This window comes from Andrographis paniculata, unplaced genomic scaffold (assembly GCF_009805555.1).
Source record: "Andrographis paniculata isolate CXL003 unplaced genomic scaffold, ASM980555v1 Contig65END, whole genome shotgun sequence".
Classification (NCBI taxonomy): Eukaryota; Viridiplantae; Streptophyta; class Magnoliopsida; order Lamiales; family Acanthaceae; genus Andrographis; species Andrographis paniculata.
Window position 1 is genome coordinate 3774065 of NW_026137601.1, and position 72089 is coordinate 3846153.

The 72089-nt window shown below is 30.6% G+C and overlaps 4 protein-coding genes across 8 annotated transcripts; 2 read left to right on the forward strand and 2 right to left on the reverse strand.

Annotated features, from left to right (window-relative positions):
* Window positions 1-7637: 7637 nt before the first annotated feature.
* On the reverse strand, window positions 7638-10095 carry LOC127262465 (zinc finger BED domain-containing protein RICESLEEPER 2-like). 2 transcript variants are annotated; one of them, XM_051291156.1, is made up of 5 exons: window positions 8438-10095; window positions 8285-8348; window positions 8110-8144; window positions 7945-8018; window positions 7638-7819 (listed from the first exon to the last, which is right to left on the reverse strand). In XM_051291156.1, the coding sequence occupies exons 1-2, from the start codon at window positions 10055-10057 to the stop codon at window positions 8316-8318; spliced, it is 1653 nt and encodes a 550-aa protein (XP_051147113.1). In that variant the 5' UTR covers window positions 10058-10095; the 3' UTR covers window positions 7638-7819; window positions 7945-8018; window positions 8110-8144; window positions 8285-8315. The 2 variants fall into 2 exon arrangements, with proteins under 2 accessions (XP_051147113.1, XP_051147112.1); XM_051291155.1 differs by lacking the exon at window positions 8110-8144.
* Window positions 10096-16402: 6307 nt separating this feature from the next.
* LOC127261951 (polyamine oxidase 1-like) lies at window positions 16403-29927 on the forward strand. 3 transcript variants are annotated; one of them, XM_051290391.1, is made up of 10 exons: window positions 16403-16497; window positions 16631-16880; window positions 17353-17481; window positions 17566-17627; window positions 17697-17851; window positions 26499-26642; window positions 28842-28991; window positions 29074-29334; window positions 29399-29480; window positions 29584-29925. In XM_051290391.1, the coding sequence occupies exons 1-10, from the start codon at window positions 16446-16448 to the stop codon at window positions 29643-29645; spliced, it is 1347 nt and encodes a 448-aa protein (XP_051146348.1). In that variant the 5' UTR covers window positions 16403-16445; the 3' UTR covers window positions 29646-29925. The 3 variants fall into 3 exon arrangements, with proteins under 3 accessions (XP_051146348.1, XP_051146347.1, XP_051146349.1); XM_051290390.1 differs by having other exon boundaries at window positions 17353-17627; window positions 29584-29927; XM_051290392.1 differs by lacking the exon at window positions 26499-26642.
* Window positions 29928-30097: 170 nt separating this feature from the next.
* LOC127261952 (phenylacetaldehyde reductase-like) lies at window positions 30098-31947 on the reverse strand. The gene is made up of 6 exons (XM_051290393.1): window positions 31772-31947; window positions 31301-31470; window positions 30999-31187; window positions 30751-30916; window positions 30469-30655; window positions 30098-30396 (listed from the first exon to the last, which is right to left on the reverse strand). The coding sequence occupies exons 1-6, from the start codon at window positions 31890-31892 to the stop codon at window positions 30225-30227; spliced, it is 1005 nt and encodes a 334-aa protein (XP_051146350.1). The 5' UTR covers window positions 31893-31947; the 3' UTR covers window positions 30098-30224.
* Window positions 31948-55689: 23742 nt separating this feature from the next.
* Window positions 55690-71121, forward strand: LOC127262596 (structural maintenance of chromosomes protein 5). 2 transcript variants are annotated; one of them, XM_051291355.1, is made up of 30 exons: window positions 55690-55934; window positions 56948-57125; window positions 57224-57377; window positions 57838-57911; window positions 58184-58333; window positions 58430-58534; window positions 58622-58767; window positions 59653-59764; window positions 59854-60009; window positions 60164-60285; window positions 60370-60514; window positions 60634-60699; window positions 61577-61657; window positions 61780-61878; window positions 62028-62193; window positions 62479-62624; window positions 63952-64015; window positions 64091-64215; window positions 64350-64427; window positions 65477-65549; window positions 68060-68163; window positions 69351-69467; window positions 69555-69632; window positions 69798-69897; window positions 69991-70045; window positions 70162-70210; window positions 70304-70391; window positions 70470-70542; window positions 70650-70753; window positions 70852-71121. In XM_051291355.1, exons 1-30 carry the CDS (start codon window positions 55894-55896, stop codon window positions 70911-70913), a joined length of 3111 nt encoding a protein of 1036 aa, XP_051147312.1. In that variant the 5' UTR covers window positions 55690-55893; the 3' UTR covers window positions 70914-71121. The 2 variants fall into 2 exon arrangements, with proteins under 2 accessions (XP_051147312.1, XP_051147311.1); XM_051291354.1 differs by having other exon boundaries at window positions 55691-55934; window positions 61577-61705.
* The last annotated feature ends 968 nt before the right edge of the window (window positions 71122-72089 follow it).

Below are 72089 nucleotides of genomic sequence, written 5' to 3' on the forward strand. Positions count from 1 at the left end.
TCATATTTATTATTTTTTTTATATTTAATAAAAATTATTTTAATAATATAAATAATTTCATCACTCCAATCATTACCTATCAAAAATCACTATCCAATAAAATCCTCCAAAATCAAACAAAATCTACACCAGGAACGCAGATTCCCAAAACTTCTAAAAAAAAATTCAAATCCAAACCAATCTCCAACATAATTTTCTCAGACCCAAGATAAAGAAACACACCTTTGAGAATTTTATTTTAAATTCTAGAATGTGAACAAAAAAAAATTAATGAGTTTTTGATGAGTTATTAGATGATATGACAGATTAAAAAAATATAAACATGATTCTTATAGAAATTGTATTGCATATAATCTTAAAAACTAGCATTGCACTTCCTCTTAGTTTATTTTCAGATTAAAAAAAATATGGAAAAAAGCGTAAGCATTCCTCAGTTTATTTTGATATTTTACTGGTGTAAAAATTGCTTTAAATAAATATATATATATATATATGTATATAATTTTATTTTATAAAATATTGAAACCAACTTATATAGAAATTTAATATTAAAATTAAAATTAGAATAGTTATATGATGTGATTTAAATGAGTGTTAATTAGGGGTGGCAAAATAAGCACGGTTGAAAGTCCGATCGGAGCACGATACGAAAAAGCCGGGCATGAGGCTCCAAAAATATGCCCAAACATTTTCGGGCTGTGCTTGGCCCGGCATGCTAATAAACCGAGCCGTATCCGGGCTCATGAAGGTCGGACTATATCTGCCCGACCTAATTTTTAAAATTAATATTTAAATTTAATAAATATATATTAATTTTTAAAATAAAAATAAAAATTAAAAGGTAACTCTATGATAAAATTCCTGACTTGATTATGGATTCAATTAAAATATATTTTGTTCAAAGCTAAGAAAATAAATAAAATCATTTAAAAATAATCATAAAAAAACATGCTGTGAGTTTAATTTTTAATTTTTTACGATTTAAATATATTTTGTTCAAAAGCTAAAGAAATAAAAAATTATTTTGAAAAAAACGGAAAAAGAAAGCAGGCCAATATGGCATGAAAAAAAATTGGGCCGGTCCGAATCGCCACCTCCAGTATTATATGTGATATTTTAAATATAAAATTAATCTTTTTTATAATATAAAAAATAAAAAATTGATATTTTGATTTAATATTTTTTTCAAAAAAATTGATGAATAATAGAAATTCGAAAAAAAATTTCAAAGAAACACAAGTAAACACAAATAGTGTGTTTTTATTGTTTATATAGTATTTTAATATGTCATAAAACAAATTATTATATTTTTATTAAGATAAATAATATTGTATATAGTATTTTAATATGTCATAAAACAAATTATTATATTTTTATTAAGATAAATAATATTGATTTTGATTTGAAAGTACAACCAAACAATTTTTAAATATAAAGGTTGACTTTTATTAATTTCGAATAGTTTTTCATTCTATATTGTAAATTAAGCTATTGTCATGCCACCCCCGCTTTGACTTTTATTTAAGTAAATTTATGTAGATTCTCCCATTTTTATTATATACTAATTATTAAATAATGCATACACGTAATTACTAGTAAACTATATAAATAAAAGTTATAGATAATGTATATTATATGATTTTTTTGTATAATTATGTGTTACTTTTGAATTTAATTTAATCTGTATTTTTATGATATCTTAATTTGAAATATTTTTTTTATATAGGGTATGAAAAATTATATCGATTATATAAAATTAATATTTATTGAACTGTTGATATTTTTAAGATAATAGAGTATATATTATTTATATTATATGGATATATATTATTTTTTTTTTATAAATATTCATAGAAAATTATGCCAGTAAAAATACATTGAGTCAACCAACGTTAACTTATTTTTACAAAGTATTGTATTTAAATGTTTATCTATATAAAAGAAAATCAAATTTGAAGAGAATACAATAATATATATTTTGGTTCCATTTATATAGATATTTTTTAAGTTTTGAAATTAAGAAAAATAAAAATCTTTAAAAATTTGATATACTCTTTCTTTCCGTAACAAATGACTTATTTTTTTTGTTCGTCTTACAAAAAATAATCTCTTTCTATTTTTGATAAATTTATTAATTTTAAATACACTTAATAAATATAAATTAATTTAATTAACTTTCTAACATATTATACGTATGATCCACTCAAAAACTCTTTTATTTTTATCTATCTTTAGTTAATAAATATTTTTATCTATTTTTAAAATTCTCTTTTTTTTTTATAAAACTAATTTAAAGTAATGATAAATAATAAATATATATATTATTTATTAGTACTATATAAAATTTTATTCTTTAGAAAATAATATTCATATTATATACATATTTTATTGAAATATAATGTTAAAAATATTTAAAATATAAACAATATTACTCATATAAAAAATAATAAAATAATATTATAATTTATTATTAATTTATATTATTTAAAATATTGTATACTTAATCAAATGGATCGTCTCACCCAAATCGATAAAATAATATTTGATGAAATATAAGTATAATAATTTACGTGATATTTTTTTTATAAAATTTTAATTAATAAAATATTGCAAAGCTGAGGTACGACGTGTGAGGCACGCGCTATTCTCATTACATTTGCGTAGATGTTGATTTAGTTTATAGAAAAAATTAATTACGGACTATATCTGTGTGTTAATATATTTTGGGAATATAAGGTGTGTGAATTGGGATTTGAATAGTAAAAATTTTGAATTGTAATAGTTGTATGATATGATATAAATAGTAATTGATATGATATTTTGAATGTAAAATTGTTTTTTAAAATAATATAAAAAATAAAAAATAGGTATTTGATATGATATTCTTGGAGGCAAAAATTTGAATGAATAGTGAATTTTAGGCAAAATCTCTCAAACAAACACACCCTAAATATATTGCATTAAAAATTATTTGATTTAGTATAAATAATAAATTGAAAGTTTGACATGATCCTGTGAATGAAATGTGTATATATATATATATATATGATGTATTAAATAAAATATATGTTATATATATTATTTATATGATATTTTTAAGGTAAATAAAAGAACAAAGTATCTTTTTTAAAAATATTTCTATACTATTTTTCCAAAAGAAAATAATAAACTATACATCTTCGTTATTTTTATATTTCCTACACAATTCCCTACACTCTACATAAAAATTATTTTTCAAAAATCTCACAAAACTAACACATTCCGACATTATTTTTCAATTGCAATTTTTTATAAATAATAAAAATTACAAAATATTTTATACAAAAGTCAAAAACTTAAAATACTTATTATAAAAAAATGTCAAAAAGTCAAGTATTCAATTTAAAATAATAGTACTATATTTTATATTTTGGAGCAAAAATTATTTTTGGTCTCATTTAATATCATAATTATTAATTTTGGTCTCATTCAATTTTTTTTTTTTATCAATTTTGGTCTCACTCAAATGAAAATTTATCAAGTTTAGTCGTAAGATGATTGACTGGGACTGAACACGGCCGTATTGGTTAGAATACGTCGTGTTGATTACCTTGCACTTAACACAACCATATTCCTACCCATATATACATGACTCTGTTATCAATACAACCATATTCTAGGTCATGTTCATGAACATGTTCCTTGTAGCATATTAACATGTATAACTTAATGTACTAACGAACAAAGTAAGTGTTGAAACATATTATTACAAATATAATGGTAGGTCCAATTAAAGAAAATAAGAGGGCGGGGGGGAGCGGCCAAAATGCCTCGGGGATGGGGTGGGGACACTCCAATGATTGTGTTTATGGCTCGGGATGACAAAAGCATTGTTGGACCAGATGTAAATGACTATAAAAGTGGAGTTGGAGTCATCTCAAAAAATGGGATGCGCATTCCATTAAGGTATTCGGGCTTCCAAATAATTCTTGAATAATTACGAAAAGGTGCATGGATTGAGATACAGGTACATTTTTCCAAAACGAAGATGAGAAACCCTATATTAAATCTTTTTTACCCTACATGCTTCCTTGAGTAAAACAACCTTACGTATTAACATTGTATATTATCTCAGGACAATTGTGGGCTTCCGGATTGGGCATAGAAGGTTGTTATGGCTGAAACTGAAGGATATCTGGCATCATTGGAAATGCATCACGAAGTTTACACACTTCACACCATACAAGAACGACAATGAAGCACTAAAGAAAGTTCCCACCGATTGGATTGTCGCTGAAGAATAGCCGTTGCTTGTCCAGTAATGGAAGGACGAGAAGGTTAAGGCAAGTTACATTCATTCCTTTATCATTTTTGCTTTTTATATGCTACGTATACTACTCCAATTAATCTTAGTTGGTGTTCACAGGATGTTGCAAGGAGAAATACCAATAATGCCATCAAAAGAAAGTTTCCGCACTGGACATACCGAAAACCATTTACGGCGTTGGCTGAAGAGTTCCTTCATTCTCTTCTTTGTGTCTTTCCGCTCGATATTTGAATATATCATTCCTAGCTATAATGCCCATTCCTTATGTCTAAGCGAACTTAATTACCAATTTTTTACTTGGCTAACTCTTAGATAAAGGCAACAGGGAAAGACCCTGACAATTTTGAAATTTGGATGTCGTATCGCACAAATGGACGTGGTGGTGATGATGAGATGACTGATGATATTTTGGTATGAAAAACTATGCACCTTTTTTTGAATGGAAATGTAGTACTTTCCCTTGTTATATTTTTTATTTGTTTGGAATTGTACAGGCTTATTTGAATGATAAACCTAACAAAATTCCCATTGATAAAATAACCCAGACAGCTCGCGAGGCTTTTTACCACCGTCCACTCGGGAGCGGGGGGGAAGGAATAAAAAGACGGCTATTAATAGTGCTACCAGCTCTACCCACCCCCGGAGTCATTTGACTAGAGGCCCCGATGGTCCTGATCTACAACAACTTGCGGAGGACTATCAGAATGACCTTATTGAGATTAGGGAATTCATGTATGAATTTAGAACTGTCCGCGTTGAGATGTCTGAAATTAGAACCACCCGCGTTGAGATGTCTGCTTTGTTGAATTCTTCGCCACGTGCCTCGATACGAGGCCTTGTAAGAATGCATATCTCGCAAATTAATTAGTTTTGCATTGTACCTCTCAAGGCGAGTCATGTCACTTCTTACTCTTCTATCTTGCAGGGATCTAGCCGCACTGATGGACGGTCAAAGACGTCGTGGACTGATGTCCACAACCCATTGACGGTTAGTCATTATTCGTTGCTAATTTTATTTGTATTTGTTAACCGAATCACTATTTACATAACAACATCCACTACTAATATATCACCATCACATTCGAGACTACTATTGATATATGATAACATTTTTCATGTAGATCGGGTCTCGTGTCTTTCTGATCTCTCGTGGGTTGGAAAAACATATTGTTAGTAAAAGGGTGCTTATGTCCGACCCTATCCCGGATTTGTGGTTAACTTGGTGAGGTTTCTATGTGAAATCAGTTTTGGTTCTAAGTGTTGAGTAAAACATCTTCTATGATTGTTAGTGAGTCAAAATAGTTATACATGATGTGGTGACAATGCGTTTTATGTGGAACCGTAATTGGGTGACTATTTGTTCCGTATGACCTTGTTGGGGAGCATATTACATTTATAATTAAAGATTATTGTAGAGGTTGGTTGATGACTCCAAATATGAGCATATTCTCTGCTTAAAAAAACTTTGTATTACTTAAATTTCTATATAAAAACTATCACAATATCTGATTTATGACGTACTTTATTGATCTATCTCGTTTGGCATGATCCAGAATTGGTTTGTTGAGATTATTAACAATTTTTGCCCTTTTAAGCGGTGATTCGGGTCCAGAAAGCTAAGGCATGAAAAGCAAGCGACCACCGCATCCGCTCACCAGCGAAGACATCATAGCTCATGCCAGCGACCCAGACACCAACCGCAGCAGAGTAACGACAACTCACTAAAATTAATGCCTAAGTGTCCAACCTGCAACGGTACATCCATTTCACTACCAACCAGCATTGACGACTTTGTTCAGCTGCGCTGACGCCCTCCAAGCATCTGGGTAAGCGAGGAAGATCTGTGCCCTTACAAGTCGAAGCAAGTGAAGCGAGCACCCTGGGAGTTACGACCAGCAACTGCCCCAACGGTATAACTGCCACCAATTGCCTAACTGCCCAGCGGTTGGAACCACTTCTTAACTACTACTTCCATTAGCCATAAATAGGGCCAGATATCCATTTGTAAAAATACTTCGAGAGGAGTATACAAGCACTCTATACACACGCATTCTAACTGTCTTCCTGCCTCCAGAGAGCTCCAACCCTGTAAGGGAATTTTCAGCAGGAATGGCCAGGGGGGTTGAGATCTCTCTTCTCCCTTAGCCACACTTTACTGCTTATTTAGTTTTAGTTTACCGCTTTAGTTATAACTTTTGTAGAACTAGAACTTTTCTACTTTGGTAGTAAGTAATTAAATATCATTTGTTCTTCATCATCATTTCTTCTATATTTTAACATTTATATAAACTTTAGTTGTAAAGAACTTTAAGTTGCTGAGAAAGAACGCAAAAAAATTGATTATCCAAGCCTTGTCTTTTTTTTTTATTAAAAAGAGGTAACAGAATAGTAAAGTCACTATTGAGACAGAAATAGGGAAAATTAATGGGGCATAGGCGGTGGTCTATTGGATCACAGAAATTCCTAGTGACAGTAGGGTTTTTTTTATAATGTTCTGATTCTGGGCGTCATTGAAGTCTTGTTGTAAATCTCTTAAGGTCAAGTACCAACGATCAAAGTTCTTTATAATATGGTTTATATACTTGCATTACTCTCTCCCACCGTTTTCGTATTATACATATATGTTTCGATTAAACACCAGCATCACTCGCTCATTTCATCCAAGAAAATTTAGCCATTGAGTAACGCACAGCTCAGACACAACACCTCCCCATTACCCTCTACCGATCAAAATATATAGATATATTGTGCCGCTTGGTTCATGTCCCTCTCGCTCACCCATCACTGGCACCAATCCTGCTCACCACAGCTCCGCTCACCGTCGTTCACCTTTACCGCTTTCCTTAGTGTTCCAGCTAGGGGTGGAAATAGGCCAGGCCAGGCCAGGCTTTGGTTAAATAGGCTTGGCCTGTCTTAAAAAGATATGGCCTGAGCCTGGCCTACCAGCCTGAAAAAAATATTTTTAAAGCCTGAGCCTGGCCTTTTTAAAAGCCTGGCCTGGCCTACGAGCCTGTTTAAAAGGCTACATAATAATTTATTATTATTATTTTTTTTTTTTTTGTAAATTTCGTACTATAAATAAAAAATAAAACAGATACAATTATTTATATTATATATAAAAAAATAAAAAATTCTGTTTTTTAATGACAAAAATAATCATTTTTATTGCCATATAAAAATACAATATATTTTACTAATAATTTGCAAAAAAACGTATATTACAATTCATTCAAATATATATATAATTATTGGGAATAAGTCTTGCAAACTCCAGACAAAAGCTGATAGAAATTACTGCATAATGACATTAAAAAAAAAACAGTTTACATCAATCTATTGTCATTAAGCTGATTGTTCTAACAAAGAAATAAGCAACGCTAACTCAGAAGCAATATTAAAAAATTCGACAAAAATATTTAGAAATTAATAACATAGTTTTTCAAGTTCACGTCACCCACAGGCCACAAGCCACAAGAATTGCAAATTCCCCCAAGGTTTCTGAAACCATTAAATCTGTTCAAGTACAAAAGTTGATCAAATTAGTATTATATCTGAAATTTCTTCCTTCTATATATAAATTACGCAAAGCATCAAAAAATTATATTAGAACAAAAAGAAAAAAGGAATATCTTACTTACCAATACAATAAAAGTTTCAAGAGAAAAATAGCAAATAGATCAATAATATCTTCTGGACATTAGCATTTCCACTCCTGAAATCAAAATTTAAAATTTCAGTACCTGCAAACCTATCCAAATATATTAAAAAAAATAAATAAATAATTGTAATATCAAAACAACCACCTGCAAACCTATCTAAATATTTCAAACAATACATCCTGCAACAAATTTCAGAAAATCAAAGTTGAATCCTCCCAAAATACATCATGCAACAACAATATCTTACTAAAAAAATCAGATTTTCAAACAATTAATCTGTATAAAAAATTTCAGAAAATATTATAAATTTAAAACGTACCGCAACCAAAGTATTAAAGAACTTCTTTAATCTATAAGCTTATCTCCTTCAAAGACTCATTCACCTTCAAATGAGAGAAATATTTTTATTAGAAAAAAATATATTGTGGGTGATGAATAAGATAAAGAAAAGACAGTTAATAATAAAATTTACCTTCTTTTTTTTCAAGTTGTATTTATGTCGAAGCCAATCTCCTCCACAAATTAGTGTCTCAATAGATTCTTCATTCAATCTTGAACGATATTCATCTATAATTCTACCTCCAGCACTAAATGTAGACTCTGAAGCTACCGTTGATATTGGAATCGCAAGTACATCAGCAGCCATCTTCGATAAAACTTTATATTTCATGCTGTTGTTCCTCCACCACTCCAAGGCACAAAATGAAGACATATTTCCATCAGGAATATAAACACTGTCCTCGAGATAGGCATCCAATTCAGATTTTGATACAGGAATTGCTTCTTTTGCTCTTACAAGACTCATAATTTGATCAAACCCAGTAACTATCGCAGATTCAGATTGGGTGGTGGCAGAGGAGATGTTAGCCATATTGCACTGACTTGAGGATGATTCTTCAACACTTAAGGCCACATAATCATTATATAGTTGTTGCAGTGAAGCACGCACTTTGTTCACATACTCGGCAGCAACTTCTTCAGACTTGTATATCATTGGAAAACATATTTCAACACCATGAAATTTAACTCTCGGATCCAATACATTTGCAACAGCCATCAATAGATTGCACTCACCCCAATATTTATCAAACTTTTCTTTCATTTGCGTTGCCATTTGTATCATAAAAAGATCATCATCCTTTGTCGCATCATCAATTACTTGCTTCACTTTCCAGACCTCTGAAAGATACAAGTTGGCAGTAGGATATTCACTTCCAGATATTAAATTGGTAGCTAAGTTGAAAACCTCTAAAAGTTTACAAACTTTCTCGACTTTCTCCCAATCTTCATTTGAAGGTGCAAATGTATAATGAGGTTCTCTTTCTTGGTATTCTGAGAAGACAATCTTGAATTTTAAAGCAGCGGCTAACATGTGATATGTAGAATTCCACCTTGTTGGACAATCAATTATCAACTTCCTTTCTTTTAGATGCTTTTGTTCAACTACTTCACCAAAACTCTTCAATCTTGAATCATTGAAGTTTACATACTTCACACTTTCACGAACATTATGGATGATATCTTTGATTCGACTAAGCCCATCTTGCACCAAAAGATTCAATATGTGTGCACAACATCTAACATGAAATAGAGCTCCATCGAGGACAAGCTTGGTGCTGCGTGATATGTAGTCTTTTAGATACCTCAAGCACGAGTCATTATATGAAGCATTGTCAACTGATACTGAGAACACTTTATCTTCGATCCCCCAAGCCTTCAAACATTTGAAAATGGCATTGGCTACATCAATTCCTCGCCTTGGAGCAGGCACCTTGACAAAGCTTAAAATCCTTTTCTGAAGCTTCCACCCAGAATCTATAAAATGACCAGTGATTACCATATATTCAATCACTTGATGACTGGATTTCCACATATCTGTTGTCAAGCTAATCTTGCTCACACTCTTTAATAATTCCTTCAATGCTTTTCTTTCTGCTTCATATATTGCTATGCAATCACTTCGTATCGTCTTACGAGAAACTTTCTGAAATTCAGGGTTCGCATACTGAAATGACCATATAAAAGCATCGTCTTCTACAATGCTAAAAGGATACTCATGTACCATAATAGAAGTGGCAATGACTTCCCTCATCTTTTCATTAGAAAATCTAAACCCCGGACTTATAAACGGATTACTTGAATTGGATGGCTTAAAGGGAATGACACATTGTTTCTTTTGTGAAGCCATTTGTACTGACCTCTGCAAACACCCTTCTGAATGTCTCTTTAGATGGCTTGTGCTCGCACCTCTTCCCCCAGTAGCAAATGCATTTTTACAGTATTTGCAAATAGCTTTCTTAACACCTTCAACAACTTGAATTTCATCAAAGTCATTCCACACAATTGAAGTTTTTTTCCTTTTTTTCCTATTGGCACCTTCATTTGCTTGATTTGAATTCCTTTCGTCTTCATTTCTGTTATCATCCACAGGTTGGCTTGAAAGGGAATCCACTGATATACTATTGTGTGTATCAGATGGAAGATCAAAAATATTTGTTTCATCCATCGAAGCCATATCCTGCTTCAAAATAAATAAAAAAATTTATTTAATTAATGATATACATTATAAACGAAAATATCAGAAACTGTTCATTCTTGTAAATATATATCTTATATTTTTCTACAAAAATATAAAATTTTCATTTTAATCTAAATAATATAAAACACAAAAATAAAAATAACAAAACTATTTTAAAAAAATGACATTATAAAAAAACAAAAAAACGTCATAAAAAAATATATAAGATAAATAAAATATAACAAAAAAACAAAAAATATATATATTGAAATTCATATCTAAATAAAAATAACGAAAAAAAACATATAAAAACGATATTTACCTTATTTTTCCAAATTCCACCGGTAGCAATAAAAAAGAAGAGGCGATGAAGACAGAAGAAGGAAAAAGAAAAGTAGTGGGTCTCTGTGAAGAAGATTGCAAAACCCTGGACGGCGTGGAGGTCTGGCAGCAATTGCAGGCTTGCAGCGGTGGAAAAGGAATATGGACAGTTGTTGTTCAGTTTACAGCGGGATAATATTTGAATTATGATAAAAGAAACAAAAAATGAACATGTGTGCAGTAGTTGTTCATATTTGAAATTTTTTATTGGGATAAAAATTATTTTTATTTTTGTTTTTTTTTAATAAATTTATAATTAAATTTTTTTTTATATATCATTATTATATATAAAACTATTCTTATTTTATAATAATAAAAAATAATTTTATATAATAATAATATTATTATTAAACAGGCCGGCCTGTTTAGTAAATAGGCTTTTTCATAAGCCTAAGCCTATTCTGTATATATAAACAGGCTTTAACAAAAATCTGAACCTGGCCTTTCTAATAAATAGAACAGGCCAGGCCAGGCTTGATGTAGGCCAGGTCATAGGCCCCTGACAGGCCGCCTGGCCTATTTCCACCCCTAGTTCTAGCTTTCTATAGTTTTAGATCGAGACTCGCCTTGAGCGAGCCTGTTTACTACTTTTCCGCCGCTTTCATGAGATCAATACTTGATTTAAATTTGCGACTTAAAATCCCTGTGTTCGACCTGGAAACGCACCAGTTAAAGAGTATAAATAATTATGATAAACGATTCAGGGTCTACAACCACAAACTTTTGCTATATCTAACCGCCCACAATAACCATTACATCTAAGTTTTCGACTAAAATTCCCTGTATTTGAATATATATCAAAATCGTGTTGTCACTGGTGGGTGAATTGATTTTATCCCTAAACCGCTTTGCTTTTTGTTATAATTCAAATTGTTTGGTATTTGGATACGTTTACACTAAAGCTATAAAAAATTTACCCGAAATGACAACCCGATACGAAATAATTGGGTTTGGATCAAGGATTTCAACCCAATTATATATATGGGTTGACACAAATCCGACAGGATAATAAACGAATCGGGTTAGGTTGAGGCTCTCAACTCGGATCTGACACGACAACTCAATTACAATATATTAATATTAATTAATATATTTATTATATATGTATTGTAATTATAATTTAATAATTAGCCAATATATAGTTTAAACTAAGTTAAATTTTAGGTAATTCAACCTAATCCATTGTACACATTACACTAGAACCAACAAAAACTAACATAATAAGACAACAAATAATTGAATTTGAATCAAGAATTTCAACTTCATTATGTATACGGGTCAACACGAACCCAACAGGTCGGGTTAAGGTTGGGTTATTCAACCCGTTTAAAGTATTCAACCCGACACTCAATTAATTGTTGTTGTTGAATTGATACATGTTTAAGTTGGTTGTTTAAACAAACAACTCTCACATGTATCAAATAAATTGATTTAATTTTTGGTTGTTTTATAATTGTAATGTTGTACGGATATTGGTCTGGGTGTCATCAAAATAGAGTCCATGCTATAATTATTATATATTGTTCTATATTTTACAATTTTACATATGCTGAAATTTTTGAGTTATTTTCTTTAATATTTTATAGCGATTAAATATTTTGTGAGTCGTATTTTATTTCCGATGATATGCATATGTATTTTTTGTATGTCCATAGGTGATACAATTGACATAGTGAAAATTTTTGTCAGGGCTGCTACTATTCTAGAGACCGCGCTCATTCTATGGACGATATTTGGAGCACAAATACTAGGTGAGGTTGTCCGTGTTGAGGCAATCGACTGGACATTCAAGGATATATGTAACCATATATATAGGACTTTTTATATTATAACTTAACCATCTCACAAGTAAATTCTTATTTAATTTTGCACAATGTTGGCAGCTCATTCATCGCTCATAACTGTCTTGTATGTTCCCTTTCATGTTGCATGAGGCGTGGCAGCGTGGCACGTGATTCTATGATAATTAACTTTTGTTTGTGGGTTGATACTAACTGAGTCCTTTCCGTTAGTTGAACTTGCATTATCTACTTTCTTTTGTATGTTTGTTGTTATGTTTTGTCGTATACGTTAGGCCTAATTGTGAAGTAGTTATGTTCCTAGACAGTGCGTACTTGGTACAACTGATATTTTCTGTAATATCTTTATATTTTGTAATGTCATTTCGCAGTATTTTCTCAAATCGTACAGGTTTTCAGTTCCGATAATTTTTTTTTTATTAAACTCTTTTCGTTACGAAATTATGGCAGTTACAAATATCGGTACAAAAAAATCAATATCGTTTAAAATAGTTTTCTGACAACCAACTATTGTAACGAAATTTAAACCGTTACAAGTGCAGTTACAAATAGATGAAAATTTAATGTAACAATTCTTTTATTACGAGACATGTTTGCTACGAATTAATTAAAAATACAATGCTCGCGTTACAAAAATTGTCACAACAAGATTTTTCATGTGCTTTATAAGTGTGTTGACTGTCCACCTTTTGTAACGGAAAAAGTTGGTATAGAGATTTTTTGTAACTGAAGCATGTGCACCAGTCAGATTTTTTGTAACTCAAACATGTGCACCAGTCAGAGTCCAATACAAAATCGTTGCAAATAATATTTACAAAAAATAGTCATTTGTAGCAGTTTTATAGTAGCTACAAATAGCTATTTTTTTGGAGTGATTCCATTATCTAATCCTCGTTCATTTGCAATTTCATTCTTTGTACCAAATACCTCTAAAATCAGAGAATATGTAATGATTTAATTCTCAATTGTCAATAATTGGACTCAACCAAATAAGAATAAATGATATAATTTCTAATTATATGTTCTCATTTACATGTACAAACACCTTCTTAAAGTTTAATGTTATTACTCAATAATGATAATTTTTGAGTTGTTTGACTCCTATGCTTTCTAATATTCGTTCCATTCATTTAAATTGTCTCATTTAGTTTATACACAAAATTTTAAGTATTATATAATTAGTAAATAATTAAAAAATATATTAGTGAAAATAATTATGATTTAATAAAAATATTTATAGATTAAGATTATGATAATGTGATTAAAATAAAAAAATTATAAATTATGAATTTTATAATGTGATTAATGTGTATAATTATATTTTCAGAAAATAAAATGACAAATTATGCGAGATAAACAAAAATAGAAATAGTTGACAAATTAAATGCGATTGATGAACTACTATTTAATTTTAATTTGTTTAAATTCTACTCTTTCAACAATTTGCATTTATAATTTAAAAAAAAAAATGACAGGCATTTCAAATGTATAAAAACCTGATATTATATTTCATCTTAGAAAGATTAATATATTATACATCCAATAATCAAATGAAACTAACGGTTAAATTGATTTTATTTTTATTTTTTTGTTTGCATATCCCTAAAAATATTCTTATTTGTTTTTCTAGTAAACAACAAATATACTAGTGTTTTAGTTTTTTCTATCATCTAAATTTATATTAATTTTTTTTAGTAAAAACTTTTTTTTTCTTTAATCTTTTCAATAGTAAAATATACTCTCATTTTTTTTTTTTATGAATTTTTATTATAAAAGAAAAAAATTGACAAAAGGTAGAATCCATATTAAAACATACTCTATTCGTTCCCCCCAAATATAATTATTGTATTTATTTCGTCCGGCTTCAACGGTCTCATTTACTTTTTGTATGTTGATCTTTAAATATTAATTATTATATCAAAATATAGTACAAATTAAGAAAAAAATTGCAAAAATACTTCAATTAGTTTCTTATAATACTAATAGGAGGACATTTGTATAAAAGATTATACAAATATAAAAATATTTTTAATATTAAGTACAATAATGATAAAAATAAATGTGACTCTAAACCCTTAGAAGCGGACCGAGAGAATATTATTTTAGTCATCCAAACACATTGTTAACCCTTAATATTACCAACAAAAAAAAGTGGTAAAATACACTTTTGATCCATTTTATCAGTAATGAATCAATTTTAGTTTCTCTATTTTTAAAATGATAATTTTGGTCTCTTGTTTATTAAATTAATTTAATTTTAGTTATTAATCATTGTTTCAATAAAAATTAATAAATATAATTATTACAAAATATAAAAAATTTAATTTTTACAAAATATGAGCTTATTTTTTATGACAATGGTTAAAGTAAATTTTTATTCTAAAGCATATTTTCATTCATTATTTACATTAATTTATATTATTATTATTTTCAAATATATTTACGCAAATATTTTATTTCAAACAAACCTTTTTCAAAATAAATTTAAACATTCAATTTTAAATTCATTCATCTAAACAACATGGTTGTTAGCTAGTTGTTTGTCTTAATTAAATTGTTAATATAAAAAATATATATATATATACATCTTTTGTTAATATATATTATAATGAAAATAATTTTTGTAAACTATTTTTTAATAATATTCTATTTGTATGACAATGCATATAATTATCATATTTATTAATTTTCAAGAAAATGATAATTAAACACTAAATCTCAACTATATTAATTGATAAGAGATTAAAATTATAATTTTAAAGATTAATGGACTTAAATTGATACAATGAATCAAAATCATGGTGAAACTAAAATTAACACAGATGTAAAAATAAAAAAATAATAAAAAGTAAAAATTTGTTTGTTTAAACTTTTTTTAACACTAATCATTAGTATTGGATATATAATATTTCTTCCGTTATTCAAATTTATTCTCATTTTTTTTTTTGTCATCCAAATTTATTTTTGTTTCTTATTTTATAGTAAAAAAAATACTTCCCCATCCCAGTACAATAGTCTTATTTACTATTTTTGTCCGTCCCAAAATAATAGTCTCATTTTCATAAATAATCATACTATGAAACTATCCTTACTTTTTCATTATTATTACACAATTGTCACTACTTTTTATACTAATACACTCACAAGGGCAACAAAAGTCTTTTACCCGTACTTTTCACCCACTACCAATATAATATCAATATTCTTTAAATCCGTGTTAAACATAACCCAAACTATAGTTTTGGGACAGAGGGAGTACCACTTTTCTTTACTAGAAAAAATAAAAATTTTTATTCTTACATATTTTTCTTAAAACCCCGTATCCGGTCAAATGAACACACAATTGAATGACAGAGGGAGTATTATTTTTATATTAACAATATAATTTTCTATGAAAAATAAAAAATCAAATCAAAATTCTAATAAAACGAACAAGTATAAATATGGAAAAAAATTAATTTTTAAATTTTAAATTTTAATTTTTAAATTTATTTTTTATTTTTCTAAATTTTAAAAAATTATTTTAAATTATAAAAATAAAAAATTATTTAAAATAATAAAAAATTAAATATTTAAAAAATAATAGTAAAAAATAGAGTTATTATTAAAATAAAATTACTATAATTAAAACTTAATAAATAAAAGTGATGGGTTGAAAATGGCTTTAAGCACCGGTCTCTAACCACCACCTATATAGACTCCTATATTTACTACCTTCACTCACAAAATACGAATTCATCTTCTTCGTCCTCTCAACTGCAACCGCTGCAGCTGCCGCATCCATGGAGGATCCTACGCGATGCTCTGTTATCATAGTCGGAGCCGGTATTTCAGGCAAGTAACCATTAGCGCTGCAGTTTGTTTGTTTGTTTTGATATATATATATATATATATATATATTCCATGCAATTTGATCTGTTTTGGGAATGCATCAGTGATTAAGATGTGATCTGTGAAAACTGAGTAGGAATTACGGCGGCGAAAGTACTGGCGGATAATGGTGTCGAAGACGTGGTGATATTGGAGGCGGAGGACAGGATTGGGGGCCGGATAAGGAAGGAGCAGTTCGGCGGCGTGACGGTGGAGCTCGGGGCCGGTTGGATTGCTGGTGTCGGGGGAAAACAGTCCAATCCTGTTTGGGAACTTGCGCGCCAGTTTAATCTGCGCACCTGTTTCTCCGATTACAGTAACGCTCGTTACAATATCTACGATCGAAGGTGAGTTTGATTTCTCCATTGATTGATTCATTGATTTGGAACTTCCAATTGAGAATCTCTCTCTCTCTCTCTCTCACACACACACACACGCACACGCACACGCACACGCACACGCAGAAAGTGCTTGCGTCGCACAACAGGTATGCATTGACGGACTCAGAAACGCACTAAAATAGACCGACCTGCGTGCAACTTTTGCTCAATACGCGTTACGAAGGAAGATTGTTGAATTTGGAGAACACAATTCTGGTTGAAAACAACTCAATTCATATCCGATTTAATCTGAGCAATATTTTTGTGTAAACTGGGGGTTTTGAACTTTCTGTTTCAACCTTTTGCTGATCATCTTCATGTGCTAATTGAGGAAGTTGTTTCAAAATGATCTGCACCAAGATAAGATACTCTGCACAATTCTTGTTTGTTGTTGGGTGATTAAATTAGAGTTTGTTTGTTTTTCAATTTGTTGTTGTAGTGGGAAGATATTTCCGAGCGGTGTAGCAGCGGATTCGTACCAGAAGGCGGTGAATTCGGCTATTCAGAACCTGCAAAACCAGAACCAATTAGATGCGGATGCGGATGCCTCTCAATTTCAAACGCCGGCGTACGAACCAACCAACATATCAACTCGACTCTGTTCCTCCATGATATTTATTAGAACAAATGCAATTATTATTACCTTTTGCAGAGCTCCCAAGACCCCAATAGAGCTGGCGATCGATTTTATTTTGCATGATTTCGAAATGGCAGGTGAATTTTAATTAGTTTGATTTCAATGGATCTGTGTGGTGTGTTGAGAATGTTTTTGATTTTTGACAGAAGTGGAGCCAATATCGACGTACGTCGAGTTTGGGGAGAGGGAGTTTATGGTGGCTGATGAAAGAGGTTACGAGCTTTTGCTGTATAAAATGGCAGAGACCTTTCTTTCTACACTCGACGGCCAAATCTCCGACCACCGCCTCAAACTAAACAAGGTACAATTATACAATTATACTATGTCATTATTTACGGCGCCGGATAGAGTGTTTAATTTAAAAATTCAGTACTATGCTAACAACATACAACAGCACACGGTATGTTCTCAGACAACATACTATGTTATTACAGACAGCACAGCATACAGTTTACATTCATATAATACAAATATAACAAATAAACTAACAGTGAATGCTTTAGTTTTATACAGTACAATTAATACTTGTAATTAATTGACCGCACGTGCTATAGTCATATACAACACAAATACTAATTGATTTCAGCACACCATATATTGTACAACACGCTATAACTATAAAGAAACATCACCTGTCATTGTTATAAAAGCATGTATTGTGTATAATAAAATTGTGTGCTGTTTATATATATTATGGATGGTGTTTGATTTTTCCATTGAGGACCTAACAGTTCTCCATTATTTATACAATACCATACCACTGGAAATTAAATCTTTAGATTATAATAGATTTAGACCAATGAGTTGAAGAAAGCGCACTTAACTGATCAGATTTCTAGTAACAAACTCAAAACCAATCATACTCAACGCTTAGACAGATTAGTTTACTTAAACACACTTACAATGTGAGTTGTCTTATAAAGTTGACTGATTCAATGTAGGGTTGTCGAAATTAAACCCAATCCGAAAAATCGAACATGTTTGACCTGAAATTTTTCAGGTTCGAATTTGGGTATTTCGGTTTAAAAAAAAATCGGGTTGATCTGAACTCGAAACAAAAAAACTTGTGTTGTATTCGGGTTGTGTTTCGGGTTGACCTGATAACTCTGAAATATAAAAATCACGTAAGGTTTCAGGTTGACCTGAAATTATTTAAATTATTATTTTAATTTATAATATTTATATTATTTTAAATATAAAATAAAATAAAAATGAATTTGTTTTAGATTAATTTATTTTTTTCTAAATTTTCGGATCTGTTTCTGGTCGGGTTTATTCGAATTTCAGGTGACTTGAAACTAATTCAAGTCAATTTGAACCTGACCTAAAATAACTTGTGTTCGGGTTTAGGATTTCTGGTCAAATTTCGAGTTCAGTTTGACCGTTTTTTTTGTTTACCCCATAGCTAAACCCGACACAAACACGATCCGAAAATACGAATTAACACCTCTAATTCAACGTCATCTTCTTATTTGAATTCTCATTATCTTTTACTCCGTGAAATGAGCTATACTTTAATACCGTGCCGTCTAGCGTTCCTAATGGCCGTCATAATCTGTTTCTTGTCTATCTTTAACTTAATTAGAATCTGTTTGTTTGAAGAATTTTCTTCACAATCAAACTAAACATTTAAACTAGAAACCCATAAAGTCAGGTCGGCTAATTCGGGTCCAACCCGACCTAATTGGATTAATCGAAACAGTGTTTTTAATAAAAATAATATATGTATATAATACAAATATAAATAAAGAATTTGGGTTTCAAGTACCCGCTCAAAACATTGGGTCACTATCGGGCATGAAAATTCATACTCGAAATCCGGATACTCAATGTTTTTTTCTTAAAATATTAAATATAATATCTACTATTATATTTAAAATCTTTAATCCAACCCCTACGATCTATCTCTATTAATAATAAAAATTATATTGTAACTTAGATTGTTAATAGTTATAGTAATTAATAGAGATAGACCATAGGGATTGGATGGATTATAAGATTTTAAATATAATAGTAGATATTATATTTATTATATTCTTATACTTGTTATGTAATATATATATATATATTCTATATCGTGTAATGTGTATATATGTATTTATGTATGTGTTATGTATATATATATATATATATATAGTGGAATGTAATAAATAAAATAATTAGTGGTAGGGAGTAAATGAATGGATGCAGGGAGGAGTGATGGATTGATTAAAAATTGGTATCTGTCCTCACGAATTGGTACATATATATAGAGATGTCTCCATTCATACAAAACATTCACATAACACATACGTAGGTTTGTGTGTAAATGAATAAATATTACATAGCGTCGACGTGTATATAGCAATACTGTATTTTTCAATAATAAATATGAATTAAATACGATATTAATAATATAAAAATAATAAAAATCTTTCTCTAATGTAAAATGATCTAGATATAATTTTTTTTTTTTTAGATTTCAAAATTCTAATTTAAGAAAACTAATACTTACCCATGTCCCATTAAGAAGTGTACTATTTGTTTTGTTATTATATTTAATATTAAAAATATTATTATATTTTTATAATTTATTCCACAAACATCATTATATTTTTATTATAAGAGACTATTAGAGATATTTTTGTCCTTTTTTCTTATTAATTTATGCTATGTATTAATATAATAATTAATATTAAAAATCCATGATACTTTTACAAGAGAGGTAATAGTTGAAAAAAACAATAGTCATTGTTAATTTATAATTGTAGATTTATATCACTATACATTATTTTATTTATTTACTAAATTTTGATTTATTATTACTTAAAAGTTTAGCACTTATGATATAACATGCATGAAAGTGTGTATTTATATAAATAAAAAAATGAAAAACTATCTTTTAAACACATAAATAATTAAATAAAATTAGGGTATTCGAATTTAAGAATACCGGGTACTCAAAAAAAGTTGAGTCGGATTCGGATAGTATTTTATACTACAATCTGAAATTTTGGATATCTGACCCAACCTACCTGATGTCAAAGAATAATAACATTTTGGCATGTTGCTAAATTTAAAAAACTTATTTATTTATTTATTTTTTTAATTTATAGCACTTATTAGCAATCAATTATCAAGTGGGGTGATAGAGAGCCAACACCCAGGAATAAAGATCGGTCAAGGCAATTACTTGTCTACAAAGATGGGGATAGGATTGAGCTAGCCTTCGTAATCCTAGTATTTTAATCTTTGATTAATTATTAATAATTGGACATTTATTATATTTGGATTTTATTAATTCATTGGGTATGCGTTCTACTTACGGTATAAGTAAGTCTAGGGTTGTTTTTTTCTTTTTACATTTATTGGGAATTCAATTAAGTTTTGGAATTTTCAGCTATCGATTGTTTTGGGCAAACGGGTTTTCTCGTTTGATTATTCTTGGTTCTATCAATTGGTGACAAGATTGCCGAGCAAACAAATCGATAACATAGAAGCCGACCAAGAAGATATGAGAGATAAGTTGGATGAAATCAATGTGCAACTGACGGAAACAGTTTACAGTTAACCGAGATCGCGGCTTCTCTGGTCGTGTTATCATCGACGTTCCAGAAGGCGATGCAAAAGAGCTTCGTATCAGTCGGAACATCTTACGCAGCATCATGAGGGCTTAACGTGCCCCAGGTTGTGCCACTGGCGAGCCCGCGGACCCATGGTAAGGCCGTAGTATCGCCGGTCTACACTCCTGGCCACAAAGGTATGGCCCTAACGCCATTGCTCACATTCGATGAAGGCGGATCGATCGGTTGGGTAGCAAGGGCTGAACAGCAATTTGAATTAAATTGCACCTTACCGGAGATGAAGGTAACGTCGGCAGTGGTGGCCATGGAAGGCCTAACCCTGTATTGGTTGACGTGGCTGAGAACGTGGAAGCCAGGACTATCGTGGGAAGAATTTTTGCAAGTTGTGGTGACGTATTTCGAAATGCGATTCAAATGAAATCGATTTGAGAGATTATCTATGGTTAGGAAAACCGGAACAGTGGAGGAGTATATTACGTTGTTTGTTCAATTGACAACTCAAGTACCCAGCCTCACTGACGACCATTATCTCGGTTATTTTATGAATGGGCTGAAGAGGACTATGATGGCTCATTGCGATTATTGCACCCAAATGACCTGAAAACGGCAAGGAGGTTGTATAGGGATATCGAGGACAATTTGTCTATCTCAAGCGGTGGAAATCAATCCTTCAACACCTCTGCGCCATACATGGGGTCCTCCCTGCAACTGTCTGCGGGAAGCGGGTTGGCGGCATCCTGTGGGAGCATAAGGGAGATGCATAATGGTTCATCCAAATGGATGAAATATTTGTCCGGAATAAATACAGATTCGCCCGGCCGCTAGTAGCTCGGCCAAAATTACCCGTTTGACACTTAAGGAGTTGGTAGACCTACAGGCTAAAGGGCTCTGCTTTCGTTGTCAAAAACCATTCCCTCCCGGTCATGACTGTCCCCTGAAGCAATTGGGAGTAGTAATGGTAGTTGAAGAAGGATATGAATTGGACCTCCAAAAATATGAGTACTATGAGGTGACCAAACCAGATGATGCCCTTGAGAGGAAACAAAATACGAACAATGAGGAGGCTAAATTTCCGATTTATTGTACGGTTGGAATTTTCAGTCCCCAGACCATGTGCCTGCGCTGGATAGTTGACGGATGCACCGTCATTGTTCTGATCGAAAGTGGCAAAACTATAATTTTATATCTTTTCGCGACTCCATCTGGATCAGACAGGTAGATTTGGTGTGCAGTTGGATAATGGCCACAGGCAAGAATCTGAGAGTGTTTGTACACAGTTTCCGATTTCACTGCCATATTGTGATATCATAGTTGATTGCTATGTGTTTGCCCTAAGGGGCGTTGATATCATTCTCGGAGTACTGTGGCTCTCCATATTGGGTGACGTTCCCTAACAATAAAGTTTACATGGGCCGGGTGACAAATAGAATTAAAAAAGGACCCATCGATGTGTCGGAATTTGGTTAGCCTATGCACCTTGATCAAGATTACTACGGTGGAATTTTGGGCAATATTACTAGAGGGTGAGCCGGCAAAATTGTCTAGCGTATTTGCGGAAGAACTGGATGATATCCTTGACCAGCACGCAGAAGTCTTCACAGAGCCAAAGGGTATGTCCCTTTTTTCTCCTGACGGATTATGAAATAGAGTTGAGCCTAGGGGCCACTATAGTCTCTCTCTGTCTGACCCTACTGGTACAACCATGTCTTAAAAGATGAGATCGAGCGGTTAGTAGATGACATGTTGCATAATATCCACCCGAGCTCCAGCCCATTCTCGAGTTTAGTTTTTTTAGTTAAGAAGAAATAGGGTAGTTGTCGGTTTGGCGTAGATTATTGAGAGCTCAATAAAACCACGGTGCCGAACAAGTACCCAATTCCACAGTATCTAGGAGATTAGATGAATTTGGCAGGAGCGGTCGTGATCTCCAAGATTGACTTGCACTCCGGCTACCACCATATTTGGGTGGTCATTTCTAACATCCACAAAAACATATTTGGATCTCACAGCAGACACCACGAGTTCTTTGTAATGCCGTTCGGGTTGAAGAATGCCCCAACGATATTTCAGTCTTTCATAAATTATTTGTTTCGTCCTTATGTGCGCCGGTTTGTGCTGGTTTTCTTCAATGATATTTTGGTGTACAACCGTTCCTGGGAAGACCACTGCGATTAGCTTCGGTTAGTCTTGCGCATACTATCAAAAACTCAGTTTTACACAAACCGAAAGAAGTGAGCCTTTGGATGCCTTCAGGTCGAGTATTTAGGCCACATTATTTCACAGACTGGAGTGGCGATGGATCCTACTAAGGTTAGCATCATACTTGAGAAGTACCCTCGCTCCGTCCGTAAGGTTCGAGGGTTCTTAGGTTTGACGGGCTACTACAGGCGCTAAGTGAAGTAATACGGTCTAATTGCCCGCCCGCTCATATCGCTCTTAAAGAAATAGGTGAATGGTCCTTTTAGATGGCCCCCGACGTCCGAAGAGGTTTCCTTATGCCTCAAGACAACATTGACTGAGGCGCCGATTCTTGCCATACCCCAGTTCGATCGAGAGTTAGTGATGAGTGCGACGCCTCCGGTATTAGAATCAGTGCCGTGCTCATACAAGAGCGACACCCTATAGCATATTTGAGCAAGTCCCTATCTGACGTGCACCTCTCTCGATCAGCCTACAAGAGAGAATTAATGGGGTTAGCCTAGACGATACAACACTAGTGTCTTTACCTGGTCAGCCGTCGATTCATTGTCACATGGACCACCACAGAATGAATCATTTGCTGACAAAGCATATTGATACTCCATTGCAACAATTTTGGGTGGCAAAGTTGTTGTGGTGTGACTTTAGGATTGAGTACAAGTCAGGCAGCTCCAACTCCACAGACAACGCTCTTTCACGGCATGACGGGGAGCCTTCTTTGGCAGCCCTTAGCATGCCTGAATGAATCGTTCTTCCCGAGTTAAACGTGATGAGTTTGTGCGTGACATCGTGCAAGCTCTTAACAACGATCCTGCCAGTAAGTCGGATTTTGAGTTGGTCGGGGGACGGTTGTTTTCCAGGAGGCGTCTTGTGCTGGCCTCTAATTCACACTGGATCCCCATCCTATTGGCCGAATTTCATAACAAACCTTCAGGAGGGCATAGTATCAGAGCCTTTTGTATAAAGTCTATAAATAGACCTTAATTTGATTATTAATAAATCTTAGAAATTTTTCTTAGAAATTAGAATTTTTACATGGTATCAGAGTCTACGTTTTTTCTAGAATAAACACAGATTCTAATTCACGTTTTCTCCAAGTACATCACAACGGTAAAATTTTATTTTTTTTGAATCTGAGATCCACTCCCACCATCGTATTTCTAATTTGAAAAACATTTGCCACCAAATAGTATCATCATAAATAGTGGATATGAGTTATCAGTGTCGGTCAATATTTGGTCAATGTTTTCGGTCAACATGGTCAATAATTTTGTTGCCGCCGACTTTGGCTGCATCTGCAATTGCGTTCGGTGTCCAATTGCTAGAATTTTCCGGTGAAACATACTGAGATATATTCAGCATATCTATCAATCTTTTAGTTTTGATCAAGGCTTTTGGTTTGGTATTTAATTATCTATCCGAAGTGTTTGCTTATTAGGATTTAATTTCTTAGTGTTAAGCGCCGCCACAGCGATTGAGAATCGTCGGTGTCTCCGCGACAGAGGATCGCCATTATTAGAAACCCTACTTTAATGCCACCGCCGCTGCGACAGAGAATCGTGTTCATTAAAAATCCTAATTTGGCCAAAACTTTAATTTATTAAAGTTTCTATCGTTGCGATAGAGGATCGTTGGCACGTTCCTACGACAAGGGATTGATGCCATTAGAAACTTTAATTTGGCCAAAATCTTAATTTTTTCTTAGGGATTAAACGTCTAGAGAATTAATTTGATATTGATGTCTAGTCATGAAGTCAGTCCCTATTCAATCACATCATATTTCTTTTACCAAACTCGAGAGGCTTTTACATCACCAACTTGAGTTTAAAGCGTCAAATGCCTCATTTTCCAGAAGGTCAAGTACGAGCATTGTCCCCGGCAGGACTTCTTCAACTGTTGCCTATTCCCGATTTAATTTGAGAGGATATATCGATGGACTTCATCACTTTCCTCTCTAAGTCCAAGGGGTACACTTCAGTTTCTGTCGCGGTAGATCGCTTGACCAAGTACGGTCACTTCATTGCGCTCAAACCCCTGTTACGGCTCGCGTTGTGGCAGAGGTATTCACTAAGGAGATTGTACGCCTTCATGGGGTCCATCGCTCCATTGTTAGAGACCGCGACTCACTATTTGTCAGAGCATTCTGAAGGAATTGTTTGTTTGTCTGGCTACGTCTGAATTTCAGCTCTACGTACCACCGTGAAACCGATGGTCAGACGGAAATCTTGAACCAAATCTTAGAGATGTACTTACGTTGTTTCACTTGCGAGCAACCAAAGCAATGGTTACAGTGGCTTCCGTGAGCTGAATTTTGGAACAACAGTGCATTTCAGACAACAGCCCACCTTGCTCCATTCAAGGTGGTGTACGACCGACCCCCACCTTTCATCCGGCGGTTCCTTCTTTGGGAATGCTAGAGGGCGGCCGTACACGAGGTTCTTCAAAACCGCAACATCATAATGGCTCGGCTAAAAGATAAATTTAGAGAGAGCTCAGCAGAATATGGTAAAACAACTAACAAGCATCGTCGGGAGGTGGCGTTCCAGGTATGCGAAAAGGTGTTCCGAAAGGTACACCCCCATCGTCAATCTATCTTAATTCGTAGAAATTCCCACAAACTATCTCCAAGTTTTGTGGACCCTTCCTAGTCGCAGTATAGGTTGGCCCTTCGGCCTATAGACTTGCCCTGCCAGCCAGTAGCCGTATCCACCCCGTATTTCATGTGTCGCAGCTATGCCGCATGCTAGGAGACCATCCAGTTTAAATTGAACTACCGGAGAGCCTCGAACTTCCTGTGGAACCAGCGCTTAAGCTTGAAGAGGTACTAGCCTGGAGTTCGGGAGACATGATCCCTATGCGCAACGACCATTATTGGTGAAATGGATAGGACATTGTGCCGATGATACCATGTGGATGGACAAAACTGACTTTCTAAGTCAATTTCCGGATTTCAACCTTGATGACAAAGTTGTTTCAAAGAATGATAGAATTGACAAAGAGCCAAAGCAAGCACCCGAGAATGAAGAAGGGCAAGGCCATTACTTATCTGCAACTAAATGGAATGCTATTTATTGGCTTTTATGTTCTTAATTGATATGATAAGGCTAGAATATGTTTGTGTTTGTGTGTATAGATGATAGATATGGATTGAATTAAATAGAGAGTGATTTTGTTTTGGTGGGGCAGGTGGTTCGGGAATTGCAACACTCGAGAAACGGCGTTTCGGTTAAAACGGAGGATGGTTGCATTTACGAAGCAAACTATGTGATTTTGTCCGTTAGCATTGGTGTTCTCCAAAGCCACCTAATTTCCTTCTCGCCTCCTCTACCCGTAAGTTCTCTTTTTTGCATACAAAGTTCTAACATAATAATAACTAGTTGCATTTCTCTATATATATATATATACATATCCAGATCATGATACTATCTATGGGCAGGGAAGAACAAAAATTATGAAATCCACAGTTTTCTCTCAATCATTTAGAAGACGAGTGTAGTATAAGTATTACGATTTAATGTTATTGGTTAACACTTAACACTAGTGTGGGGTTAGTTAAGCTCGAAAATACGTACTGGGTAAACCCCCGGCCAAACCTAATACCGTGCAAACTAGGCCCAATAGGCAAATCAAACTAGGCGAACCATGTGTGGCAGGTGACCTGAGGCGTCGAGGGTTTGAACCCATGACCTCACAGTCATAAGTCCAACCCCTACATCACCAGACCATCCCTTACGGGCTAACACTTAACACTAGTATAAATAAGGTTCAATGGGATGTTTATAATTATCAATATTAGATAGCGTTACATAGTTGTCAATTTATAAAATACATAGTAAGATAGGGGATAGTCATATAAAAATTTAAAGATATACCCATAAAAATTATTATGTGTACAATATTACAATAAAGATGTATAAGAAAAATGTATAAATTAACCTTATAATTATCGGTCAAACTAATAAAATGTTAAAAATATATATATGTATATGATTATAGTTCATAAATAATTATATAGTAAAAATAATTAGATTACTATACTCTCATGAATATATATTCGAAATCCGATAAGTAATTTCTTCATGTTCACCTTCTTTACTACTACTTAAACAATTATCCAAAATGCATGATGTAGTTTCTTCATCTTAGTTCATTACTACTACTTAAACAATTATCCAAAATGCATGATGTAGTTCTTCATCTTAGTTCATTTATTCTATTGTATGTTGATCACATTATACAATATCTTACCCCTTTATAGAGTAGAAGTAATCATAACTTTCTTTTTTCACTGAAGTTTGCTTTCTAGTGCATTAGATAGAAGACTTTCTTATAATTAGTATATTATATTATATTATATAATTTCAACAAAATGCCTAAAAAACATATTTTAATAATAAATTAAATGATTATTGAATTGATTAGCATTAAAATATAATACTTCTTTCGTCTCATTAAAAGGTTGTCGTTTTTTATTTTTCGTTCGTTCCAAAATAAGGTTATCATTTCCTAATTTAGTAATTGTACTATCTACTAACATAATAAATACATTTCCAACTTACATTATATTACACAAATGTCATTACTTTTATATTAGACAATATTAATAGGGATATTTTTGTTTTTTCACTACAACTTATTATAATACTAATATTCAAAAATCTACGTGTAAACGCGGGAGAGAGTATAAAAGTCTTACATGCAAAAACAAATATAACGGTGCTCAATGCAATAATGCAATAGAAGTATAATTTACAAGGCGAGGTGTGCAAGAATCAATCAAGATCTTTGAGATATAATAAGAGTGTCATTTCATGTTTATTATTCTTAGGTGATTCATGTTATATATAATCTTTTAATGTTACATTATGAATTTTTGGTACGTACTTGGACCGGGTGATTACTAGATGTGTATTCTTTTAGCAAAAAATACAAATAAATTTTTCTAAAAAAATTTAATATATTATATATATTTATTATTTTTATATTATCTACACAATTTCTTATACTTCACATAAAAATATATATATCTCTTCAAACAATTTAAAAAAACAAACATACCTAGCTCTTTGCATTTTCATATCATTTTAACAAATTATTATATTGAAACAATTTTAGGTGAAAATTCATCTCGCAAAGTTTCCCATGCACATACTGTTTGGTGGCATTGTATTTATTTATTTAAGGTGAAATTGTTGATAAGTTCCTGTAATTTCAAAATTCAGCGTAAAACTTTTTTATACTTTAGAAAATGTATAGTACATCTTTATATTTAAAAAAAAAAAAATGTTGCATAAAACGCCATTTTTAAAGTAAAATGTTTTACATTAAATCAAACACTTATTTTTTATTTTTTATATTATAATAAAAATTAATTTTACATTCAAAGCATCACATCAGCACTTATTTATATCACATAATACAACTATTACAATTTAAAAATTTTACTATTCAAATTCCGACTCTCAACAAAAGAAAAGAAGTAATAGTGTATTTTGAGAATGCAAATTAATGTTGAATGAATGGTGACAGAATTGGAAAACGAAGGCCATGATCAAGTGTGAGATAATGGTTTACACCAAAGTATTCCTCAAGTTCCCAAACAAATTCTGGCCATGCGGTCCTGGAAAAGAGTTCTTCATTTTTGCACACGAGACAAGAGGCTACTACACATTTTGGCAGGCAGGTTCTTTCTACATATACATACATATATATATATATATCTATTCAATTCTTGATGTTGTTGTTGTATCATTCAATCCAGCACATGGAGAATGCATACCCAGGGTCGAATATTCTGGTGGTGACTCTGACAAACGGAGAATCGAAAAGAATCGAAGCACAATCAGACGAAGAAACCATGAAAGAAGCCATGGACGTTCTGCGAAGCATGTTTGGAGATGATATTCCCGATGCTACTCACATTCTCGTGCCGCGCTGGTGGAACAATCGCTTCCAGTGCGGCAGCTATTCTAATTACCCCATCTACGCTAACGCCAACCATCAACTCATACGCGATATCAAGGTAAAGCTTATGCTATGCTATGCTGCTATATCCCAGTATTAATTAATTAATTAATTATGCGCAGGCCCCCGTCGGACCAATATTTTTCACGGGCGAACATACTAGCGAAGATTTCAGCGGCTATGTACATGGAGGCTACCTATCTGGTATTATTACGATTATTATTGTTGTTGTTGTTTTTGTTATTATTCTTCAAGCACTCTCCCTCCCTCGATGCGCTAAAAGGCAATTAATATTAATATTGAGCAGGCCTGGATACTAGCAATGCCATTCTCCAGGAAATAAGAAGAAACCAAGGGACCATGTTTTAGGTCGTTGGAAATAACGGGACTCTCGTTGCAATCAGAAACATGATTCCGAAGAAACGTTTCTAGACGGATCGCAAACAAATGCGCAGACATGTTTTCAATTGTAGACAAAATCAGAATTCTAAGATAAAATCAAAGTCAGAAAAAGAAAGAACTAGAAACTATAGAGAAAAAAATTTTAAAATTGGGAAACCGTACATCCCAGGTTGAATGTACTTGGAGAAATGCGGATTACTAGGTTATATCTACTGAATGATTAAAATAGACTCTGATATCATGTTAGAATTTTTTGAGGAAAATAATATAATTATCTTATGATCATCAAAATAAAGAGACTATATATATATATATATAGACAATACAAAACAGACTCGGATAAACTCAAATCCTAATATGTATAAGATCAAATCTAAATATAAATCTATTAAATTTAAAACTGAATATTTAAAATATGATAGAATTAATTATTATTATCATATCATCATGAATGGTTAGCTTCACAGTCTCTGAAGCTTAAATCTACACATACATACACAAACTCAAGTCTCAACACATGCAATGCAATGCAATTATCATGAATCATCAGAAATCGATGATTCCTTTCTCCTTCAAACTCTCGACAGTGTCTTTAAAAGTTACCTCTAGAGGTGTGAAACATACCCCCAAACTCTCGGCTCTCTCTTTCGACACTTTGTACGGAGGAAGGTTGTCGTCAAGGCTGCCATTCCCCACCCCATCATTCTTCTTCTTATCACTGCATTATGTATGTCTTTAGGAAACCACTAAAATAAATAATAGAGTGCAAATGTGTCCAACTTCAACTTACACGGTAGCGAGCTCGAGGGAAGGGAAAATTTGAGTCAACATGTCCAGTGCTTGGGAGGAGCGAATAACCTTATTGACCAAACAATATCTGCCACGGGCTGTAACGTTTTCGAATGCTAGAATGTGTGCTAAGGCCGTGTCTCGAACATCCACATATCGGTACACACCACTAGGCCACACTTCCTTTCCTACTCATAGGATAGGAATACTAAATTAAATCACGATGCCAAAACAACAAGAAGAATGAATCGATACTTACTACTACTACTACTACTACTACTACCTTTACTGATAAGATCAGCAAAACTCTGTGAGGTCAAATTGATGGTTGGCTGCAGCAGAGGACCGATGACAAAGCCCGGGTGTAATGTTATCAAATCGAGTCCATTTGCTTCAGAGAATTCGCGGGCAGCTGTCTCTGCTAATGTCTTGGACAGGGCATACCATTCCTGATGAAAACATTATATATAGTTTTGCCCATTCATCATGACCATATAAAATCAATCAAGGGATGATGATATTAATAGCTACCTTTTTGTCACGGCAGAAGGCGGTATCGGAGTACCATGATTCGTCGACTACAACATCGGGGCCTAAAGGATTGTAGTTAAACATAACAGAAGCCATAGATGATGTTATGATCACTCTTTTTAGGGATGCTTTCTTGCATGATTCAAGAACATTCATTGTCCCCTTCACTGCTGGATCTATCAGCTCTTTCTGATTCATTCATTCATACACACAAATCATATACCATTTTATAGACAGAGAGAGAGAGAGAGACAATATATGTATGTATCTATATCATTAGAGAGAGAGAGGGAGAGAGAGACCTGTGGATCAGAAGCTACAAGAGCAACAGGGGAGGCAGTGTGGAAGACGGCCTGACATCCATGGACTACGGAATCGAAAGAGCCTTGGATAAGCAAGTCGGATTCGAACAATTTCAGCCTTTCAGCAGCACCTTCAAGTGCTAACAAATGCTCAACCTTTTGAGGATCACCTGATGGATGTTTTTTTTTTACCAACATAACATTCAAATATATTCATTCCTCCAATTAAGTCGAAGGCAGACTTGAGATTGAGAATCATCCATATATGTCTTCCTCAATTAGTACGTATCTATGTATGACAACAGTTTGATGAACTAAACCTAATTTCAACAGAGTCTGTAAATCTAAAGAAGAGCCTAATTTGGATGGAAAATTCCAATTTCCAACAATGAACAAGTTTTTTCGTATATGTATATATACATATATATGTTAGTTAGGCGAGGTGAGGTGTGGTGTGGTGTGGTGACTCACTGAGATTCCTGACGGTGGCTCGGACGGTGTAGCCTCGGTGGAGAAGAAGCTTAACGAGCCAGGAGGCTATGTAGCCGGAAGCTCCCGTGACGCACACCACAGCCGCAGCTTGCTCCGCCATTGTTATTGTTGTTTAGAGAGAGAAGGAAGATGCGTGTCTGTGTATGGCACTGCGAGTATCCGTGGTGGTAGCGTCAATATATATATATATATAAATATAGAAAATAGAGAAATACGTAATAAATAGTAACAATGACAGCGACAGCGAAGAAGATGACCATTATGATAGATTTGTAGTAGATTTTCCTTTCCTCCCAATCCTACTCCTACTCCTCCTCTTATTCATTTTCACTTTTAACTTTTTACTATGTCAATTAAATTATTATATCACTAATTTTATAAAATCAATTCATCCACATTTTTAATTAATTATTATTCATTTTCTTCTTAATTTCCTCCGTCCCATATAATATAGATGTATTATTATACACAAAGGGAACATAGGTAAAATATAATTAATAAATAATTAAAAAATATATTAGTAAAAATAATTATTATTTAGTAAAAATAATTATAAATTAAGATTAAGATAAGTAAATAGTTTAATTAAAATTAAGAAAATTATAAATTTTAAAATTTAAAATGCTATTAAAGTACATAATTATATTTCTAAAAATAGAAAGGATAAGTTACGTGGAACGGACGAAAATAAAAAATATGGACAAATTATGTGGGATGAAGGGAGTATTTATTTACAATATATACTATTAATTTTATTATATTTTTTTTTATTTATTTTATTTTTTAACTAAATTTTCAAAAATACTCTTAATCATCTACTACATAGGTCCAGCTATAAAGTATATATATTTTTACGTTGAAACGTCCAATTATAAAATAAATATTTTATTAAATGTTTCATTTTTTTCCACAAATACTCTTATTTTACATCAAATCGTTACTTTTACACCAAAAAGTAAAGACAAAAATATCATTACACTATTTTTAACAATTAACTTTAATTAAAATATTATTATTATTTCTTAAATACAGCGCCAAAAAATAATTATATACTTATTTTTTTAATAAAATATTTATTTTTTTTAAAAAAAAAAATCGCATCAGACTGAACTAATTTTAATGGAATGAGTTATTTAATAATTTAATTAATTAATTATGTTATGATAACAAATCCTAATTCGTACGTACCCTCCCGTCCTATCGCTAGGGACTCGATTTGATTTTGTTGAAATTTTAGGCCGTTGGATGGTTGGTTGGGTGATATTATATTGATGTTGATTTGAGATATGTATTTTTTATTACTCTATCCGTAGGTAAAAGTAGTAAAATGATATTTTTGTCTTTACTTTTTTGCTATAAAAATAATGATGTAATGTAAAGTAATGATATTTGTAAAAAAAATGAGATATTTAATAAAATAGTTACTTTGTAATTGAACGTCCCAAAATAGAAATGTGTATACTTTCTGACTTGACGGAGGGAGGGAGTATAATATAAAAATTTGGTATCACTGTTTGTTAAATGTGTTTTAAATAAATTTTTTTTTTTGTTTAATCTAATACTCTCTCAATTCCAACCGTTTGTTCTAATAGTCTTATTTTTATAAATAATTATATTATTATAAAAATTATTTTTATTTTTTCATTATTAATATACAATTATCACTATTTTTTACACTAAGATACTTACAAAACAAAAAGATCATATATACTTTTTATCAACTATTAATATAATATTAATATTTTTTAAATTTCGTACTCAGCACGATAAGATTATAAGACTATACTTTTGGAACAGCCGAAAGTATTTTATAAATTAGGTCTTATAAGACAAATGCATGCAAAGAGATGAGTGAGAAGGCTAAGGCTTCTCAGGCCATCCACAACACAGAAACCCATCCAGGGTTTCTTCTCATTCTCTCTCCTGTGCCACGTCAGTTTCTCTCTCCGCCACGTCACGAAGAACTCCAACTATATTTTACATTCACATCAAAGAACCCTTTAAAATTTTTACTTTTTCCACCTCATTAAATATTTTATCTATTTATAAAATAAAATTATATTTTGCAATCATATTTTATTCTTATAATATTTAATAAAAATAAAACAATTATTTAGCATAAATAAATAAAAATAATAATTTCACACTTTGCATAATAATTAAAGTTAAATATTTAATTTTTTTATTTCTTGAAAAATATATTTTAAATTATAAATATTAAATAAAATTTTATATAACAAAATTAGAATATAATATTTTAAATAAAATAAATTATTATAAATATAAATAAAAAAAGTATATATTATAAATATTATTTTTAATATTTATTGAATAAGAAAATGGACCATGGCCCACAAAAATTGGAAGAAACGGTACACTCGCAATGTACCGTTTCTTATGTTAATTGGTGTTTTAATTTTTTTTTTATTTAATAAATGATGACGTGGGAGGCGCTTCTCAACAAGCGTCTCCCGTTGTGGATGCCCTGAAGAGTCCATCAGTGTCGTGTCGTACTCCATTATGTAGAAGCTTGTGTGGGGTTTTTGGCTGTGCTTCCTCACGGGTTTTGGTTTATTTATTTATTATTATTATTACTCTCTCCGTTCCATGGAATATGGGTGTATTACTGTAGATATAAGAATTTAGGTAAAATATAATTAGTAAGTAATTAAGAAGTATATTAGTAAAAATAATTATAAACTAAGATTAACGTAAGTAAATAGTTTAATTAAAATTAAGAAAATTATAAAATTTAAAATTTAAAATTTAAAATTTAAAATGCGATTAAAGTGCATAATTATATTTCCAAAAATAGAAATGACAAGTTATGTAGGACGGACGAAAATAAAAAATAGGGACAATTATGTGGGACGGAGGGAGTATTTTCTTTTCCACTATAACCCTCTGTATATTAACAATGTGTTTTTTGGGTGTCTTAAAAGAAATTTGAATTTGAATTTTAGGGTAGGTTTGTTTGGGGGATTGGATATTCAATTCACTATTTATTCTATTTTTTTAAAAAAAATATCAAATCAAATACCTATTTTTTATTTTTTATATTATACTAAAAATTAATTTTACATTCAAAACATCACATCAACACCTATTTATATCACATCATACAACTATTCAAATTCAAAATTTTTACTATTTAAATCACAACTTAAAATCAAAACCCCCAAACAAACACACCCTAAGTATATTTGAATTTATGTACTTCGTCTGTTCCATATCTATATATTCGTTTGCTTTTTGCACGGAGTTTTAAAAATATTAGTATTATATTGGGATAAAGTAGAAATAAATGTAAAAAGACTAAATTGACCCTATTAGTATTGTATGATATAAAGGTAATGACAATTGTGTAATATATTGTAAATTGGAAAAGTATTTGTAATGTTAGGTAGATAGTACAATTACTAAAAATAGAAATTGATACTTTGTTATGAGATGGACCAAAATAGAAAAATGAATAGATTCTTAAATGACGGAAAAAGTATTTTTGTTGTATTTAGGTTTGGTTTAAATTTGGACACTTTTGATATGTATTTATTTGATAAATAATGAATATAATAATATAAATATATATTAAATTTAATTAAAAAATTAATAATTGTATAATTTTATTATGAATTTATATTATATCAACATATACATTTTTTTAAAAAAAAAATTATTCATTTGTATTATAAAATTTTATTCTCTAATATATACTCCATTCATTCCACGTAAAATGTCCATATTTTTCATTTTACTCCGTTCACATAATTTGTCATTTTTTTTATTATAATTATACACTTCAATCACATTTTAAATTTCATAATTAAATTATTTAGTCATTTTAATCCTAATATATAATTAATTTTATTATATCATAATTATTTTTACTAATATACTTTTTAACTATTTACTAATTATATTTTAATTAAATTCCTACATATACGGTAAAATGGACAAAATTAAAATATAAATAAATATCAAATAATTAGAATACAAGGGTCTATGCACGTGGACAAAGCCCTATAATTTTCGAATTTAAATAAATAAAAGAAAAAATAAAAAAGTTGCACCAGGTCAGCCACTGTCGGCCGAGCAAGAGCTGGTGTGAGTCAGGTGCCCTTTGTAAAGAAAGACATCCTAAATTATTTTCATATTTCTCACGTAAAATACTCCCTCCGCTATTTTCTAAAGCTTTTAAGTAATATTTACACGTTTTTTCAAATAATTAGTTTTTTAATTATAAATTGATAAAATAGCTCTTTATTTTGTGTATAAATATAAAAAAGATAAATAAAGTAAGGATAAAAAGATAAATTTTATGTACTTCCTTCGTCTCGGAACTAAATATTCATTTGTTTTTTACACATAGTTTTAAAAATATTAGTATTATATTGGGATATAGTAGGAATAAAATAGAAATGACTAAAATAACCTTATTAGTACGTGTGATATAAAGGTAATGGCATTTGTGTAATATATTGTAAGTTGTAAGGGTATTTGTAATGTTAGGTAAATAGTTCAATTACTAAAAAAGGAAATGAATAACAAACTAAAATAGAAAAATAGATACTTTGTTATGAGACATAGGGAGTATAAAAATAAAAATAGGACAATCATTTTTTACGTTCCAAATAAGAAAGTAGGACATTAGTTTGTGGAGGTAGGGAATATATTATTTGTATATATTGATATACTCCCTTCGTCCGCTTACAAAGTTTACATGTTTCTATTTTGGGACATCCAATTACAAAGTTTACATTTCATTAAATATCCTATTTTTTTCCATAAATACTCTTACTTTACATCACATCATTACTTTTACATAAAAAAAGTAAGGGCAAAAATATCATTACACGACTTTTAACTACTCACTATAATTAAAATACTATTATTTCTTAAATACCGCGCCAAAAAGTAAATGTAACCCTTGTAAATGATTGTAAATGAACGGAGGGAGTATTAAATATATATATATATATACTGTTATATATATACAATCGTATTTATGGGGACGTTGGAAATTGAAAAGTAAGGGAGCTAACAATCCTCTCTCGGTTTTTCTACATCTACACGGTGGTAAATTATTTCTTTGGACTTGAACAATATTTTAATTTTTAGTTTTTTTATTTGACTTTAAATATTCACTCGCTATTAAAATTTATGTTAGTTTGATGGAACACGAATTTTAAAAAAAATAAAAAAGAAATAAAATATTGTATAATAAAGAAAAAAAAAAAGTAGGAAAATTGATATTTTATCAAAATAAAAATATTTTTTTATAACAATAAAAAATATATATAAATTTAAATGATGGACCAAGTATATTTATTACTTTCACATATATACTAATAAAACTTTTATATTATTATTTAATAATTACTTTAATATATTTTCATTTTAGTTAAATTATTATTTTATTTTTATAAATTTAGAATAATTAAAATAATTATTATTTACATGTCATTTATTTTAATTTATAAAATATATTAATTTATTAAAATAAAGTAAAAATATATATTATTAATTTATATTTATTTATTATATAAATTTTATATCAAAAATAAATAAAATAAAATAATTTATTATAAATTATAAGAATAGTAAAATAATAAATTAATCAATAATTAACATAATAAATATATCTTAAAAATTTATTCTTTAATTTTTTACACATTTTTAATAAAAATTATTATATTTTTAATAAAAAATAATAATTTTTTTTAAAACATGTAAAAATAACAAAATAAATCTTTTTATGCTATTTTAACAATTCATAATAACTAATAAAAAAATAATTCAAAAATTCTAGACACGGAAGAAAACTACTAAATATTTTAAGAATGAATTATAAAATATCTTTGTTTGTGATTCATATATAAACAATTAATATTTAAATTCTTATTTTATCAAATACTCTTGCAAAGGGTGAAAATAGGGTAGATGACCTATCAAGGGTCTACCGTCTGATCTACATAAGTAGGATATACAAAAAATTGAATCAAATCGTCGAACTGCTTAATCGAATCGAACACTGACCTACTGAACCAAATCAAATTTTTTGTTAATCGAGCAAATTCAGTTTAAATACAAATATTGTATATTTGATATTGTTCAATTCGATTTGGTTTTAATTTTTTATACCTTTTTCGGTTCAGTTAACTGAACCAAATACATTTATATATCTATATTATTATATTTTAAAATTTATATTAATAGTTATATTCGATTCGATTTTGGTGAGGTGATTCAGAATATTTGTAAATATTTTTATTTAATTGGAATCTACCTATATTTTAATGTATTTTTTTATTTTGGCTCAATTCTAATTATTTGCAAATATCCCAAATATTTTTAGTTAATCAAAATATTTTGTTAATCGAAAATTTCGATTCGGATATGATTTATTGTTTCGGATATTTATTCGATTTGGTTCGAATGACAAATACCTACATATTTGCAAATAATCGAACCATGTCTACCCTTATGTATAAAGTCTGGCTTGACTGATACATTTATTTAAAATACTAAATAGGCCGACCTATTTATATATAATTTTAATTTATTATAACAAAATTATTACACTTTTAAGTATTTATGTTTTTTCCTAAAAAAAATAAAAAATTATATAGCGATAATAACTAAATCCTACTATGTTTGTCCCAACTAAAAGTACTATTTTTATTATTTTTGTTTACCTTATTCAAAAGTATATTTTTCTTGTTTTAGTAAAAATAATTATATACTAATATCAAAATACTCTTTATCTTTTACTTAAATTACAAACACACACCATTACACATAAAATTAATTTATACAAAAAGTGAAGCAACAAAAATGTCAAAATCTCTTACATACTTATTATTACTCTATTTATCCCACTTAATTTGTCCACTATTTCTATTTCTATCTATTTCATATAATTTGTTTTTTCCTTTTTTTTGAAAATGTAATTATATATTTTAATTATATTTTGAAATTCTTAATTTATAATTTTTTTTATTTTAATTAAACTATTTAGTCATTATAATCTTAATTTATAATTATTTTCATTAAATCATAATTATTTTTACTAATACACTTCTTAATTATTTACTAATTACACAATATCTAAAACTCCGTACTAAGCTAAAATAGACAAATTAGCTAGGACTATGAAGTATTTCTTAATTTGTTACAAAACTTTAAAGAATGTATTGGAGTGGAATGAGATAAGTATAAGATTGATTTATTTTAACTATAATTATATATATACATAAAATAATAATTGCATTTATATTTTTTTACTAATATTTAATTAAAATAAAATAAAATAAATTATAGCCTTTTTATTTTAGGCTTTAATTTCTCAAAATAATTTTGGTCTATTTTCATACTTAACTTTGACACAAATAATTAATATATTCGGCTAATAAACCGGTTAGGCTAGTCAATTAACAACTAGCTACTTGTCAAATACCCTTTTGAAATTGAATGGTTAAAGTGGGGTTAGCTCTAATCATTTTGATAAATTATAATTTGAGTGACACTTATTAATAATTTATATGGTATATGCTAATAATTTATACATAGACATGTAGTATAGATATATATAGGGAAAATTGCAAAAAATATCTCACACGTACTCTTTAGCAAAATATATCCCATGTATTTTCAAAAGTCTCTATTCCTATCCTTTGACCGCGCGTGGCCGCGTGGTGTGAATTTCACGCGCGAGAAAAGGACATAAATAACGATTTTTGTAAACATGTGGAATATATTTTGCCAATGAGATAAATACAAGACAAAAATGATAATAGGGTATAAGTGTGGAATATTTTTTACAATTTACTCTATATATATTATAGATATATACTAGTATTATTATGTATTGTATGTTCTATTATATATATTATTATTATATTGTCAATTTATACAATACAACTAATATATATGTTGGAACATGCAAGTCTACAAAGTATTATGTGATGCATAATATCCAAATTCATGCATAAAAATTTCATTCGCAGTCTGTCTCCTCGCTGGCATATATTTAACAAATATAAATCAATTTAATTAACTATTTAACATATAATATCATCCATTCTATAGGACTCACTCAAAAACTTCTTTAGTTCTATTATCTTTCCTTAATAAATAAATATTTTTATCTATATTTAACACTTCATATCTTTTATAAAATTATTTTATATTAATTATAATTAAATAAACGTATTTTTATTTACTTGTATTATAGAAAATTTTATTCTCTACAAAATAATATTTATATTGCATACTTTTTTATTACAGTATAATTATTAGAATATTTAAATACATATCTAATTTTTTTTATCATATATATTAAATTTATATTAAAACTATCAATATCATTAATTACATAAAAAATTAATAAAATAATATCATAATTTACTCTTATTAATTAATCAAATATTATTATCTTAAATATTGTGTCACTGATTAAAAAGTTCAATTAAACCAAGATGAAAAAAGTATTTTTAATGCAATAAAATAAATAGATAATTTATATTTTAATATTTTTTTAAATGAAATAATTGCTAAATATAATAATCGGTATAAAAAATAAATATTGAATGTGATTTTTTTAAATAAAGTTATACAACAAGGGAGAGAGAGATATTAATAATTATTATAGTATTTTAAATTAAAATAAATATAACATACTCAAATTGGAATATATTTACGTCTATATATATATATAAACTTACATAAAAATAATTATTAGATAGACTATGTTTATATATATAGTTTTTTAGCACTATTCTTTAATATTTTTTTCGTTCCACTTCTTATGTTCACATTTTCATTTCCGTTTGTCCCACTTATTTTGTTATTTTTTTTTGAAAAATAATTATACATTTTAATCTTATTTTTAAAAATTTAATTTATAATTTTTTTAATTTTAATTATACTAATCAATTATCTTTATTTTAATCTTAATTTATAATTATTTTTATTATACGATAATTATTTTCACTAATACATTTTTAATTATTTACGAATTATACCATTCCTAAATTTTTGTGTCTACAGTAACGCAGATAAAATATCCGGACGGAGGGAGTAATATATTTTTTAAAAAGAAATTTTTTTTTTCAATATAAATGCAATTTTTTTATTATTTTTTAAAAAAAATTACAATAAAAAAAAAAATTACTTGTATTTAAATGGAGCCCCAATATTTAATATAAAAGATAGGTATTAGTGTATATAATTCAAACACAGGCAGGTATTATACTAAATCGAATAGACTCTACCATTCTTTAAAAAACTAAAAGCTATGAAGGGAAGGGGCCACAACACAAGGCTCAAGAATCAAAAGTAAACAAAACCAAGATTGCAATCTTGAACAAGACAAGACAATTATCAAATGCAATTTTGGTAGATCTTGGATAAATGTTTTCTAAGTTTTGAAATTTTATCTTTTTTTTTTTTTTTTTTTTCTAAATAGTAAAATATTAAAGTATTTAATGTAATATTTGTGAGATGAAAAATATGTTTAATGAGGTAATTTATGAGAAAAAATCAGATCGATTATTATACCTATCGGTTCAAATCAACATCGCCGATATGGGACAACATTTATCTGACAGCATGCGATAATACAATAGACACGAGGGTGTTTGATAAAGAGTTTTTTAAAGAGCTTTTAGTTTATTAAAAAACTAATTTATGTGTTTGATAAATTAGTTTTTTGAAAAAAAAATTTGGACCAAAAAAACTAATTTTTAAAAAGCTAATAATACTCAACGTTATGGAAGAGTTTTTTTACTTTAATATTTTGTTTATTCTTTATTTACCTTTGAAAATTAATTATTTATTTCATACATATAAATATATTTTTATTGTAGTATTTATTAATATATTTAATTTATTAGATTGTAATTTTATTTTTGAAATTTAAAATAATAATTATTTACTATAAATTATTTGATTTGTAAAATATATAAATCTATTAAAATTAAATCAAATAAAAAAGAAAAATATTGTTAACTTATTTATATATTTTTTTATTAAATAAATTTTACATTAAAATTCAATAAACAATAATTAATATAATAAAAAAATATATAAAAGATTTATTATTTTATATTTTATATAATTTTAATAAAAAATTATTATTATTATTTTTTAACAAAAATATTTTTCTCAAATCTCAAATCTAAAACTAAATGTTTTATAATATATTTTAATTTTTAATAATTAATAACAAAAATTCTATAAATGTTAAACTAAAATGAACAAAATTAAATATTTCAAAAAAAAATAACATATCAATGTTCTTAATTGTCATTTACTTATAAACAATTAATGTCAACAGTTGTTTTACCAAATACTTTAATACAAATAACTAATTGAATCAGCTAGTCATATCAGCTAACTGAATAAGCTAACAATTAACAATTAATTGAATCAGCTAACAACTAATTGCCAAACACACCCATAATATCATAACAACACATAATATAATTTCACATAACATAATATATTGTTGATGTTAGCATAATATATATATATATATAATACAATAGAATATACAAATTGCACAACACATGTTTCTATATAGCACAATGTTACATTGTGTTATATAGAAACATACATTGTTTGTCTTTATTCTATGTGTTTATTGGGTCAAATCAACATCAACACCCTAACCACCACAAAAAATAAAAAAATAAAAAAAATATATATCTGGATTACTGTAGACACAAAAATTAGGATAATTAATAATTAATTAGTGAAATATAATTATTCTACAATATAAATAATTATGTATTATTATTAAATAACTAATTAATTTAATTAAAATTAAAAAAAACAATTAGACTTGAAAATCTAAAATGAGATTAATGTGTGTAACTATTTTTTAAATAATAAAAGTAACATGAGATATGAGATATGGGATATATAGAAACAACAATGTGGACATGGTAGGTGGGACGGAGAGAGTATTAATTATGATGTCTTTCAAATATACGATTATAAAGAAAGCGGTACGTTACTGTTGAAGGATAAAAATTGTGTTATTTTTAATAAATACAAAATTTGTACAAATCATATTTGATTTGGATTTAAAGCAGGTCCTATTATCTAAATTGATTATTTGATTCTCCTTCCGGGTCGATTTATTTTTCAACTTGATTTTCGATGGCTTCTTTGATCCGAAGAGATTTGGTCTTCGTTCTGACTTTGTCGAATTTAGGAGGGCTTTGGTCTCCGTGTAGGCGATTTGATCGTCGGCTTTGGATTTGATGTCCTCTTTGGACGATCTGAGCATTTGATCTTTGATTTGGTTTTGCCGCCTTTTGGAGAACTTTGGTCTCTGTATAGGCGATTTGATCATCAGCTTTGAATTTGGTGTCTTCTTTGGACGATCCGAGGCTTTGATCTTTGATTTGGCTTTGTCGCCTTTTAGAGAGCTTTGGTCTACATGTGGGTGATTCGATCGTCAGCTTTGGATTTGGTGTCTTCTTTGGACGATCCGAGGCTTTGAACTTTGATTTGGCTTTGTCGCATTTTGGAGAGCTTTGGTCTCCTTGTGGACAATTCGATCGCCGACTTTGGATTTGATGTCTTCTTTGGACGGTCCGATGCTTTGATATTTGATTTGGCTTTGCTGCTTTTGGAGGACTTTGATCTCCATGTGGGTGATTCGATTGTCGGCTTTGGATTTGGTGTCTTCTTTTGACAATCCGAGACTTTGATCTTTGGTTTGCCTTTTCCGCCTTTTGGAGAGCTTCGGTCTCCGTGTGTGCGATTTGAGCGTCGGCTTTGGATTTGATGTCTTCTTTGGACGATCCGCAGTTTTGATCTCTGTTTTGTCTTTGCCGCTTTTGGAGGGCTTTGGTCTCCATGCGGGCGATTTGATCCTAAGCTTTGGATCTAATGTCTTCTTTAGACGATCTGCGGCTTTGATCTTTGAAAAGGTGGATTTGGTGCTCCATAACGCTTTTCGTGGCATGTCCCTTTGACTTTTGAATTGAAGAGGGCCGAGTTGATGCTTTGGTGAAGAACGCGATGAACACCTCGAAACTTTGAAATGAACTTTGGATGCTCTTCCTTGGCTTTAATGGATTCTTCAACGGCTTTTAGAACTTTGATTCTTGAAGAGGTGAATTTGGTGCTCCATAACACTTTTGGCAGCGTGTCCCTTTGACTTTTGGATCGAAGAGGGCATGGTTGATGCTTTGTTGAAGAACGCGATGAACACCTTGAAGCTTTGGGATGAACTTTGGATGCTCTTCATTGGCTTTGATGGATTCTTCAACGACTTTTGAAGCTTTGATCCTTCATTCGACTCGGGCATACGACGAAGAACATTAACTCTATCGATTCGTCAACCAATATTGGATCATTTATCCAAATCAGTGACTTTCGACGAAGAATGCTTCGAAAGACACGAAAAACATGAAGAACAATACAGAGAAAGTCCAGAGACTTACCCATTTGCTTGAATCATCGATGTAACTTCGGTGTGTCAAATTAACTGACTATGACTCCTATTTATAGAAGAGGGGTGACCTTGGCTTCCTTTTTTAATGATGCCACGTGGCGCGTCCTGATTGGTCAACATGAAGATTTTATAATCTTTCATTTTCCATCAGATGTCGTTTTCCATTCTTGAAGGATTTGATTGCGCGTCTTCCTTTCTTGCCAAAATCTTTATATCACTGCCTTTTTCGAAGATATTAATTTATATACTCCCTCCGTCCCAAAAGATTTGCCTTGTTTTTCCATTTTCGTCCGTCCTAAAACAATTGTCTTGTTTCCTTATTTAGTAGCCATGGTCCCCACTTTATAACAATATTATTCCTACTTTTCCATACTACCCCTAATTATTACTCTAACACACTCTTTAAAATCTTTCAAAAAGCAAGGACATTTTAGTCATTTACATTCTACTTTATACCCACTTTCAATTAAATACTATTATTCCTTAATTCTCGTGCCAACTCTCAATAAGACAATTCTTTTGGGACGGAGGGAGTACTTCATTTATTGACAAGATTAATTTATTTTCCTGCCAAATTTATTATGGCTCTATTTATGCACATAATATTTGTACGATATTTTCCATTTTAACCAGATTTTTGCATTAATGGTTGATATTTATTGTACAAAAATTAACATATGTGCATAATTAAATGTCATATATTTATTTTATTGGAATTTTATTTTCTTCCAAAATATATGATATTTAATTGAATTTAGACATATTTTTACTGTCTACAACTGTGTTGAATTAAATGTTGACAACACATTGTATAAATATAGACAAATAACACATAAATTGACAATATACAACATAAGAATATACAACACACAATACAAAGACCCAACACATTATATAAAGATAGATAACACATGTATTATATTAATATAATACAATTACAACACATATATAAACTAACAAAAGACGTATAGTCTCACATATTATATGATATAAAGACCGACAACACACTATATACAAATAGATAACACATGAATTATAAAACAATACAAATATCGAATATAAATCGACAATACATGCCATAGTACCACACAATATATGCTACAATTAATTTCGGTATAATAAATATATCTATACAATACACCTACCTATCTCTGATAAAATTCAATAGTAGATATTAAAATGATTGTAAAAAGACACAAACATATCAAAGTACTTGATTCCAGATAAATCATTGTCAGCCGCGTAGACTTCACTCCATTTTGTTGCAAAGTACCGCAAAAATTACAAATTTAAAATTGAAATTAGATCTCAAACAAGATCGAGTCCGAGTCAAATAGTCCATTGCAAAAAATTACATGAGTTTATTTTTAAATTGAAATACTGAAACCAATTACCTACAAAATTGATTTTAAAAAAATTATAGTATTGCCGAAACCAATTACGTACAAATGGGATTTTGAGTTTCCAAATGAATTAACAAAATCAATTACCCACAAAAAAAAAAAAAAAAGAAGTCCAATTCGCACATTAGATTGGTACACACAGATATTGGAGAAAATTGCAACATCGCTGAAGACACACGCCTATACCCGAATCCGATTCACGAAAGGATTTCAATATTTATACTAGATCCACAACAATATTGCAATTTCACTGAAGAAAACCAAAACCCGATTTGAGAAAATCAAACACGATTTTAGAAAGAAATTTCGGAAAAAATAAATACCAATTTACGAAAGCTCGACAAAATAAAATCTACTGTTAAAATCAGAGATATCTGAAGTTTGTGGAATCCTAGCTCTGGCCCCGACAGGGTAGATGCGGCGGTGGGACTTCAATCGGTAACTACGATGGTTGGATTTTGGGTGAGAAGGACAGGGTGAAATAATTAAGGTGAACGAGAGAATAATACATATATTAAAGTATGATGGCATTTTAGTAACTTCGCGGTGGAATATACCAGTTTCTAAAGCAAAAAACGCATGTGAAGCGTGTGAGATACACCCTCCTTTAAGTCTTAACGGATGCTGGTTTTCCTGCAACAGTTTTTAAACCACAGGTAAGTTTTTTGGAATTTTAGAAGTAGAGGGGTTTTCAACGTATTCGTAAAACTACATGGGGATTTTATGTTATTTTGCCTATTTTTATCCTCTCACAAAAGTCAATATTCAATATAAAATATTATCTTATATATTAGCGACACGATTTTTTATACTCCACATTAAAAAAATTTTCAAATCAAAACATTAAACAAACAAACCCTTTATTTGTATAAAAACTCATAATTAGGTGCATGTTTACAACTAAAACACTAGTTTTGAATGAAAATGACATTTTGTGTGTATTTTAATTTAACATAAAAGAATTTAACATAATAAATAACATACTGGATATTTGTACATTTTATTAAATTGTTACGACCAGTGACTGATCTACCCTCCAAGCCCTTCCCAAATTTTCTTTTTAAGTGTAATTTTTTTTTAATTTTTTAGTTAGTAATCAAATTTGCGCCCCCCCCCCCCCCCCAATCCCCAATTTAGGATTAATACTCTACATAAATTTTCATATTATTATTATTATTCTAATTTATAATAATATATAATATTTTTATTTATAAATATAGTATTATATAAAAAATAAAATATTTTATCTTAAATATTGTTTCCGTTATTTTTTTTTCTTGTTCACAACTACATTATAGTGTTAATAAAAATTAAAAAAGTTAAGATAACATCAAGTTGGTATAAATGAATCGACGAGAAAGTTCTTATATTATTTTTTGTGCACACAGAAACAACTGTTCATATAAAAAAACAAGCTCGAAATAAGTTGAAACTAAAAACAAACGGTAAAAAAAATGAAACAAATAAACATAACAATTTTGCCCCTCTGGAGCCGCAAAGTTGGTTCCGTCCCCGGTTACGACGGGGATCCGAGGTTCTAATTTAAAACCAATTGGTTGTAAATGGAGTAGCCCTTCACCCTTTATAAGGTAAGGAAATCCCAACATCATATCCAATGTGGGATACTCAACACTCCTCCATCGAGATGATAATCTCGAAACTTCAAATAAGATCAATACCCAATACGGGCACCATAACTCTGATACCATGTTACGACCGGATCTGAGGTTCCAACTTAAAACCAATTGGTTGTAAGTGGAGTAATATTTTACCCCTTATAAAGTAGAGGAGTCCCAATATCATATCCAATGTGAGATACTCAACACTACCTCCCTCGAAATGATAATCTCGAAAATTCATATAGGATCAATACCCAATACGAGCACCATGACTCTGATACTATGTTACGACGGGGATCCGGACAATTGATTTTAGGTTGAAAGTCTGGATCTCCGTCGTAATAATAATTAAATATAATTTACCCTAATCTTTATATGAGAAATTGTTCTACTAAAAAATATCATCAACAAACCCAAATAGTATTGTCAAGAGCAACGAAAATATTGTTCATAATTATATAAAATTAATGTTGTCATAATCAAATCGGCACAATAAATCTTTTTGACAAGAATTCTATATTGCAAACTTTTACCAAAAATAGTATTCAAAATAGTGTTTTTTTCGTCTTAAACACTATGCAATATATTTTCTTTTTTTTTGTCTCAAACTCACTGTAATATTTTTAAATTTAGAAATAATTAATTATATTTATATATATTAATATACACTTCACTTGATCCCATTACATAATTCAAATAAAAAAATAAATATCATTTGTCTCTCCAAATTATCATACTTAATACTACACACCTAAATTTCCGTGCAAAACACAAATATTGCACATTATTTGAAACGGAGAGAGTATAAATTTTGTTATTATTGAATTTACATAATAGTATATTAATTAAATCCGCACAATAATAAATTTTAAGAAGAATTATATATTGCAAAGTTTTACCAAAAATAGTATTCAAAAATAGATTTCTTGCCAAAATTTTATAAGTAATCATAAAGTTTTATCAAAATAGTAGTATAAATTTTTTTATTATTAAATTTACATAATTAAAAAATGTCAAAATTTATGATTTTCCATAATTATTAATTTTTTTGCAATTATATTTTAACCTTAAAAATGTGTTCTTTTTGTAAAAAATAAATTAAACATATTTTTCATAAAAATTAATATATTACACATCATTATTATTTTTATATTATCTATACAATTATCTATTGCTCATATAAAAAATATTTCAACAAACTATTCACAAAACAAACTCACTGAATCATCCAAATCATGATGGGTGTGTTCTTTTTCTCAAATATACCCAACACATTTTTCAAATAATATTAATAATCATATATTTATTATTTTTATATTATCTATACAAATTTTTATTATTCACATAAAAAAAACTTCTTTTCAAAACAAAACACAAAACAATCAAACCCTAAATATATATTTTTTTACACTATTCTCATTAAAAAACATTCATTCAACCTGTTTCACAAAACAAAAAAATCTTTAATTTTTTTGTGACACTATGATCATAAATATTATAAAAAAAAGTATAATATATACACATTATAATATAATATATTTCCTCAAACTCAAAGTATTCTTTTAATATTGTTGTCTGTACTGAAAAATATCTCTTTTCTATTTAGTAAAAATAATCATACATTAATATCAAAATACTATTAATTTTTATTTAAATTACAAATATAATATTACATATTCAATTACGTTATATATAAAATTAACAAAAATGTCAAATTTTTTTATACATTTCATTAACTAATAAATACTATTATTTTTTAATATATTATTATAAATTATCAAAGAATACACTAAGTAGGATAGAAAAAGTATATAAAATATGGAGTACATTTTATTTATTTATAAAAATCATATTAATAATATAAAAAATATATTTAGCCAAAATCACAAAATCAACACACCACATGGTACTCCCTCTGTCCACATAAGTGTCAATATATATATATATATTTGGTAATCTCACATAATTTGTTATGGACACTTTAACTGGGATGGAGAGACTAGCATTTTTTACTCCTTCCCTCCTACATAAAGTATGTGTTTTTTTTTTTAATTTTTGCTCATCTCATATGATTTGTTTTTTTTTTTAAAAAAATATGATTATACACTTTGGGTGTATTTGTTTGGGGTTTAGATTTTGAGTTGAGATTTGAATAGTAAAAATTCTGACTGAAATAGTTATATGATTTTATATAAATAGATGTTGATGTGATATTTTGAATGTAAAATTAATTTTTAGTATAATACTCCCTTCGTCCCAATTCAAAGTATCATTTTTACTATTTTCGTCCGTCTTACTTCAAAGTATTCATTTACTATTTTAAAAAACTAATCATACACTAATACTAAAATACCCTTTAACTTTTACTTAAATTACAAATATACAATTAAATATATACTTACTTTATACATAAAGTTAAAGAAAAAAATATCACAAACTCTTACACACTTCCATTAACTAATAAAATACTACTATATATGTTCCATAAGAAGGGTATAATTTGTGTTTTGCGTCAGTGTGTTTAACATTAAAAATATCTTCATATTTGTATAATTTACTTTACTCTCCACAAAGCTGGAAATAATGAGATTCTCGTTGCAATCAGAAATATGGCTCTGGAGAAATGCAGCAGACAGATCGTAGAATCGCAGACATGACTTCAATCGTATACAAAATCAGGACTTAAAAAACAGATTAAAATAAAAAACAAAAAGACTAGAAACCATGGTCAAAATTGTAAGACCTCCGGTTACATACCATGTTGAATGTACTCGGAGAAACGCGGGTTGGTAGACTATAAAAAAATAGACTTTGATACAATATTAGAAATTATGAGAGAAATAATGAAATTGTCTTATACCAAGAAATGGGGTTGGTAGGCTATATTTACGGAATGAGAAAAATAGGTTTTGATACCATGTTATAATTTTTGGAGGAAAATAATGAAATTGTGTATATATATACTAGAACCCGACTTGCCCGCTCCGCCGGGCAGGTATTTTGCAAGTAAAATTGATATGTATTTTGTGAAAGTTCTTTGTAGTTCATTAAGATTGTATGATGTGTAAACATTACAAATTTAACAAATGAAATGTGAAGTGAAAACGGAGATATTGATCACAAATAATAACATAATAGTCTCATGAAAACTACTTCACAAACACAAAACATACATACAAAAATCAAAATCTGTTAGTAGATAGTGATGTTTGCCTTCACACCTGTCAATGTATTTATTTTCCAATATTTTTATGTTAGCATTTAATATATAACAAAAACAACCAACAATAACTTGATTAAGCAAAGAGAATAAAGCTTTAAAGCTATAACCATTGGCAATGCACATTTGCATTTGACCTGCATAGATTACAAAAGATATGTAAACAATAATGAACTCATATTACACAAAGCCAAAGAAGATGGTTACTATCTATCACATTAAACTATAACTCTAAACCCTCAATACGGCATCCTATACTCATTATCAATACAAATATAACATCAAACTACAATCATTACCTCAAAATTAATAATACTCCCATGACGGAGGGAGTATTCATTGTAAATAAAAAAATCACATCAAACTTCAACCATTATCTCAAAAACATTTAAAACAAAAAGACACCCATAATCTTAGGAATTGTTTAGATTAATTGGGGAAGGCAATTCCATATTAAGAACATAATATGATGTAGTATGACATAATATTTATATCCACCTATCAAGCAAATAAATTACATAAGTAGATGACAAAAAATTGACCTATTATTAAAATAACTTTTATGTGAAACTGAAACCAAATTTTGATAATTTATGAGACTAAAATAGGAAGACATTTTCAAGATACTACAGTTGTTTTTGTCTAATTTGTCTGGGATAGGAAAATTATATGAAAGATTTAATAGCAGTTTCAAATTGCAAGGAATAACAAACAAGTCATAAAAGTGTATAAAGTAAGGAACTAACCAATGCAAGAAGTTGAATGGATAAAAAATTCAGATATTGTGTACATGACGACACACCTCAAGGTTTAGAAGAGTACGGTCTGAACCTACGAATTTCACAATAGAAAATACAACATAATCTTGCTCAAGGTTTACTAATAGAAAAAAGAACAGCATACCAGTCATATCTATTCTCATTCAATAGAACTAAATATACAAGACATTTAGGTGGCAGACAAATAAGTACTTTCGAAATCAAGAACTTGTGATATTTGTATAAATTAACTAATTATTGGATAAAAGAACCAAGAGCTTATGCAGCAGGGTCAACCAATAAGAATGGAGATGAATATGAGATTGAAGTATTATCAGCTTCTTAATTCAACTAAAATAAAATTTACAATTTTCTCATACTTCCTGGGTAAGATAGGATACTAAACTATTTGTAAGGAATGAAAATTATATTGTGCACCAATGGCATCAAGAGATTATGTACCTCATGGTGAATAATAGTATGCAAAGTGTAATGATTATGAATGGCTTCTAAAGCCAGAGTAGCTTCTACATCTTGCATGTAATCCAAAACAAATACAGCTTCACATGCAAACATGTTTGACTGACCTATAGTGGTTGATGTACAAATGTGATATTAAATGTTGGATAGCTCCAGGATCACATACAAATGCTATAGTGCACGGGACATATGAACAATAAGATTCATCTAAATATATACATATATAAAGTTAGCCAAGATGATAAACTTGTATGACCACATGAAAGTAATTAGCATAATCCGGAGGGAAAAACAGATCTGCTTGCATTTTGGTAAATGACGGTTCCTAAAAAAGGTTGTCACAAATTAGAAAATACTGTCAATGTAATCCCAATATGTAATCAATAACACACAATTATAATATAGCCAGATAAAATGGATGATTTATCTACCAGGATGATCGCCAACTTCAATCACTTGCAACTTAGATATAATCTTACCAATATTAAAGGCCTTTTTGTGGCAAAAGAAATAAGAATTGAGGCCATACACACACAATAAAACATAATAAGAAATCTATGAAATTAGTTCATAAAAATTTATACAAAAAATTATCCACTCTTAAATATTCAAATGATGTAGCATGTGCTTCAAGATTTTGACTTTATTTTTCATCACAAAAAAGAAAATAGTTGCATATTATCTAAAAAATATTGTGATTGCTAAAGAAAGAACTCATTTCAGTAAATTAGTTGATAAGAAAATCTAAAATGGATGAATAATTATAGCATATATTGATCCAAATGAGAGGAAAAAAAAAAATTATCAAAGAATTTCAATTATAACAATAAAATAACTTTAAGAAACAAATAAGACCAAACAACATAAACATTGTAGTATATCAGGTGGGGGAAGAGAATGTTCTGGAAATAGCAAAATAAAAATAATATCAAACTAATATTGCAAGATATAGCACATATGAACTTTGATTAGAACTTTGCCCAAAAGCTAGTTAAATATAGAGTAGTTCCTTCAATTCAATTGTAAAGTGAAAATAGTATAAAGATGTATACTCAAACAATGGCCTGGTATTAATACATATATGATATATGCTTATGAGTTTTAAAGTCATTGTATTTCTTTGCAAGATAATAATCAATTATATACACATGTTACAAGGATGATAAGTATAACCAGTTTTACAAGTCTAAATTAACTTAAAATACAATAAGCCACATATCAAAACTTTAAGCTTAAAATATTAGTAATAAATGTTGATAACATCAGTTAACTTTAATAGCTTCAAGGTAGAAAATAGATCAATTAACTAAAGCAACAATACTTTTACTCATAAAATTATGATATGTTGAAAGAGCAATTAATATAAAATACAAAAGATGGCCTATGGAGTACTAAAGAAATACTTAAATTCATACTATAATTATCTATCATACAATGTCAATAATATTAAGATAAATGATGAGAAATCATGATATAAAAATTTTCTCAAAAATCCCGCATATCATAATAAATATTGAGGACCTTTTCTTGGAGAAAAAAAAGGTTGATACCTTGGTTGCTTAGCATACTAAGCTTATTATGAAGTTATAAGGCTTTATATCCCAATGAAGATTGGAGAAAACCTGTAGGGTGCATTAACTCAACTATGCTCATTTGTATTTGGTGTTTAGCATCAATCTTTAAAATATCTAGCAGAACGGAGTAGCACATTCTAATTGATTAGCTAGCATTAGAACGGTCTTTAGCATAAATGTCCTAGTGCAATAGTTTAATAAATCTTCCAGGCCTGCTCAAGAAGATCAATAACCATGGCATTATACACGCCATCAACTTCAAACTATTTAAGTTGGGGAAGCCCAACTTCAAATACAAAACAAGAATATTAATTAGAACATTCCGAGAGATGAGACATGCTCAAATTTTAACCATGAAAAATACTCACTGTCTACTCGAAAATGCATGTAAAATTTGACTTATAATAAAGTTGAAGATGTTTAGCCTTAACAAGTTCCTGAACTAAAGAATTTAGTCATGTAGCAGCTTAAAACTCAAGGTAACATAAATCCAAAAGGCAACAATATGATGTTACAAGAATGGAAGACTGATGATACAAATTTGGTAGCTAAACAAATCTATACCCTAAACCCCAAAATTACACGCACAAAGCTATACACAACAATAATTTGCTTAATTAGTTAGATCCTTAAAAGCTTTGTATTCATTTGATTACAAAATGAAATCTCTCCCAAATTAGATCAAGTTAAACTTTTAATACGGAAAATAGTCATTAATATTGTTTTAATAGATTAATGTATGCTATTGGATAAGATTAACAATTTTGAATTCCAGGTCCTTGATTACAAGCTTATAACTAATCATGGAATTATATCCTTAAAATAAACTTGTCATTACATTGGATTGAAAAAATGATCGCATATAACTAATCAAACATGATACTAAGTAATAAAAAGAACTAGTCATCCACTCAATTCTCTTGCTAAAAATAATATACAAAACCTCTCACAAGTTGAACAGAAACTTAGTTGTCAATTTGTTTTTTTTTTTTAAAAAAAATATGATTATACACTTTGGGTGTATTTGTTTGGGGTTTAGATTTTGAGTAGAGATTTGAATAGTAAAAATTCTTACTAAAATAGTTATATGACTTTATATAAATAGGTATTAGTGTGATATTTTGAATGTAAAATTAATTTTTAGTATAATACTCCCTCCGTCTCAATTCAAAGTATCATTTTTATTATTTTCGTCCGTCTTACTTCAAAGTATTCATTTACTATTTTAAAAAACTAATCATACACTAATACTAAAATACCTTTTAACTTTTACTTAAATTACAAATATACAATTAAATATATAATTACTTTATACATAAAGTTAAAGAAAAAAATATCACAAACTCTTACACACTTCCATTAACTAATAAAATACTACTATATATCTGTTCCATAAGAAGGGTATAATTTGTGTTTTGCGTCAGTGTGTTTAACATTAAAAATATTTTCATATTTGTATAATTTACTTTACTCTCCACAAAGCTGGAAATTAGAAGATTCTCGTTGCATCAGAAATATGGCTTTGGAGAAATGCAGCAAACAGATCGTAGAATCGCAGACATGACTTCAATCGTATACAAAATCAGGACTTAAAAAACAAATTAAAATAAAAAAACAAAAAGACTAGAAACCATGGTCAGAATTGTAAGACCTCCGGTTACATACCATGTTGAATGTACTTGGAGAAACGCGGGTAGATAGATTATAAAAAATAGACTTTGATACAATATTATAAATTATGAGAGAAATAATGAAATTGTCTTATACCAAGAAATAGGGTTGGTAGGCTATATTTACGGGATGAGAAAAATAGGTTTTGATACCATGTTATAATTTTTGGAGGAAAATAATGAAATTGTGTGTATATATATATATGTAATACATAACAGACTCGATAAACTAAAATCTAAATAATCTAATTTATAGATAAGAAGAAATCTAAATATAAATCTAGAATATAAAAAATAAAAAATAAATTTTTGATTTGATATTTTTTATAAGAAAAAATTTATTGAATAATTAGCTTGTTAAGAAAATCTTATAAAAGAATAAAAGAACATACATTTTAATTACATTTTAAAATTTATAATTTATAATTTTTTAATTTGAATTAGATTATTAAATTATTTTAATATTTATTTATAATTATATTTATTATATAATAATTAATTTTACTAATATATTTTTTAATTATTTATTAATTATAATTGAGTGGTGTCTACCGTATGGAAACACTTTAATTAGGACAGGAGTAAATACATTCACAAAACGCAATAAAAAATACACAGGTCGTCGCCATCCTTAAATTTCTTTTCAGTCCTTTAGATTCGTCAAATTCTTTCTCCGTCCCACACATGCCGAACCTGCATACATCACGTGCATACTCTTTTGGCGCCCATTCTCACACATATTGGCCATTGCAGAGGGCGAGGGCGAGGGCGAGGGCTCCGGCCAATCATGTCGATGTCGAGTCGGTCTTCACTCTTCCTTCCTCGAGACGTATAGTCAGAAACCCCAACTTCGACGCAAGTAGTGTGTTTGGCTGCGGAAGCTAAAGTTCGCCGGGCTACACTACCCGATGGCTCCCGAGCGAGAAGCCAAAAGGCTGAAAATTTCCAGGTTTTTTACTGTTCGCAGTTTGTTTTAAGATTTCCTCGTTCGTTTATCTGTTGTTCTGTTTTGCGTCTGGGTTCGCTCTTTCTTGGATTGGTCTTTACTTACTTTGCTTGTTTGATGCGCGTGCGTCGCGCTTCCCAAATTTGAAGAAGCACGAACATATGGTTATTAATGGGAGATTTGTTGTGATGACGCTCATTGGAGGGGAAACTGCAATTTTGGTTTGATTGTATTTCAATGTCTTATACTGGTTGCTTTGGTTTGTTAATGAATATAATTTCTGTGAAGTACTTAATTTTTCTTGTGTTTATGTTCCAGTATGTTGATGGCATTGACAAAATCTTTACTTTGTGTACAAATATTGAATTACCTTTTCTCCCGAGGTTCCCCATTCTCTTGTTGAGTAACTTTGGTGCAGATTTGTGCTTCTTTCTGTAGTGGATGAGCTACTGTCCTTAGTAATTCAAAGTCAGCCTTTTCGTTGTAGTTGACGTTCAATTTGGTCAGAGTCTGTCATCTTTTGGGCAACATTGCACTTTCTATACATGCTCCTCTCTCAGGGAATGATTTAGCGCCTTAGCAGTTAATCTTAACTATCTGTTGGACTTGTATATTTTTAACCTGATGATTTGGTATTGTACTGGTATTACAATTGGCGGATTGATTTTTAATCCCACCTTTCATTTTTTGACCTATTATTTGCCGATATGTTTTTTTGTAATAAAAAAACTTAAGTACATCTCTCCTGCTCAAGGGGAAGAGTTGAGGGGAAGAGTTGAGCGGAATGCTTGTTCAATGTGTTAACTGGTAGTTGCTGAAATATATAGAAAGTAACTTGGAGAATATGTTTCTCTCGTTTTATATTGTTTGTGACTTTCAGTTCAAATTGCTCTTATTTTATTTTATGTTCTTATACTACTATTTTACCCCTCGAATGTTGAGGACCTGTTTGCGATATGTATCATGACGGTGATTTATATTTGTAAGATTTTCCTTCTTGTTTTGCTTCTTCGTAGGGGGGATGATGACTACGTGCCAGGAAATATTACTAAAATTGAGCTCTGTAACTTCATGACCTTCAATAAACTGACCTGCAAACCAGGCTCCCGCTTGAATTTGGTTATAGGACCAAATGGATCTGGAAAAAGTTCTCTTGTATGTGCCATTGCCCTTGGACTTGGTGGTGAACCTCAGGTGAGAAAAAAATCATTTTCATTTTCCTATATTTTTTTTTTGTTTTCTACTGCATGTGCATTGTCTTGTCATATATCTTAATTTGGTTTTCTACACAGCTTCTGGGGAGGGCCACTAGTGTTGGGGCTTATGTGAAGCGTGGGGAGGAATCTGGATATATCAAGATTTCTTTGAGAGGAGAACGCAAGGAGCAGCCAATTACCATTCTAAGGAGAATAGATACACGCAACAAGTCTGAGTGGTTGTTTAATGGTAAGTTGCTTGATATCCTGCAACCAACCAAATTTGATCCCCAAAATTTTATCTCAGCACCTACATTTTTGCATACTATCAAGGTGAGACACTATATTATTTGTTTATTTAAGCAACTAATATGAGAATCCATTGTCAAGTGCATGAGTTTCCTCACCCATCATCTTATGATGATTTCTTGCTACTGACAATTCAATAAGTAGAGTTTCACTGGGAACTAGCATTCTGCTTTTTGCTAGCCCCCTATTTTATTCTAAAAATTACTCATTGGGTTGATGTTATATCGTGATGATACTTTTTGGTTGGTTACACACAAAGGAAGGGATTGAGTTTTGTCATGCTTGTCTTAATTTTGCAAGTTTAATACCTCGTCAGATGAAAAATATGAAAACTGAGTGCTTGATGTTTGACTTCTGTTATTTATTTATTTTATTTTATTTTTATTTTTATATATTTTCAGGCCAAGTGGTAACTAAAAAGGAGATTATTGAGGTGATTCAAAGATTCAACATTCAAGTCAATAATTTGACTCAAGTATGCCTTATTTTATTTTTTATTATGTTCTGTTACTTATATATTGGCTGTCTATCTGTGTAACAATTTGTTAGATATAATCAAATGTTTTTCTGTTAAACTGGTGTAATATCTTCATCCTTCTGAAAAAGTTTCACCATTCTTTCGGCTCCTTTTGATCTTTACTTGTAGTTCACTTTATCCCGAAACAATAATTTTGTAGTGTAGTTGAATATTACTTCTATTCTTTTAAATATTTATAAGCATTTCCCATTTATTTGGATTGGTTTTAGTTTCTACCTCAAGACAGAGTTTGTGAGTTTGCAAAGTTATCTCCGATTCAACTACTTGAAGAAACTGAAAAAGCTGTTGGAGATCCCAGATTACCCATTCAGCATCAGGCCCTAATCACAAAGAGTCAGGAACTGAAGAAGTTTCAACGGGTGAGTCATGTGTTCTTGTGCTTTGTCTGTTGCATGGACTTCCATAAGAATGCTGTCTGTTGAGGAATATAAACACTGTATCTTGTTTTCTAATAGGCTGTCGAAAGCAATAAAGGGTCTCTGGATCAGTTAGTGGCTCTTAATGCTGAATTAGAAAGAGATGTTAACCGTGTTCGACAAAGAGAAGATCTCTTGGCGAAGGTGTGATAAACATTTCTTTTCTACTATGATGGCTGGGCCAATTGATTCAATGTATGAAGTGATGGGCTATCGCTCTCGTGCTTCCAGGCTGAGCGCATGAAGAAAAAGTTGCCATGGCTGAAGTATGATATGAAGAAGGCGGAGTACATGCAAGCTAAAAAACAGGAGACCGATGCAAAGAAGAAGCTAGATGAAGCTGCAAATATTTTGAATGAACTTAAACAACCCATTGAGTGAGTTAATCTACCCTCGCAATATATTTTATAAAAAATGTGTGAGATTCAATTTTTGGTTGGATATTTTCTAAAACTCATGAACTTGGAAACCTTCATTTTTCTTGTGTTTGAACATTTCCTACCATGGACGAGGCAATATGCACAGGTTGTCTCTCACCAATTTGTTCCAATTTGGCCATATATAGGAGCATGGGCATAAGCTTTCAGTAGTTATACTTATATATTCCGCCTAATGATAGATTAAAGCCAAAACTAAATCTAAGTGACTATTTTGAGCTCGGTGTGGATTTCCATGCAAATGTTCAGATGTGTGTCAATTTTTAAGGTAGTTGATATTAAATTATTGTTTCTCAAAAAGTTCCTCTTGATAAAGTGGTGGATTAAATCAGCAATGTTTTTAGACTTGGAGTCTCATTAAACTCTAAGGTGCCTTTTCTACTTACTGTATCTATCAAACTTTTTACTTTTTTGTATTTTCAAGTGCTCGTTGCACCCTATCTTGTTAGTCATACAATCTGTTCTTTAGGAAACATGAGCAAAAAAAGCTAGGGTGTGTTTGTTTGTGGGTTTGGATTTTTGGGTTCGGATTTATGAATAGTAAAAAGTTGATTTTGAATAGTTGTTTGATGTGATATAAATAGATATTGATGTGATGTTTTAAATGTAAAATAAATTTGTAGTATAATATAAAAAAAGAAAAGTAATTGTTTGATTTGATATTTTTTGAGGGAAAAAAAAAATTTGAATAGTAAAAACTTGTGGTAAAACCCACAAAGAACACAACCCTACTTTTTTTTTCTAAGTCCAATTTTATGTTCGTTTTGGTACATACCGTTTCTAGTTACAACCTTTTTTAGGTTGCCCTAACTACTTGGATTTCAGGAAACAAAAGCAAGAGAAGGCGATTTACGAGGCTAAATTGAAAAAATTAAATTGTTTATCCGATCGCAACGTAAAGCATCGTATGCAGCTTATGGACGAGTACAACCACCTGGTTTGTTAACAAATTTTACATTAGTTTCTTACATATTGATTTTCTTGTTTCTTGCAGCTTCACTTCTAATTTGTGCCTTAAATCTCTAGGAAGCGGTAATACCGGGGAAATACAGAGAAGTGGAAGAATTAAGGCATCAGGAAGAGACACGTCAGGAAAGAATTAGTAAGGCTAAGGAGGAGCTTGCTGCTGCAGAGAAAGAACTTGCATGTCTTCCTCCATATGAACCTCCTAAGCATAAGATGGTGGGTTAAACATTCTTTCCCTAATCATCTCTGATGATGATTAGAGTGGTTGGTAGATTGTGTAATACTACTTTAATATAACTTGGAGTTTTTAGTTTATTTGAGTCTAAATGATTCTATGGCTTCCTTCTACCTTTTCGGTTTGATATACCAGGAACAACTAGGTGCTCGGATAATGGAGTTAGAAGAGGCTGCAAAAGAGCTCAGATTTGATAAAAGAGAGAAGGAGAAGCTCCTACATGAGCATAAACAGGCATCAAGGCAGTTTTCGGACAGGTCTATATCAATACTTAGCCCAGATTTTCTTTATATACTGATCAGTATTAACGGCCTTTTTCCATTCCTTGTATAACCCAAAAGGTTGAAAGAGATGGAGAATGCCAACAATAAGCGCTTACAAGCATTAAAAAATTCGGGTGCTGAGAAGATATTTGAGGCTTATCGATGGGTTCAGGAGCACCGCAGCAAGTTCAACCGTGAAGTTTATGGTCCTGTATTGTTGGAGGTTGGAAGTTAAAATGAGATGGAAATTTAATACTGTATTGCATTTGCTATCATAGTTTGAACATGATACTATAAGGGAGGATTTTGATATGAGATAACCCTTTTTTGCTTAATGTTCAGGTCAATGTCACCAACCGGCTTCATGCTGACTACCTAGAAGGTCATGTTGCCTATTACATATGGAAGGTAATGCTTATCAATAATGATCTCATAATGGAAGGTGCTTATTTTGTTGTTTAAATAGAATAAAATAATACCCACAATGTTATTGTACTATTATTGGAAATAATATACTGACAAATCTTGAAATCTTATTCCTGTAAAAATATTACTAATAAGGAGGAAGGTTAATTACATAATGTTTAACCAACAGTAACTCTTGCTTCAAATTTGGCTTGCAATGATCTTATATTGATATCACCAGTATTTACTTTTCTGGAAAGGAGAAAGATTTTATCAGTAGAGATGGGAGAGATAATTAGGCTACAATCACAGAGGAAGCTCAACATTTCCCCTAGCACCCTGCTTTGCAAAGTAGTACACGTCTTCATTTGTGCTCCTGGGAATGTGTTGGAAGATGATTAGTACATGTCTTGAAGATTTTGAACAATGTCAGGATCTCCACGACATTTGCATCCTTGATGCTAATATCTCCAATATTAGTGGGGTCAAATTAGAATAGTAACCTGGGAGAGGTGACAAGATGTTCTGGTTGTTGGTTTAAGCAAGAAGTTGATGGGAGTGTAAAGGGCATACCTCAAGGTCAATATAAGTAATTAATTGGATGGTAGGTTTTCACCTAGATAATTAGCAGTAACAATATGATATAAATGAAATGACAAGGAATCTTGCAATCAGTTTTAATTTAGCCAATAGAGCTCTTCAATTGTATTGGTATTTCCTTTCGATGTTCAGTATAATCCTGTTAACAATTAGTTAACTGATGTTGACCTATAATCATGCATATCAATAGGCAAAATTTAAATTGTGACTCTGTGTTCTAGTTAGGCTTATTTCCTATACATCTATATATTCACTTTACATGATCTGTTACCTCCTTCAGGCTTTTATAACTCAGGATTCTGAGGATCGCGATGTCCTAGTTAGAAATCTGAGGTCTTTTGATGTTCCGGTGATTAATCATGTCAGTAATGAAGCTTCCCATAGGGAGTCCTTTCAACCATCTGACCAAGTATTGCTCTAACTTCATTGGAAATTTGGCACCATATCTCTGTTGAGCTGATACTCTTATGTTGTATTGAACAGATGTGTAAAATCGGAATATCTTCCAGGCTTGACCAAGTATTTGAAGCTCCCTATGCTGTCAAAGAAGTTTTGATAACTCAATTTGGATTGAATCATTCAGTATGATTACTAGTTTATGTTGTACACAATGCATACTTTTTTATACAATTGATGGCAGGATTAGATTTAAGGATGATTATGAAAAAGTGATTCTTTATGAATTAAGTTATTCAATCTAACAGAATCTCTTCTTATATTTGTTTTCTCAGTATATTGGGTCCAAAGAAACTGATGAAAAGGCTGATCTAGTCTTGAACTTGGGAATTATGGATGTCTGGACACCTGAGAATCATTATCGTTGGATGAGATCCCGCTATGGGAATCATGTGTCTGGGAATGTTGAATCAGTAGATCGCTCCCGTCTGCTTCTGTGCAGTATGTTCATCATTCTGTTGATCCTCTTTCCTGTTTTTATACCCAATCATGTCAATTCAAGTTAATTTCGTGCTGATTATATTTATGTGACATGATGTATTTATACTAATGGTGAACATAGCATCCAAAAGTTTAGCATATATATATGTATATATATTCAGTTTGCCTAGGAAAAACTGATTGTTGTGATTATTTCTTCTGGGCGATAAAGGATAAACTTAGGTATCTGAATTCTGAAGTAAGGTTGGGTTTACTGAAGTTTTGATATTTTCCCTTTATTTTCAGATTCGGATGTTAAAGAGATCGAGTATGTCAAATCAAGGCAATTAGAGCTGCAGGAGAAGATATCTACTATTGAGGTAGATCTGAAAGCTCTTCAAGCTGCCTTGAGGCAAAAAGAAGATGAAGCAGGTGGACTTCAGCGTGAACGAGTAAGTGAATACATGCACACACGTGCTTACATGTTAAGAACACTTTGAACTCTCTGATTAAGCCAAAACATTCGTGTCAGGCATAGCTGTAGAACAAATTTTTCAATTCTATAGAATTGGCTGCCTAAAAATCTTACAAGTTAGAAGCATTAGAAGCATTAGCTGAAGGGGTACCCGACAACTCAATTGTAGTGAGTAACTTCATTAAATGTGAATATTTGTGCATCTTCTCTTTGAGAAAGAAATACGTTTCAGATTAATGATTCAGTGTGCTATACACGAAGTTTCATACGTTAGTGTTGTGGAATTCTGATTATAGTTGAGTATTTCTGCCTATATGGATGCAAGATGTGGGCTTTCTACTGATATCACCATTATGCTGGTCAATATCTGGCTTGTTGTTCTATGCATGCAGAGTTTCTTTCTAATATGTAAGAAAGTGTTTCCTGTTCCACTAAGAAAGTGGAAGTACTAGTTATAAAATTTTATGATTGATTTATTTGGATAAGTAGGTAGAAGGTTCGTGGGAGTTTTTATTTTCATGTGTGATGCACTGTCTGTTGCGTCTCCTATGGTGATGATATAGAAGGCACACTTGAATATGTTGTCTATATTATTATTCTGTTTCAACTATTGAGAACTATAAATTCAGCAGTTATATGTAGTAATCTCTTCCATATCCCCATGTATGACAAGAAAAATAAGCATTAGTAGTTGACCCGTTAGCCGTGAAATGCTATACTTTACAGTATGCATAGGGTAATGATCAAATCCATCTCACAACATTTTGCATTCCTTATCCCCTTAGCATAAGTCTACCTTGCTAGTTTTATTGTTCCAATTACATAACTTACCTCAAGGTTGGAACATTTAGCCACTGTTGAGAAGTTTTATTTGGAGCATAATTCTATTATCATATGTAGATTGATGTCGTATTATCACCTCTATCTTAAAGACCCTGGGTTTGTTACAGTTTCTCCTGGGATAATCCAATCTCCCAATGATCAACAACCATCCAATTACATAACAAATAGTGCTGTCCTGGAGCATTGACAACCTCTATATAGACTACCTGCTATAATGGAGACTAATCCAATTACATGGCAAATTATGCTGTCATGGAGCATTTTGGATAAGTGCTGGCTCTAAGGCATTCAGTCTAATTAAGTCTGGAGAACGTCTAAAATAATCTAGATGTTCTTACAATAGGAGGAAAATATATAAGTTTTGATCCATGTATACCTCATTTCTCAACACTGGCCATCTAATTAACAATTTAGTTTTGCATCTTTATGAATTTAATTGACAATTTGTGGAAATTATACAGGAGGAGATTGTTGAAATTTCACAAAAAATGAAGAGAAAATTAAAAACAGCAGAGAACCTTGTTGGTAAGTAAAAATATTGATACTCTGTGAAATGATTATATTCTTATGAGCATATAATCAGAGAACTACTTTTTTCAGTCCAATATAGAACAAAGTTGAAGTCGCTAGAAAGGGATGATGACTCTGATTCTTTGATAGCAAATCTCAATGACCATATTACCGAATTGAAGATTAAGCGATTCCAATGTTTGATGGATCTTAAGGTAAGACAGTGCTTATTTTAAGCTCTCTAAATGTTCTTATGTAGTTATTGTGAGGCACTATAATCTCTTACTTCATGTTACTGTTTTTTATTTATTTATTAGTTAGTTTTTTGTCTCACCATTTGTTTTGGTAGGATTTATTTATTGAAGCTGTTGCTTGCCGACGAGGTTTAGCGGAATTTAATATGTTCTGCATTGAATTTGAAGCTAAGGTATGATCCACTTCTTCACATTGGTATTAGCAAATGCCGGCTGTGTTATATCTCTATGTAATTTGCCATTTATAGATACTAGAATTTTGTTTATCCTAGCAGAAATAATTGACATGGTCATGAGGGCTTAGATTACAAGTTTTGTATGACAATATAAGATGTTTGATGGCACATAAGATATTTTTATGCAGTTTTGCAATATAGTAAATGCTGCTTAAAATATCAAAATTTCCAATGTTTTAATTTCTGAAATTGCTTATTGTCTGCATTTTAGTTATGTCACTGACAAATTATTCAATTGGTTGCTGCCTCACCCTTGGTTTTACTCAGCTATGTAATTCCTAGGAATCATGATGTATCAAAGCAAGTAGATTTATTTATTTATTCATTTATTTTTTTTGTGGTTGGGGTTTTCTAGTTAGTGATATGCTGAAATGCCTTGGAAATGCTTCAAGTGATATGAGCAAGTCTTTCACATTAAGTGCGTTTCTACTTTCTAGTAGTCAGTGCTTTCCCTCACCACTTGAAAGACTATCTTATGATAGTTTTGAATTCTGATTTGTGGGTATGTGAATGGGGATGATTGAATCACCTTCAATATCTTTTCAGTGTGTTTGAGGCCACTTTTATATTTGTGTTGATTCTTGGGGTTCACTATTGTTCATTATTTCTATAATAAGCTCACTAGTTTCAACTTATTAGGGCCTGCTGTTACATGCAAGAGTGACTTTCCCTCAACTCCAGCCTGCAATTAAACAAGGCATCATTGGCTAGATCTAGGTTGTAATTTCACAGGTCATGGAAATCCTTAACCCAATCGCTGGTGCAGCTTAATCATGGATCTATAATAGGAAGTGTACACCTTATTTTCATAGTGCTTTTTGAGTAATTCGTTGTTATACCTAGTGAATATGGCAGTTTACTGTTATTGCTTCACTGTCAACTTTACATGCCAATGGCGCATTGTGCATCAACCAACGTTATCAATAATTAGATACAATTGATTTTTATCTTGAGGTTTCTGATATGGTAATTTGCTTTTAATACAGATTAAGGACATGGAATCCAATGTGAAACAACAAGAAAGGGCTGCTGTGCAAGCATCTTTGTATTTGGATCAATGTAAGTGTTACTTTGTTCCGGTTCTAAAGTTTTTTCTATTTTGAACTGGTTCCCTGGCAATATGTTTCTTAGTCGCCCTATGTTGTGTATTGAGAATGCAGCTTTATGTATTTTATGAGATAAAAAACAAGAAAATAAAAAAAATTCAACTTTCTGCTTTCCTTCCAATTACATATTGAAGTTTTAAGGAAAACTTATGATGCATCTCAACCTTGAAATCTTATTCTACTAGGAGGAAATAAAAGAATATTAAATTGGACTTGTCCCAAGCATGTTGATTGCTCTTAAGGAATGTATCAGTAAAAACGCTATTTGTGGGTGTTACTTATTCAACATGCACAAAATTGGGTGTTTAATATGAAAAAAGCTTCAAAATTATCTAGGCAGTGTAATTTCTATTTATTAAGGAAAACCAAAAGCTAGAAACACCCTTCATCAGCCACAAGGTGTAAATTTGTCACTTTATTTTTTTTTTTAAAAAAGAGAAGAAAATATAGATTTGACAAGACACTATGCTCAAGAAATTTTAAATAATTCTCCCTTTATTATCCAAATTTATGTTCACTCTTTGTTTTGGGTTGTCATAAAAAATGTTCTTGTTTTTCTTTTTAGTCAAAAATTATGTCAATTTCATGAATTTTATTATTATAAAAGGAAAAAAACTATCAATTATTACCCTTTATCATTAAAAAACGTGTGCCCACATGTTTGAGCACAAAGTTGGATGATGGAGGGAGTGTAACTTTTTTTACCCTATATTGCTCAAATGAATTAATTAGGCTGGTGTTTTGCATTTTTTGGCACTATTTATCAAAAAAATTTCTTGTCTAAATATATTACTACCTCCGTTCGGTTCTAAAGATCTCATTTACTTTTTGCGTGTTGATCTTTAAAAATATTAATTATTATATGAAAACATAGTACAAATTACGGAAAAAGGGCAAAAATATTTCTATTAGTCTCTTATAATACTATTATAATGACATTTCTGCAAAAAATTATACAAATATAAGAATATTTTTAATGTTATGTACAATGACACAAAAGGTAAATGAGACCTTTAAAATTGGACGAAGGGAGTACATTTTATACCAAATTTCATTTCATTCCCCCATCCGCTAATTATATCACTATTTCTTTCTTTTGGTTGTCCGCTAAATTTATATTTATTACATTTATAATAAACAACTTTATCCGCCCACAATTTTTCTACCCTTATTTTTAACAAATAATACCAATGTGCTATTATTTTTTCACTTACCCATCACCTTTTTATCGATTTTTTAATAAATTTCCTATAATATCCCTTATTTACTTTTTACCTATCCCATTTTAATATTAAAATATTATTATTTTTTAGTTTCCGTGTTTAAGAAAACTTCCATAAGTTTGCGGACGGAGGGGGTGTACATGTATATATTTAGAATATCACATTCAATAATTATTTGCATAACATTAAGTTTTTATTTATATCAATTTTTTTCTATCAAAAAACTTTCCAAAATAACAAAACACTTCCCAAACATATCTAAACACTATGGATGTTTCTTTGAACTGCGGATGCGTGCTTTAAAAGCATATATTATGTACCATGATATAATGCTTAAAAATGGATGTCAAGAATTCCTCACCCACAAATTAGTGAAATCTCACTTGTACTTTGTTATTGCAAGTTTGCAGCATGTTTAGGATGTTACTTGAGACCACTCTCCTTTTGGGGGTTAGCGAGAGTAAAACTATGTTATAAGTGAGAATTATTCTATTACACCAAGCTTTTGTTGTGGATTCAATGTTTCCCAGATATGACTCTTGAAGACTGAGGCTCTAAGCTTCAAAATTTCATGGGCCTATGTTCAACTCAAGGGTTTAGGGTTTTTCATCGCTTGCTTTGATTTGTTGAGTTTTTCTATTGTGTTTAAATTTCTAGAAAAATGTATTCTGACTTTTGTTTTTGTTATTTGGGGACTATGTAGAATACAAAATAGAACAGCTTTGATGGATAGAGTACAAGATAAAAGGTTTCGGATGCTCCTTAGTTATTAAAGTTAGGCAGATAGTTCTACATCCCCTTTTGCACTATGCTTAGCAAAATAATCCGCAACCTCATTGCACTACGAGGGATATGTTGGACAATGATGAAAAGACACTCTTCTATTGAAAAATGGAGCTTGTTTATGTTGAAATTTACCTATCAGGGAGGTAAATAACCCTAGATCTATCGATAGCATTTGATGCGTCGCATGCAACAACTATTTTGAGAAGGGGAGATTTTTTGTTCTGTAGAACTGTATCCAAAGTGAGCTCGACGGAAACACTTTCTGCTACATGTTAGTCCGACTTGAAGAACCGTTTTTGTTTATTTATTTTGATTTGACTACTTGATTATCGTGAATATATATTCTATTATCTGTTGGATGGCACTAACTGGCTAAACATTTTTATTATAAAAGAATACGTTTCATTAATGTTGCTATTTCAAACTTTTACATTTTTGTTGCTCGTTTGATTAGGTAAAAATGCATTGGAAAACTGCCGACAGAATTTGTCAGATGCAAAGAAGTATGCAGACTCGGTTGCCAAGATCACTCCTGAGCTGAAGCAAGCCTTCCTAGAGGTTTGTTTTCTGATTGTTGTGGAGTGCTTTTAGGGGCTTAGATAAATGCTGCATGGTTGCTCAAACTTGTATGTTGTTAATTGTTATATATTTATTAAGTTGAGGAGGTTAAAATAAATAGGTTTTCTCTCCATAGATCTTTGCAACTTAAGAGCATGTGAAAGATAATTAAATGAATCAAATATATGGAGGCAATGTTCATAAATGAGCTTCCCATTTTAACACAGTGTTGATCTTGATCAAATTTTTTTGTGATGATCCTGTAAAATACTGGATGCATGTGCTATCCACTCCTTCAGAGGAAAAAGATTTTAAAAAAAGGAAGAAGGGGGAGAGAGAAATATTTTTGGAATGTTGTGTATAGAATCCAGCTTCAGCCTGCTTGAAGTTAATCTAAGCAATAGAGTGAGTTCATAGATGGGTTTCTATGTAGAACCTAGTTTTTTCGTCATATTCTCAGAAGTGAAACCCTGTGTTTGCAAGCAGCCTATTATGTTATTGCAAGTTTTCCCACTATAACTAATAGAATACAGCAGCTAAAGTGCCTAAATATAAATTTGGTGACAACGAGGGAGAGGGAGATTATACTTTTCCTCAACTCAAAGCAGAGCACACATCTCTCCAAAGTTGAGTGTTCTTTGAATTAATGAACAAGTTTGGTAAATTTCCATTATAAGAAATTCTACTCAGTTGCAAAATCCTAAGGTGTGTTTGTTTATAACATTTTCTCAAATTTCTACTATTCATCAAAATTTTTCCTCCAAAAAATATTAAATCAAACACCTATTTTTTACTTTTTATATTATACTAAAAATTAATTTTACATTTAAAATATCGCATCAATACTTATTTATATTATATCATACAATTATTCAAATTCAAAATTTTTATTATTCAAATCCCAAAACCAAATCCCCCAAACAAACACACCCTAAATGTGTCTTAGCTCTGTTTTCCTGGATAGGGATGCTTAATTCCGAGCACTTGTCCTGTGGTTCTTAGATATTCAATCCTCAAAGTTCTGATTATTGTAATTGAATACATTGCTATTATGCTGTTTCATCTTGAACTACATCATCCTAGTTCAACTATTTTAGTTCATGGATCATTCTGTGGAATTTTTAGTTGCGTCGGAAGATAGTTTATGTAGTCTGCTTGTGCTTATCATGTGATAATACTACCTGCAGATGCCTACCACTGTGGAAGATTTGGAAGCTGCAATCCAAGATACGATATCTGAAGCCAATTCTATCCTCTTTCTTAACCATAACATTTTGGAAGAATATGAAAACCGCCAAAGAAAAGTACATTTATATCTCTTTGAAAATTCATGACTGGTAGTTCTGTTTTAACTTATGTTTATATAACTTAATTAAATGGTGATTGTGCAGATTGAAGGGCTTAAAGCTAAACAAGAATCAGATGAGAAGGAATTAAATAGCAGATTGGCTGAAATTGATGACCTGAAGGTTGGATATAAATCACCAATAGAAATTATCTTCTTGTATTACATACCCCATGCTTTCACATTATTGAGCATTTATTAAAAAAATTAAATAGAAGAGAGGATGATTTTGGAGTCTCATGCATCAGACAAATGACAATCAAGTATTTTCGTTTTGACTTATCTACAGTCGAGTTGGCTCCCAACATTGAGAAGTCTTGTGTCTCGGATAAATGAAACTTTCAGTCGAAATTTCCAAGAAATGGCTGTTGCCGGCGAGGTGTCTTTAGGTAATTTCTGTGATTAAATAATTTCATTTGAGGTGCTTTCCACTGTTCCAGTTAAGGTCATGTACACTCTTTTACTGATATGCTAATTTTCAGATGAACGAGATACTGATTTTGATCAATATGGCATACTGATAAAAGTAAAGTTCAGGTAAACAAACTTACCTTCTGTCTTAATTTCAGTTCCCTGAGTTCTTGAGTCCCTCGAATTTGATTTATTTCTTTAATGGTTTCTTGTGTTTCTATGGTTTCCAATGTTGCACTCAGGCAAACGGGACAGCTACAGGTTTTAAGTGCACACCATCAATCTGGAGGGGTACACACGCTTAGTCTTAATTTCTTATTATGAATGCAATCTTTAATCTGCAGCCTTTCAGCTTTTAACCTGTTTATGACCTCCAATTTCCAGGAGAGGTCTGTTTCGACCATTCTCTACCTAGTCTCATTGCAGGACCTTACAAATTGCCCCTTTAGAGTAGTGGATGAAATTAATCAAGGTTGGCTCTAGTTTACATTTCTCACTCAATTCTTTTATCGAATGGAAGTGATAACAAATATTCGTATATGTCCCCCAGGCATGGACCCTATAAACGAAAGAAAAATGTTCCAGCAGTTGGTCAGAGCAGCCAGCCAGCCAAATACACCACAGTAAGCAATTGCCATTTTAGAACTTTCAGTTTATCAACATTGCTTAGCTGGTTTTTATTATGAATGACAACGGTGCACAATTTGACATGATATGGCTTCCCATGTAGGTGCTTCTTGCTCACACCGAAACTGCTGCCAAATTTAGAATACAGTGATGCATGCAGCGTTCTTACTGTGATGAATGGTCCCTGGATAGAGCAGCCATCGAAAGGCAAAGTTTCCTGATCAAAAATGTCAACCATATGTACACTTGTCATTGATGTTTCTCGTAACATCCTTGTTCTTTCTTTTTCTGTTTGCTCTTTGCAGCGTGGAGCGGAGGTGAGAGCTGGGGGTCGATCAGAATTCCAATGGAACAGAACCAGTGCTAGTACTAACAACAATTAAGTTAGGTAACGTGTAGCATGCTCGCATAATGTTTGTTATTATAATGTATATTCTGTCTGTGAAATTGAATCGTGGCTGTTAACTTCAAATGAGCCCTCTATTTTGCAACTCCTAAAGACTGCCTATTTTTGCTGTCTGTACAGCCATGCATACTTACTACCTTCAATTGTTATTTGTTTTGTTTATTTGGTATCTTTGATGTCATATTTTGTCTTGTTTATGTGACTCTCATCTCCTCTGCTGCTGTAATACATACACACACACACACATATATCTATATGCATTCCTTAGCTTAGGGGAAGGTGAAAATGGTATGGTATTATAGGGTGTATATATGGGATAATATACTATTTGAATAGAGAAGAAAGAATCTTGGGTTCTAAGAGTTGTCTCCATTTACATCGAAAGTTTTAGAGTTTTGAAAAAATTTCAAACTAGAAAAAAATAAATAATTACTGGAGATAGATGTTGGAGACAGTTTATTTTGGCCATGGTACTAGGAAATAAAGTTCTAAAATGACATCTTATATCTCCACAAGATATGAAGGAATTTATATTACAAATCTTACTAGAGTTGCTTGTTTGTTTTTTTTTAAGCCTGCAATTTTGTTTTCTTTGATGCAGCAAGTAGAGGAAAATATCTTGATTGTTGGTCACGCGTATTTGCTGTACTATTTTCTAAAAAAAGAAAAAATTATATATTAGGTGTGACTTTTTTTTTTTAATTTAATTTTATTTTAAAAAGTTATTGTTGACTATGTAAATTGAGGCAATGGTTTAGAAACGTAGAGGAGTTTTACTCGTATGGTTGCATGAGGATGAATAAACCAAACACCAAATCCAAAGTGAAAATATTTGATAACCTAAGTTGTGTTTGGTACATAGAAATGAGGCCAGAGAAATGAAAATAGTATCATTTCTCAAATTGAGAGAAATGATGTTGCAGTATATGTTTTTTTTTTAATTTTTAAAATTTTTTTGTACTATTTAATTTTTATAATTTTTAAAAAATTATATTATTTAAATTTTACAAAAAACAAATTTAATTTGTTTTTAAAGTATTTAATTTTTACGATATTTTAAGAAATTGTACTAAAATATAATCTTAAAAAATATCGTATATAATTTATAAATTTTTTTAAAAAAATTTATCAAAAATA

Excerpts from the sequence above, each read along its gene's own strand:
- LOC127262465 (XM_051291155.1), bottom strand. The coding sequence starts at position 10,057 with ATGAGGGAAGTCATTGCCACTTCTATTATGGTACATGAGTATCCTTTT. Across the intron at positions 8,349-8,437 it reads ACAACTTGAAAAAAAAGAAG|GTGAATGAGTCTTTGAAGGA; the intron begins GTAAATTTTATT and ends TCTCATTTGAAG.
- LOC127261952 (XM_051290393.1), bottom strand. The coding sequence starts at position 31,892 with ATGGCGGAGCAAGCTGCGGCTGTGGTGTGCGTCACGGGAGCTTCCGGC. Across the intron at positions 31,188-31,300 it reads TTGTAGCTTCTGATCCACAG|AAAGAGCTGATAGATCCAGC; the intron begins GTCTCTCTCTCC and ends TGAATGAATCAG. Across the intron at positions 30,917-30,998 it reads CCTTCTGCCGTGACAAAAAG|GAATGGTATGCCCTGTCCAA; the intron begins GTAGCTATTAAT and ends TGTTTTCATCAG.
- LOC127262596 (XM_051291354.1), top strand. The coding sequence starts at position 55,894 with ATGGCTCCCGAGCGAGAAGCCAAAAGGCTGAAAATTTCCAG. Across the intron at positions 58,535-58,621 it reads GAGAAGATCTCTTGGCGAAG|GCTGAGCGCATGAAGAAAAA; the intron begins GTGTGATAAACA and ends TCGTGCTTCCAG. Across the intron at positions 61,706-61,779 it reads CCTTTCAACCATCTGACCAA|ATGTGTAAAATCGGAATATC; the intron begins GTATTGCTCTAA and ends TGTATTGAACAG.
- LOC127261951 (XM_051290390.1), top strand. The coding sequence starts at position 16,446 with ATGGAGGATCCTACGCGATGCTCTGTTATCATAGTCGGAGCCGGTATT. Across the intron at positions 16,498-16,630 it reads AGTCGGAGCCGGTATTTCAG|GAATTACGGCGGCGAAAGTA; the intron begins GCAAGTAACCAT and ends AAAACTGAGTAG. Across the intron at positions 17,852-26,498 it reads ACCGCCTCAAACTAAACAAG|GTGGTTCGGGAATTGCAACA; the intron begins GTACAATTATAC and ends TTGGTGGGGCAG.